Source organism: Humulus lupulus, chromosome 3 (genome assembly GCF_963169125.1).
Source record: "Humulus lupulus chromosome 3, drHumLupu1.1, whole genome shotgun sequence".
Classification (NCBI taxonomy): domain Eukaryota; kingdom Viridiplantae; phylum Streptophyta; class Magnoliopsida; order Rosales; family Cannabaceae; genus Humulus; species Humulus lupulus.
Window position 1 is genome coordinate 78,857,217 of NC_084795.1, and position 72,089 is coordinate 78,929,305.

Here is a 72,089-nt window from a genome sequence, read left to right on the forward strand (position 1 = left end):
TTTTCCCACCAAACTGGTCCCTAAGACCACCATCTGATCATCAATCCATTTTCAGCAAAAGCCACCAGTCCCTACATTATTTAAGAGATAGGTAAAGATAGAAAGACAACTTTGAAGTCAGACACATTCCACAAATTTAACATAAAATGTTTAAAGGAGATTAAAAATATTTCATACACCAGTGGAAATTAGATAATATAGAATGAAAGTTCTGAGCATATACCTACAACAAATAAAATGCAAAATTTAAAATCGAGCAACAATATTAACGAGCAAGACAATAAGCCAAAACTATAGTAGCTAATATAATTCATCCCCCCAACAACGCTATAACTCTTCAAGTACTCAACAATGTATGTGTAAACCTTATCTAGCATAACAATCAAAAGAACCAAAACCCTAAAGTAAACGAAAGTGAAACTGATCCCAAATCACAACAATTGTAACTATGACAATCCAAATCTGAATCCTAAAGATCAACCATGTACAACCTTTTAGCAAGTTATAATGTCTCCCATGTCTTCCTTAAAGGTTTTCCCCACACATCAAAAATGCTATTGTACAAAAACCGAACAAAAATGATAATTCTAAAAAATGCTACCCAAACCCTCATGTCCATAATTCTGTAACAAAATTTCCACACGAGGCAATACTGAAACACCATAAATATATGTATATGTATATTCATATAATACAAAGAACAAAAAAGTTTTCAAAAGCAATACCTTGGCTGAGCCCATGTCACTTCTCTTGCCAGCCTCTTTAATGGCTTTCTCCACACCCTTCTGCTCTCTTTGAACATCTAGAAACAATCAAGCAAACAAACCCATATAAGAAAACAATAACATCAACCACCAAAAAAGAAATTTACCAGAGAAAGAGAGAGAGAGAGAGAGAGAGAGAGCATTGCCTCTAATCTATCGTTCGATGTTGCGGCATTCTTGGTAGAGATGCCTCTGCCAATCTCTCAATTGCTGTTGAGGGTTGGCAAGCCCCATTGCACCACCAACCATGCCACGGACCACCACCACTATGTTGTCGGCGCCGTCGGAAGGAAGAGCACCGTTGTTGAGAGAGAAGAAGGGGAGAGTCGAGTGGATCCGGGGGACGCAGGGCCAAAGACGAGAGAGAAGAAGGGGAGAGTTAAGTGGAGAGGAGGCGTTTGTGGTCGAGGCTTAGAGAAAAGAGAGAGATAGCCGGGCTGAGAGAAGACAGCGATGGAGAGGGTAAGGGAGGGGGAGGGGCGACTGATAGAGCTAATGAGAGAGAGAGAATGATATATTAGGTTAAAGTTTTAGGGCTTTTAATTTTAAAAAAAAAGTTTGAGCTTTTTTTTTTAAAAAAAAAAAACTTAATTGAATAAAAAAAATCACAACTAATAAATTTATATATTAAAATTTTTTATAATATTTTTCCAATTAATAAAACAACTCTTTTTTAACTAATACAAATTTTATAAATGTGTTAAAGAATAATATAGTTAATAATATAGTTAATTTTATAAATATGTTAAAGAATAATAAATTTAAATTTTGATATAAAAAATTATTATAAATACAAAAGTTAATAATATGAAAATTTTAAAAACAAAAGAAATCTAGTTTTAAAAGTTTTTAATAAATACATAATTTTTATAAATATATATTTACATAATTTATTTTATTTTTAAAATTATACTACTAGTTAATTTTTTTACAATATTTTTCCAATTAATAAAACAACTCTCTTTAACTAATAATTTTTTTTTAAATATGTTAAAGAATAATATAGTTAATTTTATGAATATGTTAAAGAATAATAAATTTAAATTTTGATATAAATATTATTATAAATACAAAATTTAATAATATGAAAAATTTACAAAAAAATTTATAGTTTTAAAAGTTTGTTATAAATACATAATTTTTATAAATATATATTTACATAATTTATTTTATTTTTAAAATTATACTACTCGTTAATTTTTTTACAATATTTTTCCAATTAATAAAACAACTCTTTTTTAACTAATACAAATTTTTTAAATATGTTAAAGAATAATATAGTTAATTTTATAAATATGGTAAAGAATAATAAATTTAAATTTTGATATAAAAATTATTATAAATACAAAATTTAATAATATAAAAAATTTAGAAAAAAAAATAGTTTTAAAAGTTTTTAATAAATACATAATTTTTATAAATACATATTTACATAATTTAGCTTATTTTTAAAATTATACTATTCATTTATTATAATATTTTATTTGAATTTTGGCAACATTTTATGATTGTTGGCATTTGACTTTTATTAACTGTCAACGTTTGGGTCAATAGCGACAATACTTAATTGTCGGCATTGGTCTTGAATTAACTGTTGGCGGTGGGGTCAATAGCGACACCTTTTAACTGTCGGCATTGGTCTCGAATTAACTGTCGGCGTTGGGGTCAATAGTGACACATTTTAACTGTCGGCATTGGTCTTGAATTAAATGTCGGTGTTGGGGTCAGTAGCGACACATTTTAACTGTCGGCATTTGTCTCGAATTAACTATCAGCATTGGGGTCAATAACAACAATAAAAAACAACCGTGACAGTTATTAGCTGTCAGCGTTGGTCTCTATGCCTACAGTTTTTAACTGTCGGCGTAGAGTCCTACGAAGCAATTACAACAGTCAACAGAATTGACTATCGTGGTTGGGTGTTGGGAAAGCCCAGTTTTATAGTAATGTAACCAAAACACTTAATCTTAATAGGAGTTTTGAGACGTTACAAAATGCAATAAAAACAACAATGGGGCCTAAACAAGTTAATAGACATTGTTCAAATTCTATATTTCCACCTACTTCAATATTGTTTGAGAGTTCTCAAGAAAGGAAATTAGATTTGGGATTATTCAAGCCTTTTAATCTTTGTAGTAGAAAATTTCTAGAATGGATTCTTGAAAAAATGGTTGGTCTTTCGAGAGCTACAAAGAGTTTTCTAGATAGTTTTTTAGTGTGATCCGTACTTTATGGTTCTAAAAAACATTTTAAATTGTGTTTGGACTGACCTAGGCAAGACTCCACACTTGTTCCAACTCAAAAACTAGTGGAGATTAAAATTTAAGAACTGGTGACATGTCCCCACCTACCAAGGCAATATGTCATCACCAACCAATAACGGTAATAAATGTTTGCTATATCCAATAGCAAGCAACATGTTGCCAATTAGGAGGCGATATGTCAAGACACCTAAAGATAGATGAGATATATCAATTACCCATGACTTGACCGTCAAAAAAATAATGCTTATATCACTCCAAAAATTGCCAAATTACTTATAACATTATTAGATTTGTATAAACACATCGTTGCATTCATCTAAACATATATAATTTGGGCATCGCTTAATTTTAATCACAACATACCATAATTTACACCTATTTGTGTCTTTTTAAACAACAAAAACATTCCCCACTTGTTATGTATTATTCTCAATCTTTTACTCACAAGCAGTGTAAATGCATAAAGTAATGTATATTTTGATTTAATCTCTTATCTTAGTGAAAATAGTACAAAGTTCCATTGAAGTCCTAAGTTGCATAAAACATTGAGCCAATTATTCTTTTTGATGAAACTGGTAAAATCTCACACATCTCCACTAGATCAACAAATATCCTTATTTACTTGATTAGTAGTATTATGATCTTGTGCTCATCCATTTTATGAACTATCTCATGAGAGAACTCCAAAGTCTCATGAAAGTCAGCACCACCTCTAAGTTCACATAAGTGAAGTTCTTCCAGCATCTTTGTTAATTTGTAAATTCATGTCACCCTTGACTGAACTTCATCAAAAACTTTGAAGCATAACTCTCCATCAGGAACAACCAACCATCATAAACGGGACTCGTTTTGAACTAGTGCTACACCTATTAACTTATCAATAATTCTTACCCATTAAACTCTAGACTAATCATTTTCTAATTTTAAGTTGGGCTGCAATCATTACAAAATTTCTTACTCTAGAAGTTTTATCCCATCCTTCTAGATGTAGAATTCCCCAAATTTCGTTGTAAGAGGTTTGGTGAAAGGATTTGCTAAATTTTCACTTAATCTCAAAATGAGATCAAAATGATGTCATATTTAATCAATTGTGTCACATAATCATCTCTTAGACTATATTTTTAAAGTTTCTATTATAAAAGATACTATAAGCTCTACTTTAAGTAGTTTTACTATCACAATGTATCAATATTATAAAAACTTTGTCCATGGAAATATGACTATGCTCTTAGGGTTGTGCCATAAAAGCATGTGAAAAGATATTTTTATTGATTTAAGTAAATATACAATTTTATTATATTTAATTACTGAAATTATTTCTTGAATAGTTGATATAAATATCAGAAAATTTCATATTCACTTATGTGTAATGACCCAACTATTTCTAAGACCTTGGACCATTAAAACTACTAGACATAGCTACTATTATTTTGATACAAACACAAGAAATAACTTAACTTTATTGAATACTAAAAAATATTGTATAAAATACAAAGTAAATAAAATATGATATGGTATGGGATCCCATTGTTTAGAAAACATAAACTTTACTTGTTTAAATACTAAATGCGGAAATACATCAAAACATGATTCAAAAGACTAAAAATAAATAACGTCATCCTCGATCGACACGCAATCCATTCATCATTAACACACAAGCCAAGCTGCCAAGAATCCTTCTGCCTTCCATAAACTATTTTCCTGCATCACACTAGAAATAAAGGAATGAGTCTAATGCCCAGCAAGGAAAATCTACTAAAAACATACATCATAAATCATAAGCATAAGACTATATCATAAACATACACTATAAAACATATGACTATAAAAACATATATATTATATAGGACTACAATATTAATGGCCAATATAAATTATTGGGGCTTGTTAGTTAAACAAGTCATATGCCCACAAATTTGTGGGGCTTGCTAGCTAAACAAGTCATATGTCCAATATAACTTCTTGGGGCTTCCTTATCTAAGCAAGTCATATGCCCAATCATCCATTCTTGGGGCTTGTTATCTTAACAAGTCATATACCCAATCATAAATTCTCGGGGCTTGCTTATCTAAGCAAGTCATGTACCCAAGCGACTGAAGACATATTATTGGGGCTTGTTGTTTAAACAAGTCATATGCCCAAGGACTATAAGACATACTATACATATACATATCATGAACATATAAGCACATAAAATCTATCCTACTTTCCTTACCAAAAGCCGGGATATTTGGGAACAAGAACAGGATTAGAACACTCCTATAAACCACCAGTAGAAAAGGTGAGAATCTCTAAGAATAAAGATGAATATGAAAACTAAACCATCAGGAAGAAACTTACCAAGAAGGACCTTAAGTTTCAAGAACTTAAATACCTAATCAAGAATCATAAACAAGAGTTAGGATCTGAATAAAAGAAACTAAAGAAAACTAAATGATTATAAAGAACTGAACTTAGGAATATGAATACCTTGATTGATCTTATGGATTGATCTAAACCTTAATACCGAAATCACACTATTTCTCACTTCCCAAGTGTTTAGAAAAGCTTATAATGATAAAGCTTTTATCCCAAACCCAAGTGTATCTCTCTCTATAGTAATACTAGCACCTTAGAGGCTCTGGTCGAATGCTTGAAGAATGAAGAAAATGGCTGAGCACTAGGTCCTATTTATAGAGTTTGAGGAGTGAAACTATCCTACTACTACTACTGCTGCTGCTGCTACTGCTACTGCTACTACTACTACTACTGCTGCTGCTACTGCTACTACTGCTACTACTACTACTACTACCACTACTACTACCACTACTACCACTACTACTACCACTACTACAATTCTCCCCTACTAAAAAGAATTTCGTCTTCGAAATTTACTTACCAAATAATTCTGGATACTGTGCTATCATGTCCTCCTCCAACTCCCTCGTTGCTTCCCTTTCAGAACTATTACTCCATAAGACTTTGACTATCGGAATACTCTTAGACCATAATTCCTTCATCCCTCTATCTAGGATGCTAACTGGTCGTTCCTCGTAACTCAAGTCTTTCTGAAGTGATATTGTATCATACCTGAGGACGTAAGATGGGTCTGACACATATCTACGCAGCATCGAGATGTGAAATACATTGTGACTATCTGCTAAAGCTGGCGGTAGGGCTAATCTATATGCAATTGTTCCCACCTTGTCCAATATCTCAAAAGGACTTATAAACCGAGGAATAAGCTTGCCTTTCTTCCCAAACCGCTTCACACCTTTCATAGGAGATATCTTTAAGAAGACTTGATCTCCGCCTTTGAATTCCACTACATGCCGCTTGGCAACCGAATAACTTTTATGTCGGCTTTGAGCAGCGAGCATACGCTTTCTAATCAGCGCTACTGCATCCTGAGCTTCTCTAACAGCTTCGGGTCCAAGAAGTTGCCTTTCTCCTACTTTGTCCCAATGTAACGACAATCGACACCTCCTTCCATAGAGTAACTCATAAGGTGCCATCCCGATCATTGACTGGTAGCTATTGTTGTAGGGGAATTCTATCAGCGGCAAATACTTACTCCATGATCCTCTGAAATCAAGTACACAAGCACACAACATATCTTCTAAAATTTGTATGGTACGCTCGGACTTACCGTCTGTCTGAGGATGGAATGCCGTACTAAGACTTAAACTTGGTACCCATAGCTTGCTGCAAGCTTCCCCAAACTCTCGATGTAAACACCGTTCCTCTATCAGACACTATAGTCTTAGGGATTTCATGCAGTCGTACTATCTCCTGAACATAAATGTCTGTGTATTGGTCTGCTGTGTACGTAGTCTTGACAAGCAGGAAATGAGCTAACTTGGTTAGTGTATCTACTACTACCCAAGATGAGTCGTGCTACTTATTTGTTCATGGTAGTCCTGTCACGAAATCCATGGCTATGTCGTCTCACTTCCATTCTGGAATACTAAGCGGTTGTAATAAGCCTGCAGGCTGCTGATGTTCTGCTTTCACTTGCTAGCATACTAAGCATTTAGACACATACTCCGCTACATCTTTCTTTATTCCTGGCCACCAATACAACGCCTTGAGGTCGTGAGTCATCTTGGTCGACCCTGGGTGAACTGAGTATGGGGTATTGTGCGCTTCTTCTAAAATCTTCATCTTCATTCCTTGATCATTCGGCACGCATACCTGATCCTTATATCTCAAGAACCCCTGTCCTGATATCGAGAAATTTGTGGCCTTGCCTTCTTTAACTGCATCCATATGTGCTACTAATGTGTCATCATGCCCTTGCCCAATCCGTATATCTTCTAACAGACTTGACTGGATGGACAAGTTAGCCAGTTTACCAATGACTACTTCTATTCCAGCATTGATCAAATCCTGTTGTAGCGGCTTTTCTATTCCAGCTAACGTTGCTAGACTTCCATAACTCTTCCTACTTAGCGTATCAGCAACTACATTTGCCTTTCCCGGGTGGTATAGAATTTCGTAGTCATAATCCTTTACTAGTTCTAACCACCTGCACTGCCTCATGATGAGCACCTTTTGCATGAAGAAATACTTTAAGCTTTTGCGGTCCGTATAAATCTCACACCGTTCTCCATAAAGATAATGGCGCCAGATTTTTAATGCAAAGACCACTGCTGCCAACTCCATATCATGCGTTGGATAGTGTTGCTCATATTCCTTCAGCTACCTTGAGGCGTAGGCTATTACCTTGTCATTTTGCATCAGCACACAACCCAAACCTTACTTCGACGCATCACAGTAGACTACAAACTTGTCGTTGGGTGTCGGTACACAGAGTACTGGTGCTGAGCATAGCTTATCCTTAAGCAATTAGAAGCTCTCTTCACACTTATCCATCCAGCTAAACCTCTGCTGTTTCTGGGTCAGGTTGGTGAGTGGAGTGGCTATCTTAGAAAAGCCCTTTACAAACCTCCAGTAATAACCTGCTAGTCCCAGAAAACTTCTTACCTTGGACGGATTCTTAGGTCTTGGGCAATCCTTCACAGCCTCTATCTCAGATGGGTCTACAGCAACTCCGTCCTGGGATACTATATGGCCGAGGAACGCTACTTGCGACAACCAAAATTCGCACATCTTGAACTTGGTGTAAAGCTGATGCTCCTTCAGTCATAACAAGGTCATCCTTAAATGTTCCTCGTGCTCATCTTCGTCCTTTGAATACACCAAGTTATCGTCGATGAATACTACGACGAATTTATCCAAGTAATCCTTAAAGACCCTATTCAGTAAATCCATGAATGCGGCTGGAGCTTTGGTAAGAACAAAAGACATAACTAAAAACTCATAATGTCCATAACGAGTTCTGAAAGTTGTCTTGGGGATATCCTCTTCCCATACCTTGAGCTGGTAATACCCGGACCGTAGATCAATCTTTGAAAACACAATTGCTCCTTGGAGTTGATCAAACAAGTCGTTAATCCGGGGTAGCGGGTACTTATTCTTAATCGTTACCTTATCCAGCTCGCGGTAATCTATACACATCCACATGCTTCTGTCCTTCTTCTTCACAAATAGAACCGGTGCTCCCCATGGCGAATGGCTTGGTCTAATGAAACACAAGTCTAAGAGTTCTTGTAGCTGTGTCTTTAACTCCTTGAGTTTAGTTGGTGCCATCCGATATGGTGCCTTGGAGATAGGCTTGGTGCCCGGTACTAGCTTGATTGTGAAGTCAATTTCCCGAGTCGGTGGCAACCCTGGTAAGTCGTCAGGAAATGCTTATGGGAATTCCTTTATAATGCAGACGTCTCCAACCTTTAATGGTGATTCCATTACCACATCCATGACACTGGCTAAGAATGCATGACATCCTTTTTCTATCATCCTCTGAGCTTTGAGAGATGAAATAAGCGGCGTACGTACTCTTGAGACCTTTCCCATAAAGCATAGTCTCTGACCATTAGGAGTCTCGAACGTCACTTGCTTGCGTTTACAGTCGATGGTTGTGCCATGCCTTGCTAGCCAATCCATGCCCAGTATCACGTCGAAGTCTTTGATCTCTAACTCTATCAGGTCTCCTTTTATTTCTACGTCTTCGATTTTGATCGATACGCCTTGTACTATCCGTGATGATAGAACTACTTCGCCTGAAGGAAATTATGTCACAAACCTAGTTCTACAAGGTTTGTCTAATTTCTCTATCATTCCTAATGAGATATATGTGTATGCTGTTCTCAAATCAAACAATACTAGAACATATACTATCGAGGATAGGAATCTGACCTGTGACTACTTTATTACTAGCAGGGGCTTCTCCCTGGGTCAAGGCAAAGACTCTGGTCTGGAACCATCTTAGTATCCCTTTTTTTTTCTTGCTTAAGTTGTGGACATTCCTTCTTCTGATGACCTTCCTGGCCATAACTGTAACATCCTTGGTGTTTGCACGACATTCCCCAAGATGTTTCTTTTGGCATTTGGAGCACTGCAGGTATTCTACATAACCCGCCATATCACTTGCTCATACTCTTTTGTCACTATTGGCCTTCTTATTATCAGAATGCCTTTTCTTCTGCCTATTATTGTTGCTATGCTGAGGATGTGGTTGCGGCTGAGGCTGTTGTCGTTGTCACTACAATAGCTCTTCCACTTGTTGTCGTAGCTTGGTAATTTTTGCGGTGATGTCAACTGGCGGCAGCGGTGCACTTTGGTTAGCAGCAGCAATGGTTGCGCACGTTTCCCTTCTGCAAACTGTAGGGGCTTCATTAGTCTCAGGAGCGATGCTAGAGACATTGGCGTTCGTGCGTGCAGACCTTCTGAGCGGCATCTTCAACAAAGTTCTAATAGTCGAGAAAATATATTAGAACTTACCCTAATAGGTTCTAAGGCAAAAACTTAATCTAAGCAAACATAACTCAGACCTATTAATTATGACTTCTTATGAAAAAGTTATATAAGCCTTCTTTATAATTAGGGTGTGTTTCTATACTTAGAAAAATAAGCCATCTTTATTATTTTCTAAGTGTGTTTCTAATCAACCTATATGACTTAATTCTTAGGCTTGAAACTCGTCGTTGTTCCAAAGTTAACCATATTGAGGGAGGGTTGGGATCAGTAAAATCACTCCCACTACTATGGCCCCCTAACTCTCAATGTAGAACTCAGTTCATTGATTTGTATCCACCCTCACCGAACTTGGTCATTATTTATTATGATTGAAAAAAATTCAAACTCAAACATGTCATTAAAAAATAACAATGATATTTATTTGAAAAAAAGGATTTTACTAAATACAATCATAAATGCAAATAAATAAACAAATAAACTAACATAACTAGGGTGAATCTAAAAATTGAGATACATAACGGCTAAAACGTTAGCTATAAACATAAGCCTAATAAACATAAACACTTACATTGGCGGTTATATTCGGAGCTTGAGCGTGTGTATCAAGGAGAACTTCATGGATATGAACCGTTGCTCTGATACCAACTGTAATGACCCAACTATTTCTAAGACATTAGACCATTAAAACTACTAGACATAGCTACTATTATTTTGATACAAATATAAGAAATAACTTAACTTTATTGAATACTCAAAAATATTGTATCAAATACAAAGTAAATAAAATATGATATGGTATGGGATCCCATTGTTTAGAAAACATAAAATCAAAACATAAACTTTACTTGTTTAAATACTAAATGCGGAAATACATCAAAACATGATTCAAAAGACTAAAAATAAATAACGTCATCCTCGATCGACACAGAGTCCATTCATCATTAACACACAAGCCAAGCTGCCAAGAATCCTTCTGCCTTTCATAAACTATTTTCCTGCATCACACTAGAAATAAAGGAATGAGCCTAATGCCCAGCAAGGAAAATCTACTAAAAACATACATCATAAATCATAAGCATAAGACTATATCATAAACATACACTATAAAACATATGACTATGAAAACATATATCGTATAAGACTACAATATTAATGGCCAATATAAATTATTGGGGCTTGCTAGCTAAACAAAATTTGTGGGGCTTGCTAGCTAAACAAGTCATATGCCCACAAATTTGTGGGGCTTGTTAGCTAAACAAGTCATATGCCCAATATAACTTCTTGGGGCTTCCTTATCTAAGCAAGTCATATGCTCAATCATCCATTCTTGCGGCTTGTTATCTTAACAAGTCATATACCCAATCATAAATTCTCGGGGCTTGCTTATCTAAGCAAGTTATGTGCCCAAGCGACTGAAAACATATTCTTGGGCCTTGTTGTTTAAACAAGTCATATGCCCAAGGACTATAAGACATACACATATACATAAACATATACATATCATGAACAAATAAGCACATAAAATCTATCCTATTTTCCTTACCAAAAGCCGGGATATTTGGGAACAAGAACGGGATTAGAACACTCCTATAAACCAACAGTAGAAAAGGTGAGAATCTCTAAGAATAAAGATAAAATTGGAAACTAAACCATCAAGAAGAAACTTACCAAGAAGGACCTTAAGTTTCAAGAACTTAAATATCTAATCAAGAATCATAAACAAGAGTTAGGATCTGAATAAAAGAAACTAAAGAAAACTAAAGGATTATAGAGAACTGAACTTAGGAATATGAATACCTTGATTGATCTTATGGATTGATTTAAATCTTAATACCGAAATCACACTATTTCTCATTTCCCAAGTGTTTAGAAAAGCTTAGAATGTTAAAACTTTTATCCCAAACCCAAGTGTATCTCTCTATAATAATACTAGCACCTTAGAGGCTCTGATCTAATGCTTGAAGAATGAAGAAAATGGCTGAGCACTAGGTCCTATTTATAGAGTTTGAGGAGTGAAACTATCCTATTAAAAAAAAACTTAAATCCTTAAATAAACATGATTATGACAAGTGTCATGCTCTTAATGGTTCTGGAAGGTTCTAGAGTTTCTAGATCTTTCTTTTATTTAAAAATACTTAAATCCTTAAATAAACATGATTATGAAAAGTGTCATGCCTTTAATGGTTCTATCTTAACCTTAGGTTATAATAAATATATTTCTAGGAACAACAATATTAATCAAACCTTATGTTATAATTAATATTCTTAAACTATAGGTTAAACTTATAAAATTCATAACTGTTGCTACGAGTTTCTAACTAAGTCCCGACTTGAACCAAAATTCACGAAATCTAACATACTACAAACTAATACTACTTCTATCTATCTAGTTAAGTAAATATTGTGAGACTCTACATTATGAGAATATGATCTTGTATGTGTACGAGAGAATTAAGATCATATATAATGAATAAAATAGTCAACAACATATTAAAGTACAAAATCTTTTATCAATGGTTGCTAATACGGTTTGCTAAGCATATGAGATGCAAATAATTTAGATTCGGATCACTGATGTGGATAGACATCTTGGTAAATGTACTTTATATAATTGTGATTATATATGACAGGACTGACGTGAATTAATTTCTTTATAAACATACTATTTTCCATAAAGATTTAATTTATATCTTAAAAGATGATCATTTGTAGATTAGTCTAAATCCTGAGTTGTCATGAACTCTTGTTCATGTTTGTTGATGCCGTTTTTCATTAACTTAAAATGTAGAGCACATAAACAATAAAGAATTATGGCCAGAAAAGTACAATAAAACAAGGAGGATTTTTTACGTGGTTCGGCAGTTAACTCTGCCTATTCCACGAGTCTTTGTTATTAGAACTTAGGAAATTTCTGGAAATTCTTCTGAGATGAATTCTCCAGAGTTTCTCTCAAGATCACAAAATTTCGGTCCTCTTCAAAGATACATGACTTCTCTATTTATAGAGGAAGTTTCAGGATACTATCCCACACATTCAGGGAAGTTATCCTGTATATTAATAAATTTAATGGCTTTAAAGCCTATAACTCCTATATACAAGGAAACGTCCCCTGAAGACCAGGGGGCATATAACTGACTAATAAATATCCCTTTATTATAGGGAAGTTACAATAATAAATGTAGACCGCGTCTCTTCAAGTGGCTCACTAGGCTGTTTGAAATCAGCAACCAGCACCATCAGCATCACGCCTGTCTAGGTCTCTGAGCAACTTTCGAGTTACATTATTCTCTCCAAGACCACACTGTTTTGAGTTCACACTCATGTCAGGCTTGGAACTCTTGATCTGAGGCCACCTGAGAATGGATGCCTTTCGATGCTTGTCTTTCAAGCTTATAAGGACTTCGAGGTCACCCATCTTCGAGGTTGCCACCAACTATGAAGATTCAGCGCCTAAATTGCGAACACGTAGTCTAGACATTGCGAGCTCACACCTAACGAATCCAGCTTTCGAGATCACAATTCTCAAAGCTCGAAATCTAGGTGTAACATTTTGCCCCCTCAAAAGTATTTGTTCAAATCCTATGAGAAGGAAAATTTTGAACTACTTTCCTCGGGAACTACACCATCACACCTACTCAAGTATGGACACATGTCAGTTAGGTATTGCTCATTCAAGGTACTCGAGTACCTTGGAAATCTGCCCACGATCGTTCACCTGCCACCTTTTCGGTACCATCTTGTCATTTATCCCTGACCGTTGAATTGGATAAGGATCCTGGCCAATGGCTTGGATTAACCCCTTTTTACCACTCCTGATGGTCTATATATAAAGCTCCAGTCATCTTCTTCCTTTTACTTTTACGCTTATCAAAGAAAAAAGAAGAGAGAAAAAACTAGAGGCCATCCCAGAGAGTTTTCGTTTTTGCATGTTTTCCCAGCCAAAGAAGAAAAGGACCACCAGCCTGTTCGAGACCGTGAGATCATACCTGCTTCTTCAGTCATCCTTTTCTCTACAATCACCATTTTCAGTGTGTAAGTATCTGATCTTAACTTGTATGTATATCTTCTTTGTCTTTACACCAGTTTCTGCCTTTATTGCGTTTGCATTTCTGAGAATGTGCTGGTTTATTCTTTACTTTGATGCACTAGGACGCTTCGATCGATAGATATTAGGTTTAGGTTCTCCCATTACTGGTTCTAAATCCAGTTCAACTGTATGAAGACCCAAATATGGTCTTCTTTTCTGGGTTTTCAAATTTTGGAGGACATATCTTGTACACCAAGATATCGGGTACACAATCTTGATTTTAAAGAATGCACGATACTCGAAAATGCCATTTTCAAATAACCGCCACCTTTTTTTCCTGATATTTCGGGATTCTCAAAAATTAGACCCACTTCCCTTCCTCTCTTGTGGAATACACGTCATGACACATAATCGGGTCTCCAGGATCGAGCTCGTCTCGTATCCAAGTATTTTCGAGCGTGACCTACCAAGAGTGTTATTCTTGATTCCTTGCATGCATGACCCTCACCATTTTTTCTTTCTCGCTAGATGTCACAGAATCTGGAAAGACGGTGGGGGTCGTTGCTTTCCATCCTGTATTCGCCAAAAACTCTGAGCTCGGAGTCATTGTTTTCTCGAAACCAGCGCCTGATTCGTGAACACAAGCTAGCTCGTGAACAAGAAGAAACCCGAGCTCATTATCGTCGTCAAATCGTCGAGGTCATAGAGAAGAAGAGAAAAATCCTTCGAGAGGCTCTTTACCCGGAATCTGACTCAGGGCCCAGACCGATCCCCCTTGATCCCAGGCTAAAAGTGACAGTCGCGTATAACTCGGGAGATCTTCGATTCTCACTGATGGGGGAGCCCTCTACCTCGTAGCCGAGGAGGGAATTTTTCGAGGCTGAGCATTATTGGAGCTCGGTTACCTCGCTAGGTCAGATAAATGATATCTTGGCCTTTCATGGTATAAGATTATCAGGCTCGCTAAGGTGTTAAGCCCCTACCTCCAGTGAGCGAAGCTGTCGCGCTCCAGGAGATGGAAATCCTGACAACAAGCTGAGATACGCGGCTTGGAGTCAGGAACACATGAAGGCAGGAGCAATACTGCCTTTGAAGTCTTTTTTCAAGGACTTCACAGACTTTGTTGGGCTGGCTCCATTCCAGCTCAACACTAATTCTTACAGGGTTCTGTCTGCCCTGAGGTCGATATACCACGAGATGAAGTGGGAAGGACCGTCGCCAGAGGAGATCCTGTATCTTTTCTGCTTGAAAAGCAATCCCTCCCGAGCTCGGGGAGGAGACGGCTTCTATTACCTTTCGAGCTATCCCAAGGAGAAAAAGATGTTCGAGGACCTTCCCAACCATCCTCCTGATTTTAAGAAGGCCTTCTTCTGGACGGATGGCCTATCCCCGTCTCGATACTATTCATTCAGACGGATTCGTAAGTATCCCAACCTCCTTTATCTCTGTGCTCGGACTTTTGTCTATAGGCTCGTACTTAGTTGAAATGTATTTTGTTTTCTAGCCAACTATCATCGTCCCACTCTTTCCGACGAGATGAAGGAGCATAGAGAGGCTCTGCTCCAACTCCCTTATGGCAGGAGATCTCTCTCATACCTTTTGCATGAAGATAAGCTCCGAGCCTGCGGGCTCTTGGGAGATGGCCAGTCCATCTCGGACTGGTCTAACAAAAAATATGACCGCTGGGAGCTCGTACCTTTGCCAACAGGCATCCTCCCCCCAAGGAGAGAGGTGAGGCCCCCGCCTCCAGTTCGCCGAAGGAGCCCACAATCAGGGAAGGAGGCTAACGATGAAGCCTCGAGCTCGGGCTCGGATGATCAAGGTACTGTCATCCTAAGCTCAAAAATGTGGTCCCCCACCTTACTAAAACACAAACCTGATAGGTTAGTACTATGCGAGGATGATAGGAACCATTTTTACGTATGGACTTAGGTAGATGAATGGATTCATAGGTTCGATAGCAAGCTCGAGAAATATGACACTATGTATAGTCTGAACGAGGTATGGGACGGAATAACTGTCCAATATGGGACCAACGACTATAGGGACCTTTCGAGGTTGACGTCCACCTATAGGGAAGGTACTCCCCCCGCCTCTTCTGAAGATGGGGGAATTTCATGGTCTCCGAGCCCAAGCTCGGAGGAGAGTTCCAGTTAGGTTTCTCTCCACTCGCTTTTTCATCACTTTGTATATATGTATGATGCTGAGTTACTTTATATATTTCTTCTACCTTAATAACTCATATTGCGGTGTGACTATGTAGGTGAGATGGACTCCGATCTTGACAATATTCTCGAGAGTGGCGGAGCCAAACAGAGCAAGCGCCCCAGGGGGTCGCGAAAGATTGACCGGCCTGCCAAGGTCCCTAAGAGGACCGAAAAGACACCTCCTCCACCAGCTCCGCCTGTCACGAGCTCCACTGTGGTGCCGACTTCACAGGTTGGTGCCTCCACTATGGTCGAGCCTCAACCTCTTGTCCTGGTTCACCTGACGCTCGGTCCACCTCCTAAAAAACCTTCTGCTTCCCTAACCCACAAGTTGTCAGTTTCTACTCACGTTGAGGAGTATGTAATTGACAATGCTGCTGGGTCCCATGGGGCTACGCTGGGCTCGGACGTCTTGTCCCGAGTGGGCCAGAGCTTTAGCAGTTTTGATGCTCCTCAATGGCAATTTTTGAACAACGCCCGAGACTGAAACACACTCTACGAGAAGAGTGTCGAGCTTGCCGCCGCGGTAAGTTTTCTTTTCTCGCCATTAGCTATATTTATAGACAGTCCGTATGCTAATGTTGATTTTTTTTGTATGCTAGACTCTTGCTATTTCTACTCAGCTCAACTATAAGTTGAATAACGAGATCCACTCAAGCAAATCCTATGCTCAGGAGGTGAAGGATCTTCAACTCAAACTGAGTGATGAACTAAGGGCAGCAAAGGCAAAGCTTGAGGCAGGAGCTGAGGAGCTTAAGGCCAAGGCATCCGAGCTTGAGAAGCAGAATGCTAGGCTTGCAGAGCTTGAGAAGGAGAAAGCTAAGCTCGCGGAACTTGAGAAGGAGAACGCTCGACTCAAGGAGGCTAATAAAAAGCTCGAAGAAGACAAGGCCGCCACTTTTGACATAATTGAGGGTGAAAAGGCTCGCCTCCTTGTCGAGTACAAAGAGAAGAAAGACCAGGCGGTTGATCTGGCTATGTACAGAATATGGGCCAACAATGACGACCTCGATACCAGCTTCCTAGGCCCTCTCGAGGAAAAGCTCCTAGATAAGTGGAATGCTCGGCTTGAGGCAGAGGAGGCTGCTCGGGAGGTCGCTCAAGAGGCTGCTCAGAAGGATAGTCATGCTATTCGTCCTGAGGAGTCTAGTGCTGCTGGTGCTGAGAAGGCCAAGGAAACTACTCCTTCTTGAATCTCACCTCGGGGCTGCGTCCCTTTATTTTTTTAATTGCTTTAATTTATGCCCGTAGGGCTGATACAATTTCTTTTTCTTTTCTTTTAATATATATGCTTTACATTTCTTGATTCGAAATATTTTTCACATTTTATATTAAAGAATCACGTATGTTTGTTTATTCGCACAAACATGGTTTGGATTTAGTCTCGAGGTTCAATGCATTCATGCACAGTTTGCTCGAATTATCCGCTTCCGATCTCGTTATTCATCAAGGTCGGATATTACTTTAACCATGAACCCGAAAGTACTTGTATGGTGTGTAATGCAAATGGTTTAGTTATATCTTATTTTTTTAGTTACTTTTTCTCGTCCTCGGTTATTTTTCAGAGGTTATGAGTTCGAAACTATTTGTTTTATAAGAGACTCCAGCCTCGATCTCGACTTAACTCGAAGTGGGTTTATGTTCCAACTTATCGTTGATTAGTTTTAGCTGGTTTGCTCCAAACCTGTTAAGGTCGTGTTTGGTTTGTAATCCACACACTTATCTTTTTAGTCTAGTTCGCATATTTAGTTACATCCAAACATTTTTATCTTTTGATAATTTGGTTACATCCAAACTATCTAAGCTCACACATTTGGTTACATCCAAACACTTGTATGTTTTTGATAATTCGGTTATGTCCAAACTATCTAAGCTCGCGCATTTGGTTACATCCAAACACTTGTATGTATTTCGTATATGTAACTTTATTTTTCAAGCTAGTGGTATTTATATATACCAATGATGCCCCCTTAATATCCTATGAATGTGACCATAGGTTATTAGATTAAGAGAGATTACAAAAATAAACCATATCAGACGAAATAACTCTTTATTTGATAAAATCCAAAAGTAGGCAAAACAGTATAAATAGACAAGCATGGTTATAGGCAACATCCTTCCTACACTATTGATAGTAAGGTCTTAGGTGCTCTCCGTTCCATGCTCGCGGTATTAGGCTCCCATCCAATCTTGCTAGCTTGTAGACACCGGATCAGATGACTGACCCTATCTGGTAGGGTCCTTCCCAATTTGGCCTGAGCACGCCAGCTGCTGGATCTCACGTTGCCAAAAATACACGCCTTAGCACCAAATCTCCCACACCGAATTTTCGATCCCGAACCCTCTTGTTGAAGTACCTGGTAGCTCACTGTTGGTATGCAGCGTTTCTCAGCGGAGCTTCGTTTCTTCTTTCTTCGATCAGGTCTAGGGTTTCTTCGAGCTGGGTGTGGTTCGAGGCTTGATCGTAAGCGTGGGCTCGAATCGTTGGGATTTCGACCTCAACTGGCAACATAGCCTCGCAACCGTACGCCAGAGAGAACGGGATATGTCCTGTCGATGTTCGGGCCGTAGTCCTATATCCCCATAAGACTTGGGGCAATTCTTCGGGCCACCGTCCTTTTGCTTCTTCTAACTTTTTCTTCAGCGAACTCTTGAGAGTTTTGTTTACAACTTCGACTTGGCCATTCTCCTGGGGATGAGCTATTGACGAAAAACTTTTTATTATTCCATTTTTTTCGCAAAAGTTGGTGAACAAATCGCTATCGAACTGGGTTCCGTTGTCGAACACAAGTTTCCTCGACATCCCATATCGGGATACAATGTTCTTCACTACAAAGTCAAGGACTTTTTTGGAAGTTATAGTTGCTAATGGCTCTGCTTCTGTCCACTTTGTGAAGTAGTCTACGGCAACTACAGCATACTTCACTCCGCCCTTGCCAGTTGGAAGAGAGCCTATGAGGTCGATTCCCCATACCGCAAATGGCCATGGGGAAGTCATCATTGTCAGCTCGGATGGTGGAGCTCGATGAATTGTGGCGAATCGCTGGCACTTATCACACTTCTTTACGTATTCGAAAGAATCCGATTTGATGGTAGGCCAGAAATAACCTTGGTGTATGATTTTCTTGGACAGGCTATGCCCCCCAGTATGGTCTCCACAGAACCCTTCGTGAATTTCTTCAATGATCTTCTTGGCCTCGGGTGGAGTCACACACCGAAGTAATGGCATGGAATATCCCCTTCTATACAACTTTCCATCCAAAATGGTGTAACAGGGGATTTGATACATTAACTTTCGAGCCTGGTTCCGATCTTTCGGAAGGACGCCGGCCTCGAGATATTCGACTATCGGGGTCATCCAGGTAGGTTCGGAATCAATCATACATACGTCTTCTTGCTCTGGCTCGTTAATACTAGGTGTCGAGAGATGTTCAATTGGCACAACATTTAGCTCATCATTTTCGATGGAAGTAGCGAGCTGAGCTAAGGCATCTGCATTCGAGTTCTGCTCTCAGGGAACCTGTTCGGTCGCATAAAACTTGAAATGTTCCAATGCTAACTTTGCCTTTTCTAAGTAAGCTGCCATTTTCGTGCCACGAGCCTGGTATTCTCCCAAAATTTGGTTAACCACCAGCTGAGAGTCGCTGTAGCAATGTATTGCTTTAGCTTTGAGCTCCTTGGCTATACGTAGTCCCGCCAGTAAGGCCTCATATTTGGCCTCGTTATTCGATGCGTTGAAGTCGAATCTTAAGGCAGAATGAAATCTACTTCCTGTGGGAGTGATCAAAATGACCCCTGCCCCCGATCCATTTTCATTAGATGACCCGTCGACGTAAAGTTTCCACAGCTCGTGGGCCGGGGTTATAACTTCGTCGTTGGTCATGCCAGTACATTCCACTATAAAGTCTGCCAGGGCCTATGCCCTAATGGTCGTCCTTGGGTGGTAGGTGATCTCGAATTGCCTGAGTTCAACCGCCCATTTAAGAAGTCGTCCTGAAGCTTCTGGCTTAGACAAGACTCGTCTTAGTGGTTGATCAGTTAATACATGGATGGGGTGTGCCTGAAAGTAGGGTCGAATTTTTTGAGATGGATGGATTAAGCTGAGAGCTAGCTTTTCCATCAAGGGGTATCTCGACTCTGCCCCCAGTAATCTTTTACTGATGTAATATACAGACCTCTGCACCTTCTCTTCCTCTCGCACGAGCACTGCACTTATTGCGTGCTCGGTAGTGGCAAGATATAAGTATAGCACTTCTCCCATAATAGGTTTTGATAAGATGAGGGGTTCTGCGAGGTGCTTTTTAAGCTCCTGGAAGGCCAGCTCGCACTCTTCCGTCCATTCAAATTTTTTGCCTCCCCTCAATAGGTTGAAAAACGGAAGACAACGGTCTATAGATTTCGAGATAACCCTACTTAGTGCCGCCATCCTGCCGGTCAAACTTTGGACATATTTGTGTCTTCAAGGTGAGGGCATGTCGATCAGGGCTTGGATCTTGTCTGGGTTAGCTTCTATTCCATGAGCGTTTACAATGAAACCCAGGAATTTTCCTGATGATACCCCAAAAGAGCATTTCTGAGGGTTAAGCTTCATGTTATACTTCCGGAGCACTGCAAAGCATTCTTCGAGATTGTCAACATGGTTATGGTTAAGTTGGGACTTGACTAACATGTCGTCAACATAAACCTCCATATTGTTTCCTATTTTCTCCGAAAACATCATGTTCACGAGTTGCTGGTATTTGGCCCCAGCGTTTTTTAGCCCGAATGGCATGACATTATAACAATATAGCCCTTTGTCCTTTATGAAGCTCGTATGTTCCTGGTTAGGGGCATGCATGGCAATCTGGTTATATCCAGAATAGGCATCCATGAATGACATCAATCCATGCCCTGCCGTGGCATCCACGAGCTGGTCAATCCGTGGTAAGGGAAAACAGTCTTTCGGACAGGCCTTATTGAGATCCGAATAGTCGATGCAAGTTCGCCATGTCCCATTGGGCTTCGGAACCAGTACCAGATTAGCCACCCAATCGGGGTAAAAAGCATCCCTAATCAGATTAACCTGTCGACCTCCTCTTTCAGTGCCTTTTTCCTATCGTTGTCCAGTTGTCTTCGCTTTTGTTGCTTCGGTGGGAAGCTTTTATCGATATTTAGCACGTGGCTCACTATGTTCGGACTTATTCCTACCATGTCCGAATGTGACCACGCGAAGACATCCTGGTTTTTCTTCAAGAAGCAAATTAATTGCTATTTAGTTTCCTCCTAGAGCTGTTTCCCGACCTTTATCGTTTTGGAAGGATCTGACTCTTCGAGCTTGACTTCTTCGAGCTCTTCTAATGGTTGGAGGTCAGCTTTCTCCTCCACCCCTGGGTCGATTTCTTCATCTATCTCCAAGATCGTCCCATCTTTATTTTGAATAATGACGAGTGCCTGTGCGCTCGTCTGTTTCTTTCCCCTTAAGGAAATGTTATAGCATTCCCTTCCAGCCAACTGGTCTCCCTTCAGCGTCCTGATGCCACTAGGAGTTGGGAACTTAATGGCCAGATGCCTCACAGACGAGACTGCCCCCAGCCCTACTAGGGCGGGTCTTCCAAGCAGCACGTTGTAGGCCGAAGGTAGGTCTACTACTACGAACTCCATCATCTTGGTTGTTGAGACTGGGTAGTCTCCCAAGGTTATGGGGAGTTCGATGGACCCCATGCAAGCTGTTCCTTCTCCTGAAAAACCATACAGTGTTGTCGCACATGCTTTCAGGTCGCGAAGAGTGAGTCCCATTTTCTCTAAGGTGGCCTTATAAAGAATGTTCACTGAGCTCCCATTGTCTATGAGAACTCGGTGAACTCTCTTATTCGCCAGCTGGAGAGTGATGACCAGTGGGTCATGGTGAGGAAACTGAACATGGGACGCGTCATCCTTAGTAAAGGTTATTGGTTGAGACTCAATCTTTTGGCTTTTTGGAGCTCTAGGTTCGGGTTCATAAGGAGACCCGTCCCCAGTCTTTAGCTCGTTTACATATCTTTTTTGGGCATTCCTGCCCATACCTGCGAGATGAGGCCCTCCTGAGATGGCTATCACGTTTTCTCCATCAATTGGAGGGGGCCTATCTTCTTCCCTTGCTCGGAAATGGTTGTTTTGTGTAGGTTGTGGCGCAGCTGGCCTCTGGCTTGTAGACGCCTGATTAATATTATGGTTTTTGACATATTGTCTGAAATAGCCTCTCGAGATCAATCCTTCGATCTCGTCTTTCAACTGTCGGCACTCATCAGTAGTGTGCCCGGTATCTCAGTGAAATCGACAATATTTGCTGGAGTCCCTCTTGGACTTTTGATTTCTCATGGGGTCTGGATGCCTGAAGGGGACCTGGTTTTCATTGGCCAGGTATATGTTCTCCCAAAACTCGTTGAGCTCGTTGTACACTTTGTATACAGAGAAATATCTCTCCCCCTTCTTCTTCTTTCCCCCTTCGGCCTCGGGGTTACTCCCTTCGTTCTTCTTTCTCTTGGAAGGGTTTTCCGCAGTAGGCTTTGAGGCTGGTGGGTCCGCCGAGGTCGAGGTAGAGTTTACGTTTATCGTTGTAGCTACGGGCTGGGAGGTCACATTCAGTGTCGACCTCGCTTCCTCTACATTGACAAACCTCTGAGCTCGTTTATTAAATCAGTTAGGGACTTCACCGGTTTTCTTTGCATATCGTCCTAGAGAGCACTTCCTGGCATTACTCCAGCCTGGACAACCATTAGATGACTACTGTCGTCCACATTTCGAGCACGGGCAACTTCCAAGTTAAACCTCGTAAGGTAACTTTTTAATGTCTCGCCTGGCTGCTGCCGAACGTTAGTCAGAGTTTATGCTTTAGGTCTAACCCCCATCATGGCTCTGAACTGCTTCTTGAAGTCCTTTGATAGCTGATCCCAAGAAGTGATTGAATGTCTTTTATGTTTCTCGAACCAGCTCTTGGCTGGTCCCATTAGTGATGCTGGAAATAACATGCATCTGAGCTCGTATCCCACGTTACTTGCTCTCATTATGGTGTTGAATGTACTCAGATGGCTGTATGGGTCGGGCTTTCCCTCAAAATTTAGGACATGAGGGATCTGAAATCCTTGAGGAAACAGAGTATTGGAAATATGGGGAGCGAACAGTTCGAGCTCCTCGTCAGATTCCTCATGCCGCCCCCGATCTTGCTCATTTTGCAAAAGTCTGAAGGCTTTTTCCAACTGACCAATTCTTTCCTGGACCGGGTCCGCGAGGGGTCTTGCCTGAAATTGGTTGTCGCTGATCAAAATTCCAGGCTCGCGCCTCCGCAAGGGATCTTTTCACCCATTTAGGCGATCCCTCAGGTCCTGGTTCGACGGGTTAACATTACCCCGATTCTGATTCAAGTGTTCCCGCAGGTCGGATCGATTCTTGTGGTTCCCAGTGTTCTTTAGACCTCGATCATACATACTGACTGATCTAGTATCTCCTGAGTCATCACTGGTAAGACTCGTCGCATGATTATTTCGAGAAGGGTCTCTTTCATGCTGCCTCGTCTCTGCAGTGCGAGACCAAGACATCTGACTTCTCGTAGATTGAGTGCCTCTTCGCTCCCTGAAGGCTTCTCTATTCCCTTGCCTCCTTCCCGCACATCTCTCCTCATCATCACGAGCTGGTTGAGCATTCTTGCGAGGCAGTGAAGGGTATCTCATAGGTGATGGCGGGAAGCGTATGGGTGAAGGTGGCTGCCACCCATTTCGAGGCCTAAATGGCCCGGAGTTTTCCCGAGACGGGTCGGTTGCATTCTGCGTGTTACCAGGGATTTGAGTCCGAGCCTCTGTAGGGGCTCGGTCATTCCCAGTTCCCTCCGGTACCTCCGCAGTTGAATTAACCGGGGCCCTAGCTCGGGTACTTCTCTAGGGTCTCGAGGGAGCGGATGGCTCTGCTGGTGCCGGAGGTTGCTTTGGCCTCCTTGTGGCAGCATTTTTTCGTGGACGTCCACGAGGCCTGAGAGGAGGAACATGCACATCCCTCGGAGGAAGGGCTTGGTTTTCGCGCGGAGGTGGGGGCTGAGCCGCCTGAGCCTCTACGGCTAACCTAGCCAACTCCTCATTCCACTTATTAGCTTCAACCAATTGTTTTTTCAGCTGTCGGTTTTCAAGTTCCACAATGGGAACGTCCGTTCAGGATTGTAGTACATATCCTTATCCCTTGGAGGTGTTGGAGGTCCCCGAGAATCGGAGGACTCGCTTCTCTCTTCAGTATCTGGGTTTACCATTGGCTGCTTCCCAGGGCGTCTTGGATAGTTTTCCTCAGGTATGTTTTGATCATTTGCAGCCATAATTGTTCAGGGATCACACTGCTTAAGGCTCTCAATGAAAGCACCAAACTGTTGACGCCGTTTTTCGTCAACTTAAAATGTAGAGCACGTAAACAGTAAAGAATTATGGCCAGAAAAGTACAATAAAACAAGGAGGATTTTTTACGTGGTTCGGCAGTTAACTTTGCCTAGTCCACGAGTCCTTGTTATTAGAACTTAGGAAATTTCTGGAAATTCTTCAGAGATGAATTCTCCAGAGTTTCTCTCAAGATCACAAAATTTTGGTCCTCTTCAAAGATACATGACTTCTCTATTTATAGAGGAAGTTTCAGGATACTATCCCACACATTCAGGGAAGTTATCCCGTATATTAATAAATTTAATGGCTTTAAAGCCTGTAACTCCTATATACAAGGAAACGTCACCTAAATACTAGGGGCGTACAAGTGACTAATAAATATCCCTTTATTATAGGGAAGTTACAATAATAAATGTAGACCACGTCTCTTCAAGTGGCTCACTAGGCTGTTCAAAATCAGCAACCAGCACCATCAGCATCATGCCTATCTAGGTCTCTGAGCAACTTTCGAGTTACATTATTCTCTCCAAGACCACATTGTTTTGAGCTCACACTCATGTCAGGCTCAGAACTCTTGATTCGAGGCCACCCGAGAATGGACGCCTTCCGATGCCTGTCTTTCGAGCTTATAAGGACTTCGAGGTCACCCATCTTCGAGGTTGCCACCAACTATGAAGATTCAGCACCTAAATTGCGAACACGTATTCTAGACATTGCGAGCTCACACCTGACGAATCCAGCTTTCGAGATCACAATTCTCAAAGCTCGAAATCTGGGTGTAACAATGTTTATTGGATCTTTTGATTCATTCGTTATTAAGGTCTAAATTAATGAGGCTAGTGAATTTTGTTTTGGAGATTAAATATCTTGAATGGCTGGGAACATGATTTTATAATAATGGAATTCATGCTTTCCTAACGGATCTTATATTAGTTCAATTAAGGGTTAATTCTGGGATAGAATAGTTATTGAACTCAAATCTATAATTTGATTATAGATTAATTATTCACGGGTGAATTAATGGTACTTGAGGAACAATAGGTTTAGAAGAGTAAAATGGTAATTCTTGACTCGTTCTTATTAACGAAACAATAAATGGAGACACAACTACATATATTGATTATATTAGTGGACTACAAGAGAATACTTTGTAATATAATTTTATAATTACTAAGAGTGCAATTCCATATTTATAGTGGAGTACTAATGGAATTAATAAATAATATTATTTAATTAAAGAGTTTAATTAGTAGTATAGTTTATTGGATCTTAGTATTATAGGTGCATGGTCCTCGAGTCGCCTCTGTCCTACACTGTCAAGGGTAAAGATGTCACAGGCAATATTAATTGAGAAAATGACTAAATTGCAAATGAATTAATTTTTCCGGGCTAAGTGATAATTATGTGAAATTAATTAATTATTAGACTAATTAGTTTTATTTGAAAACTTTATATTAGTAATTGAAATTAATATTATCTTAGTATAATATAATTATTTAAACTAATAAATTAAGATAAGGTTAATTTTAAATTTAGCAATTATTTATTTTTGAAATAATATTTATATTATATTTAAGAATAAATATATTATCTTAATGAACAAACAAATAAGAAAAATTAGAGACACAGCTAAGTGGCGCCACTTATAGTGCCATGTATCCCTCAAATTTGAATTTTGAGTTTCAAATATTATTTGTTTATTTAATTATTATTTTAATTTGATTAAAATAAAGACATGAGAGATCAATTAAAATTAACAAAATTAAAAGAAAATAAAATTGTTTTATTATCTTTATAAGTCTATAAAGATGCAATTCTTTTTAAATTTAGTTGATTCAGACTTATCAAAAGTATCGATAGAAATTTTTCTAAACCTGATAAATTCAAGAACTCTTTATAGCCTTCTCTCTTCTCCAATATCTCTAGATATCATGTATTGAGAACATCTAGAGAGCCTAAATAATCAAACCAGTGAATCTTACATGCCCACATACTTCCTTGTGTATTTGAGGAACGACTGAGAAGGCTAAGTTGTGAGTCTTCACTCGATAGGAAGATCGTTAATTATATAAGAAGAATCTATGACTCTTGATAGGCTGCAAGAGGTAATCTTAAAATAATTTATTATTTATTTAATTAATCATTATTAATTTTTAACACTTTTATTAAATTAAATTAAATTATATAATTAGATAATGTTATTTAATAAAAAATCAAATTACATTATTTAATTAAATAATGTTGAATCAAACTTTTATTATTTAATTAATTAAAAAATTAAAAAATAAATTATTACAAAATATGTAGTAATTTTTAATTAATCATTATTAATTGTAAATTTTTTTATTAAATAAACTTTTCAATTTCTATATTCAAATTTTAATAATAGTTAATATTAGATAATAATATTTAATAAACAAATTAAAATAATTTCTTTAAATAATTTATTATTTATTTAATTAATCATTATTAATTTTTAATACTTTTAATAAATTAAATTAAATTATTCAATTAGATAATGTTATTTAATAAAAAATTAAATTAAATTATTTAATTAAATAATGTTGAATCAAACTTTTATTATTTAATTAATTAAAAATTAAAAAATAAATTATTACAAAATATGTAGTAATTTTTAATTAATTATTATTAATTGTAAAAAAATTTATTAAATAAACTTTTCAATTTCTATATTCAAATCTTGAATTCTGTACGGTATCTAACAATGTACATATCACATATTTTATTTAAAAATAACACTCAATTATACTCCTGTTATATTATCAGTTTAGAATACACAATAGGCTCAAACAAGAAGAAAAAAAATGTAAATTATACATTTTTTCAAAAACTTGAAAAAATATATGAAAGATTAAAAAAAAAACAAATTCATAGATTAGGATCATTCAAATTCAACAATTTTAATCACTTATTCCGTACCTTTGCCGGAAGCTCAAATGAACGCCGCTGCAAGCTCAGATGAAGGCTGGAGAAACCCCAATCTGAAAGAGATGAAGAAACAAAACTAATAACAAATTCACAATACTAGGGCTCGAAGTAAGAGAGAGAGAGACAAACATGAGAAACGCAAGGGAGAGGAGAGTGGTGACTAAACGGCAGGGCTCGGACGGAGGGGCGGATGGTGGTGGTGCTCGGACTGATAGGAAAAAAAAATTTAGAGAGAAAAGGAGAAATGGGAGGGATGACCAACTGAATCCCATATATAGCATTATTACCGGCAGGGCTCCGCCTCTATTAAAAAGCTCCGTTGGTAATACATTATTAGCAGCGGATAGTTCGCCGGTAATAACCCGCCGCTTGAAATTTTGAAACGCCTTCTTCTTCGTTTCCCGGGCATTGAATTAACGGCGGACTACCCTGTCGCTAATAATGGGTCAGTCTGCCGCTAATAAAAAAATTAATTTTTTAATTTAATTTTCACATTATTAGCGGTGGACCCAGTACTCCGCCGCTAATAACCTGTACATTATCAGCGGACAAAGTCCGCCGGTAATATTTCTGCCTCTAAAAATGATTTTTCTTGTAGTGAATGTGTATGTATATATTGATCCTAGCTCGATATTATTAATTTTTAAAACCACCACCTCTTTCCGCTGTATAGATATATATATATGTATATTATTAATTTATTCAAATTAATACCAACATATGTAACATGAGATTCTTACGTTTCCTTATAGTCGCTAGAGCTATAAACTCAACTTTCACAGTTGAGTATGATATATATATTTTGTATTTTAGAATCCCAAGAAATAACTCTGTCATCGAGTGTAAACACCTAATATATGGTAGTTAAATTATCTCCACTCTTGATGTACAATGTGCATCTGAATATACTAATATTTATAGGTTTTATTTATTTATATTTTGAAAAATAGTCCTTATTATATCCAATTGATTTACTAATAATAAAATTTATTGGTAACTTTGACAATTTAGGAAAACTCAATTAAAAGAGCAAAAAAGATTGCATTAAAGCTACGGTTTCTTCCCTAACTTTTAAGTCCTTGACCTTCCTCTATGGTAGCTGGCTTTTCTCTACTGGCCTTACCTTGCGCATGGGTGCTTTGGTCGAGAAACCCTTGGCTTCACAATGGTCTGGGCTAGGGGGGGAGGTTGACCCCAACTCTTGTATCCCCTTTGGTCTGTTGGCTCTGTCTCTTTTCTTCCTTTTGCTTCGATGGTTCTCGACATCTATCCTACAAGTGCTAGGTTGCTGACTCTCGTGAAGTGGGTGGTGGTATGCATCATCTGTTGCGCCATTTTTTCAGCCACCTTTTTGGTTGCCGTAGATTGGGGTGGTGTGATGGTGGTGAAGGCATCTCAAGGCTGTGGGTATGGATTTTCAGAGGTGGTGCGATGGATGGGGAGCTGGTGCTTGCGACAATGCAACCTCGGGGATGAGCGACATAGGGTCTGCAACGTTGTTCTTGCAATTAAGGGTGTTAATTCTGTAGGATAGTAGGGCAAAAGAATCATATAATATTAGTGTGATTTGGCTAACTAAATTGTGTGTCATCATGCATCCTGTTCGTGTTCATGTTATGGTGGATTGGCGTATCTAATTAGTCAACCCTAAGTCGACCCGTTTACATTTCATGTCCAGAAATCTCAACCCTAACTCGACTCATCTTGCTCACGTGTCGACTAGACTTATCCAACATTACCTATTGATCGATATATGATTAGTATCACATATTTAATTTACTTAATATTTTTTTATTGTATCAATCCATTTGACTTATTTAAATAATATAATATATAAAAAGCCACAAACAAACAAAACTAATGAATTTAATAATTTATCACAAAATATCAATACAATAAACAAAATATTTATTATCAATTAATTATCAAGTGTTTATAAGTTGTGCTACATTCTTTTAAGAAGTTTTCTTTCTACTTGAGATTTTTTTTTTATGGAAAATAAATAATATTTTAACTATAAACTAATAATTTTATTGATATACTGAATATAAACGGGTCAATTTCGCATCACACAGGTTGACCCTAACCCAATCCAAAAAATTGTTGTGTCATTTGGGTTCGACTCAATTTTGATCCATACCTATTTTTCATGACTCTAACCCATAATAATTCGTGTAGATTTCGTGTTGTGACCGAAATTTCCACCCCTATTTATAGTGCCATTGGGGGGGGGGGGGGGTGTTGGAGTCGGTTGCGTGGGTGATGTAGCTGATGGTCCAAGTGGGGTCATGCGGTGTTGTTCTTCTTTGCTGTGTTCCAGGGGTAGCGCTGTTTTTTTTCCTTCTTTTCTTAGTATGTTCATTCTTGCTTGTTTCTGTTTTTTGTTTTGTTTTGTGTTATGTAATTATGGTGGTCATCACTCGGCTTGTCCGTGGGACCTTGGCTTGTGTCAGTTTTGTTGGATTTGTTCGTTCGCTTAGTTTGCACACATAGGTAGTGTTGCCGATTCATTTTGGAACACCGTCACTTGATTGTATAATCTTTAAAAGGAAATATGATTTTCTACGTGTCTCTCAGTGGGTGTCATGATCAATTTTCCCATATTTGTTGTTTTGTCCGTGTCTATCTTTGGGAGTTTGTTTCTTGGGTTCAAGTTCCATTATTGTAATCAGTGTCGTTTGTCAATGTTTAAGTCATTTCTTTTGTGAGATAAATAATCAAATTTATTGAACATGTCTTCTTTTCTCTTTGATCTTCACTCACTAACTAATATTAAATTGGCAGAATATATTTAATTCTTTGTTTTTATTTTTTAAAGTGGAGTGGTCACTGGTCAGTACGCACACCTTTGTATACCATGCATTAATTAATTAAATTTATCGTGCATGACATCTCTGTCTTTTGCTTCACTCATTAGCTATAGCACTTGTAATATTTCAACATTAAATTTACAGTGTATATAGTTCTCTCTCTTCTTTTTTTTTTTAATTATTTTTTAATTTTTAAAATAGTAAAGTGATCCCCATATATAATATGATTGGATAAGCACTTTTGTATTACCATACATTAATAAAATTTATAGTAACATGTCCTCTCCCCTATGTTTTCCATTGAAGCGTCATTTCAGACTTTGGATATTATTAACTATTATGCTGTAAAGGAGTCTGTACAAATTAAAATGGACCTCTCAAACATATCACCTAACTAGAAGCTGATGTGGTCCAACCAAGTTGGTGTTGTTATCAATGATCGCCATCGTCAATATTATACAGTTTTACCTAGACTTACATAAATATTGTTGAAAAATGCAGGTAGTATAGTGATACGTTTGTATCACAATTCACTAAGATTGTTGCGTACATAAATTAACTAAAAAAAAAAATTACAATCTAAGAAGTCTAGGAAATCTACCAAGCTATAGCTAGGTCTTCGACTTCGATCTGTTTAAAACGTCGTCACAACGTGATAATTGATTACAAAAATATGTATAACAATATGTTGAAGCACAATATAAAATTGCAACGAAATCACCAAATGAAGTCAGTGGATTGAGTGGCGGACTAAGTCATGTATTCCGCAGCACTGCCTAAGTTGTGCAAAACAGCCCATAATATCACCACCGGCTTGGACCTCTCCAGATGGACTATTACAACTCCTACATATTGCTAGGAGATATTTGGCATAAATATCCCATGTTTTACTTTTGTTACAGTTAAATACTTAATATTTTATTTTTACGACAAAAATACTCAATGTTTAATATATATTAAAGATAAATACTAAATTATTTTTCTTTGCAGTAAAAATACCTAAATTTTTTAAAACATTACTTTTTTAATACCTCTTCTATTAGGGTTATTGTAGTGTTGGGAATATGTCCTGTACTGGAAGTTGATATATTAATTGCAGGTATTGTTTCAATTTAGTGGTGCAGAGAAAACATCTTCAGCTAGAAATGACTTTGATGGAGAGAGCTAGCATTTTGGACTATGCAGATTGTAAAATAAATTTAAGAGATTAGAAGACTTCTTTGAAGAAATTGGAAAAGAAAGAAAACTGTATACTATGCTTATTCTTATGTATTTTGTTTTAGTTAATTTTTGTAAATATAATAACATGCATTATTTTGTAGCTATTTATTGGGATGTTTTGTATACATAAATTTTATTGAAATAATAAGTTTTTAAATTATTGAAAATATTTGTAAGATTTATTTTATGCGTACAAATATACATTAAAAACAAATAATATATATACATTTAGTTAAATATCAAACTAGTAACATTTTTCTAAAATGTCACTAAAATTATTTTTTTCTATAAAAAATAAATTATAATATATTATTAAAAATAATTTAGTGATAAATAAAAAAAATTATTTAATTATTTTTAGTGACATTTTCAAATGCCACTCTACTTTTACTCACACTGGCATATCTTATATTTGGTCCAAATGTCACTAAAATTATAAATGTTACTAAAACTAAGAAACAATGACATTTTCAAATGTAACTAAATCTATATTTTGGTGTAGTAAGTGTTGACTTACCAGATATGTATCACTTTGTAATTTAGGTATTTTTGTTACCAAAATATGTATTATTTAAATTTGTATTATTTTAAAATGTCTTTCCAATTCATTTTTCTAATTTAAAATATTTTTTAAAAAAAATATGAAATTGACCAATTATAGAGTGACAAATGTCTCCTTAGTCAATATGCTTAACAGTTTCAACATAGAAGGTACTGAAAAAATTAATGTTTTAACAACTTTAGGTATTTATCTTTCACATATATTGAACATTGAGTATTTTTACTGTAAAAATAAAAAATTAAGTATTTAACTGTAATAAATGTAAAACATTGAGTATTTATAGCACAAATACCCTATTGCTTGAAAAGACTCGTACGATTAAAACTGTATCCTTTTATTTTCTGAAAAAATGTTATTCTCTCTTTCATTATGTCTCTCATCATATTAATTAATACAACTTAAAAAATAAAATAAGAGAAGAAATGATGCTTAATAATTTAATAAAAATATATATTTTATTATATAATTTTTATAAAAAAAATAAAATAAATAACACATGCCATTCCAACCAGCAGCTCGAACGGCGACAAAGCAAGCATGTCCAAATGACCTTTGCTCAATCTCCCCACAAAAGTAGGGCACCCTTTGAGGTACAGCCGAACCTCCATATATTGTATACACTCCTATTCCCAAGGAAGGGGTTAAAAAATAATGCATGTGAGAGACTCCTACGATTAAAGGAGACTCAAGACATACCTTTCATTTTTAATAATTTATTTTATTACAAAAGTTCCAACGTATATAAAAATGCTGATCAATTTCGAGCCAGAGCTATACATATGAACTACGTACGGCTGATCATTAAAAAAAATTAATCTTTTGTATTAATTTATATTTATTATTTTTTTGTGTTACTGTTTTGGGGTTAATTACTGGTGTCATCCTCTTGGTACCATTTTATATAAATAAGGTCCCTCAGCATAACATCAAAAACAACAAAGTCATATATAGATATTATATTTATATACTCTTCTCTGGAATACTGCAAGATCTCTCTCTTCTTATCATGTCTACCATGTCGAAAGAAGAGAATCATCAACTATCCGATCTGCCCGAATTCCTCCAAGATAACGACATCGTTCAAGAATTCAAAGACTTGGTTCTTTCTCTACCAAGAGAAAAGGGTTGGCTTGCTTCTTATCTCCATCAATACCAAGGGTTTTGGCACACAACCAGGCAGATTCAAGGTGTTCTTTCGTGCCAAAAATATTTCAAATCGCTCGACAACGATGTTATCCTTGTGAGCACACCCAAATCGGGCACAACATGGCTCAAGGCCATCATTTTCTCCCTGGTCAACCGCTCAACTTTCCCGGACACCAAACACAACCACCCTTTAATCACCACAAACCCACACGTTCTTGTGCCCTTTTTAGAACTTAATCTCTACCTCACAAGTAAGAGTAAGCTCGTAATCCCTGATCTTTCTTCTATTCGCAAGGCCACTTTGGATAGTGCTAGTCTGTTTTCTACCCACCTCCCATATGTTTCTCTCCCTGACTCGGTCAAGACCTCGCCTTGCAAACTCGTTTACCTCTGTAGAAATCCCAAGGACGTTTTTGTCTCTCTCTGGCATTTCACCAACCGGTTAAAGCCAGAGAGTTGGGCCAAAAACACAATGGAAGAATCGTTTGAGAAGTTCTGTAATGGAGTTAGCTTGTCCGGACCGTTTTGGGACCACTCTTTGGGTTACTGGAAAGTAAGCTTAGCGAGTCCCGAAAAGGTACTTTTTCTGAACTATGATGAGATGAAAAAAGAGCCATTTTTCCATGTGAAAAAGTTGGCTGAATTCCTAGGGTTTCCTTTCTCTCTCCAAGAAGAGGCCAACGGTGATGTGTCACGCATCTTGGAGCTTTGTAGTTTTGATAATTTGAGTAATCTTTTGGTTAATAAGAATGGAAAACAGCCGTCCGGCGAGGAAAATAAGACGTTTTTCCGACGAGGTGAGGTTGGTGATTGGATGAATTATTTGACACCAGAGATGGCCAAAAAATTAGACTCGCTAGTTGAGCAGAAGTTGCATGGTTCTGGATTGAAATTCTAGAAATAATTTATTATGCTTGTAATAATAAAGCTCTTAGGTTTTAATTACTCAGCTACTTTTTATCTTTTTAGTACTTCTTGTTGTAGATTGATTAAAATTAATGTATGATTGATAGAGGGATGGTTTTCTCATAGAAAATCACCACTTTTTTGTTTCGTCTTTAAAATAAAAAAATAAATGTATTTGGATTTGTGTTTGTGTTTGTTTTTTATTTCAAAAGTCATGATTTGCGGCAGCAAAAGTCAGATCGGCTTTGGCTAAGTGTTTTTGCGTTGGGAAAATGTGACGGCTTAAGTCCATCGCTAATTTGCGCTGATAAAAATATGAATGCTTTGATGGAAAAAACACTTTTGGCAGCGCCAAATTACGCGGGTAAAAATGTACCTCTTTGCGTGCCCTAAATTACGCCAAAAAAAATTAGGTTTATTAGTGGCGTAAAATTATGACCGTAAAAGCCAGATTTCTAGTGGCGTGAAATTGCGTCGGCAAAAGACAATTTAATTTTGGCAACAATGATTTTTGCCGACGCAATTTTGTGTCGGTATTTTTAAAAAAAATTATATTTTAATTTTAATTTATTTAGTAATTTTATTTAATTTAATTAGATATAAAATAAAAATTAAATTAGAACTATTAATGTTAATTGTCTTTACTAAACATGAAAATTTAAAAGTAATTTAGTAAATTATTAACGTACTATCCTCATCATTCCCGCCTCCATCAGCATCCCCACCCCCGTCATTTGCACCATCGTCCTCGTCATCAGCATCTTCACGATCCTCTTCCTCGCAAGTCCACATTAACTTGTTCATTGTCTATAATAATATAAACTTGAAATAAAAAAAGTACTCTACACATATTGACTAGTGTCCTCATCCTCGCCCCCGTCAGCTCCACTATTGTCATCGTCATCGTCCTCTTCTGATTCCAAGTGCACAGTAAAATCAGGAACCATAGCTTCACTGATTCCTCTTAAGAGTCTGATTTTCACTACGAATAGTAAATTATTTAAAAATTTTGTTACTTATTAATTTGTCCAATCAAAGATGTGTAGAATTCAAATACAATATTAATCATTTTATTATTTATAACCCTGTCTAGTAATATCACTTACCAAAATTCAAAATTTTTTATTATTAATTTATATTTCACTTATAGTAAGTTATGACTTAATTTTATTTAATTGTAAAATTCTTCCCAATTTTAAACATTAAATAGTAACAAAAACAATTATCTACCTTACAATTTAACTCTTAATTTATTTACTAATAATTAAATTAATAATTTTTCTATATTAAGTGATAATATTATTATTATCTTAAATTTTAATTTCTTACTAATCAAAATTTAAAATATTTAATTAATTAATTAATTATTACTTACCCTAGACTATACTACTTAGTTTATTGATACATGATTAAAATTAATCCCATCACAATTATCCAATATTGCATAAAAAATATAAAACATTTTATTATCACCATCAAATACACATCACATTAACAAACTTATCAAAAGTAAAATACATATACATATTACCAATTTTAATAAATTAAAAATAACTATCCCTATTTTATTAAAAATAAACTAATAAACCCTAAATGCAAATTTAACATAATCTAATCAAAATATATAATAATAAATACATACATTTTCACAAATTGAAAATTTTTGAGTTTTCCAAATCTCAAACAAACCTTTAAAATCATAATAAAATAATAAATTTTCGGCAGCATAACGACTTAAATTTGTTATATCCCAAAAATTAAAACACATGCACACAAAAACTCAGAACACCCAAATTTACAACATAAACACAAAATAAAAATTAAAAGACAACCATTTATTTTTTTCTTAATAATTCAATTAATTTATTTATTCTCTTATTAATTTCATAATTCATTTTAAAATTTGCTAAGAAAACTTTTATATTAAGTTCACTAACAAAATATCATATAAGTTTCTAATAATAAACACAAATGAATAGATTAAGAACACAATAATCATACTTACATTTTCATCACTAATCTGATTTTGTAACAAAAAAATTATAAAACCTTAAATTTTCACATATTAATATTGAAAATAAACAAAAACCCATTGTCACATTTAAAATAAACACATTTCAGATTTAAATTGAATAAATAAAAACATAAACTATCATATTATCATCACATTTCAATTTACAAAACAGAAAAAAATACATACATACATACATACATACAAGAAATTTCACTACAAGAAACATGATCTTTAGTGGCGACATTTTTATAGCGGCAACAAAGTGTGGTCGTCGCTGATATTAGACCGGGTTAATTTTTTTATTAAAAATATTATTAGCAGCGACTTTCTAATATTAGCGGCGACTAATAAATTAAAAAATAAACTACAAAAATATGGGAAATTTCCCACAAACATGAATATATAAGTCTATTAGCGGCGACACGTGTTGCCGCTAATAGTCGCCACGTCAATAAAAACATAAAACGACAGCTATTAGCGACGACATGTGTCACCGCTAATAGTGACCCTGATATCATCTTCCTCGACTTCTCCTTCCTCATTCCCAATTTTCTCAAAACAAAACCCCCTCATCAGCCACCCCCTCCGACTCTCCCCGAGCCACCACCTCTGCCCACGACCCTCTCTCTCTCTCGTCAGCACTCCAACCCTCCCAAGAGTCGTGCCCTTCCGCCCTCCCAGGAGTTGCGCCCCTTCACCTGGTCCCTTTCTCTCTCTCTCGTCGGGTCCCTTCGCTCCTCCACAACACCAGCGCCACCACCACCATTATTTATATATAAATATATATGTTATTTTTTTTTATGTTTTTGTTTTTTCAGTTTATATTATTTTGTTTTATTTATTTTATGTTTCTATTTTAATTTTTTTTTTATATATATGTGTCTCTGTGTATATATATATATATGTATATGTGTGTATGTATATATATGTGTACGTGTGTAGCTATATATATATGTATATGTGTATATATATGTATGTGTGCATATATAAGTACATAGATATACATGTGTGTGGGTGTGTGTGGTGTTTATGTATCTGTATGTGAGGTGTATATATATATGTGTGTTTTATGTATATATTTTATATGTGTTATAATTTGTTTTTGTTTTACTAACTTTGTTTTCTAGTTAGGAGAAAATAGATTGATATAATTTTTGAAACCTTTTCTTTTGGAGTATTATATTAATTGGTATGTGTCTCTTATTTCTTGTTTTATTATTATTATTATTTACTATTGTTAGATGAGTATGAATATTCTAAATATTCATCCATAGTGAAGTAGGTACTAAGAAACACATTGTGTGTTGTGGTGATAAGGGAGGTTATGAACTTGCATGTATTAGTGAAGTAAGTTCTATGAAATTTTTGTGTGTTGTGGAGATAAGGAAGAAACTTATAGTTTGTTGTTTGAATTATTTTTTTTAACTTTTATAAATGGCTAGGTCATTAGTATAGGGGAGATGTAGTCCAATTTTTTTTTGTAGATTTATAGGGTCAGCATAGCGTCGAGGGTCAGGAAAGAGTCTTTATAGGGTCGGGATAGGGTCCTTATAGGGTTGGGATAGGGTCTTTATAGGGTCGAGGGTCAGGATATGGTCTTAATAGGGCCGGGATAGAGTTCATAGGGTCGGGGGTCGGGATAGGGTCCTTATAGGGTCAGGGGTCGGGATATGATCTTAATAGGGCTGAGATAGGGTTCATACGGTTGGGGTCCAGGATAGGGTCGAGGGTCCTTATAGGGTTGAGGGTTGGGATATGGTCTTAATAGGGTCGGGATAGGGTCCTTATAGGGTTGAGGGTTGGGATATGGTCTTAATAGGGTCGGGATAGGGTCCTTATATGGTCGGGGGTTGCGATATGGTCTTAATAGGGTCGGGATAAGGTTTATAGGGTCGGGGGTCGGGATAGGGTTCATAGGGTTGGGGGTCACGATAGGGTCTTTATAGGTTTGGGGGTAGGGATAGGTTCCTTACAGGGTCGAGATAGGGTTCAGAGGCTCGAGAGTCGGGATATGGTCTTAATAGGGTCATGATAGGGTTCATAGGGTCAGGGGTCGGGATAGGGTCTTTATAATAGTTTCGGGGGTTGGGATAGAGTTCATAGGCTCGGGGTTCGGGATATGGTCTTAATAGGGTCAGGATAGGGTTCATAGGGTCGGGGCTTGGGATAGGGTCTTTATAGGTTCGGGGGTCAAGAGAGGGTCCTTGTAGGGTCGGGATAGGGTTCATAGGTTTGGGGGTCGAGATAGGGTCTTTATAAGGTTGGGATAGGGTTCATAAGGCTAGGATAGGGTCGCGGGTTAGGATAGGGTCCTTATAGGGTCGGGGGTCAGGATATGGTCTTAATAAGATCGGGATAGGGTTCATAGGGTCGCGGGATAGGATAGGGTCTTTATAGGTTCGGGGGTCGGGATAGCGTCCTTATAGGGTTGTGATAGGGTCGGGATATGGTTCATAAGGTCGAGATAGGGCCAGGGGTTGGGAAAGGGTCCTTATAGGGTTGGGGGTTGGGATATGGTCTTAATAGGGTCAGGATAGAATTCATAGGGTCGGGGGTCGGGATAGGGTCTTTATAGAGTCGGAATAAGGTTTAAGTTAGTGTATGCTTATGGAAAAAAACCTTTTAAGTGCCAACATGATCATAATGATGTATATGTTATTTCATTTTAACTTTTTTTATAAAAGAAAATAAAATTGGTAAACATGCTCACTGAGCAAGTCAACCAATTGACATAATTAATATTTTAAAATTGTATGTTCTTATATTTACAATAGATGGCGATTGACAAAAGTTGGACAAAATTGAGAAATCGTGCCAGTGATTGAAATCGTCTCCAAAATTTCATGAATATGGCGTCACAACACAAGGATTGTGACGGGAGAATAAGATGCCCATGCGTCAGATGCATGAATATGAGACTACCAACTTTAGATGTCGTTTAGGCACATATATTTGATCGGGGTTTCCAACAGTGTTATGAACAGTGGATTTACCATGGGGAAGTCGAGGAAGATGTTTCTGATGAAGAGGTGGATGAGAATGAGCCCTTTGATGAGATGTGAGACATCGTTGATGAATTCCTTTTACCGAACAATGCCCAAGTAGCTAACAGTGGAATGGGTCAGTACTATGACAAGTTATTCAACGAGATTGAAGCTCAGTTGTATCCGGGTTGTGATTGGATATCATCGCTTAACTTTTTAGCTAAGTTGATGCACTTGAAAGTGAGGGGGAAAATACCGAACAACACATTTGATGAATTGCTGAAGTTATTAAAGTTTGCATTTTTGAAGGAAAACAAATTCCAGCATCCCACTACGAGGTTCAAAAAACTGAGTAAATGAGGGTTGGGATACCAATCAGTACATGTGTGTAGATATGATTGCTGCTTATTTTATAATGAGCATGTATCTAAAGATTCATGTCCGGTGTGTGGGAGTAGCAGGTGGATAAATGAGAAGAATAAAGGGAAAAATGTTCTACATAAAGTGATGTGTTATTTTCCGTTGATTCCTCGATTAAAAAGATTATACAGTTCAAGGCATATAGTGGAAGAGATGCCATGGCATCATACTGGGAGATCGAAAGAAGAGGGATGATGCGTCATCCGGTTGATGGGTTAGCATGGAAGGATTTTAACACCAGACATCCTTATTTTGCAAGAGATCCTAGAAATGTTCATCTGGGCTTGGCTGCCGATGGGTTTAATCCATTTGGAACACATGAGTTTATTGTACAACATGTGGCCTGTTGTGTTAATGAACTATAATCTACCACCCTGGCTTTGTATGAAGGACCATTATTTCATGCTGACTCTTCTTATTCTTGAGCCAAAATCACCAGGTAAGGACATAGATGTATTTTTGAGGCCATTGGTGGATGAGTTGAAAGAGTTGTGGATTAACGGGGTGGAAACTAGGGATGGTAGAAACAAGAACATGTTCAAGATGCGTGCGACCCTTTTGTGGACGGTGAATGATTTTTCTACTCGAAGTAGTTTGTCAGGATGGAGTAGTCAGGGTTACAAGGCTTGTCCTACATGCAATGAAGATACATCATTTATCCGAGTGATTGCTAAGACATCTTATGTTGGCCATGGACGATTCTTGGCCAGTAATCATCAGTGGAGAAAGGATACTCAATTCAACAGAAAAGTTGAGAGAAGACGTCCTCCAAGAAAGTTTACTTGTCGGGATATCTTAGATCAAGTTAATTCCCTACCACCTCAAGTCCCAGGGAAACATGAGAGGTTTGGAGGTTTGAAACGAAAAAGAGGTGCGGAGGATAGTAACTGGAGGAAAAAAACATCTTTTATGAACTTGATTACTAGAGTACGAATGAGTTAAAACACAACATAGATGTTATGTATGTTGAGAAGAATGTATGTGACAGTGTCCTTGGTACTATCTTTGATAACGATAAGTCCAAAGACACTACTAATGCAAGACATGATCTGAAGAATATGGGAGTTAGGGACGCATTGTGGATACATGAAGATCAGAATAAAAAGTTAATGAAACCACATGCTCCTTACGTGTTGAATCCTGAAGATAGGCGAGAATTTCTTCAATTTCTAAAAGGTGTTAAACTGGTAGATGGTTTTTGTTTGAACTTGAAGAAGAAAGTGACTGATAATGACTCAAATATCATTGGGTTGAAATCACACGACTGCATGTGTTAATGCAACGACTACTTCCAGTGGGTATCTGCAAGTTTCTACCAGAATCTATATCAGGCACCATAATGGAACTATGTAATTTCTTAAGACAATTATGTTCGCGGACCTTGAATGTAAATGATATGGAGAAAGCTCAAAGGGAGGTCATTCACAACTTATGCAAAATGGAGTTGATTTTTCCCCCTAACTTTTTTTGACATAATGATACATTTGGTCTTGCATTTTCCAGAAGAGGCTTTATTGGGTGACCCAATATTTATGAGATGTATGTATCCGTTTGAAAGATACATGAAAAAATTAAAAAACTACGTTAGGAATAAAGCTCGTCTTGAAGGGTCCATAGCTGAAGGATATGTTGCAGATGAGGCTTTAAATTTTTTTTCCTTGTATTTTAAAGGCATGGAACCCAAATTTAATCGCCTGGATCAAAATGTGGATACCGTTTATGTTCCTCGCCACCTTTCAGTGTTTCAATCTCAATGTCGTCCATTGAGTAAGGGATTTTAAGTGCTTCTCGACGAAAAGACTCAGAATATAGCGGAGTGCTTCATATTGAAGAATTCTTCTGAAATTGAAGTCTATATGGAGTAGGTTAATTTAACTATCTTTAATTTCAATGTTGCTTTTAATGTAACATATTTCAACTCTAATGGAAACACTATGTTAATAAACAGCGAACACCTTTGTGAGATCAAATAGAGGGATCCATTGGGTGATTGTAACCTTTTGCACAAAAAAGAGTTTCATTCTTGGTTTCTCAAGAAGGTAATCTATACCTTGGACATTCTTTATTGTTATATTGAAATATAAGTTTCTTATTATAATGGGGATGAGTTGCTAGCTTTAGCATCTAGGTCTGACCTTTTGGCATACTCCTATCAAGCATGTATAGTGAATGGGGTTCGATATGTTACACACAATCGAGATCAAAATCGTATTACACAAAATAGTGGAGTGTGTGTTGCTGGGACATAAGGTTTTAACTATTATGGACAACTTGAAGAGATATTGGAGGTATCTTATACTGGTGTATATTCAGTGGTATTGTTTCGATGTAAATGGTTCAACACGGAATAAAAAAGAAAAAAGAAAATAATTACTGAAAATAATGTCACCAGTATAAATGTGAGTGGTGAATGGTATAAAGATGAACCGTACATACTTTCTAGCCAAGCTAAACAGGTTTTATATCTCGATGATCTACTTGGAGGTCGAGTCGAGCTTGGAAAGTTGTTGAAGAAGTGAATCATAGGCAAGTTTGGGATATTCTGAACAGTTCTGATCAGATTGTTGATATTGATGTTGTATATGACACAAACTCATCCAATTTTTTATTGACTGTTGAGCTCAGGGAGTTGGTTGTTCAACAATCTAATCAACCATCAACATTCATAGGCACCGTCCCTCGACCTCATTCAACTGCTCAAGATACTGATGATTTTATTAATGATTATGAAGAAGAAGTTGAAGACATAGAAGAAGTAGATGACGAGGATGATTTAATTGTTGACCTTAGTGATGATGATAACACCAATCATGTATCACCAATAAATGTTAATTGATAAGTGATGATAGTGACTATTGTAATTAGTTCTTGTATCTGTGTAAGAAAAACTTTATATTTAAAAAATTATATATCAGAAATGTTGAACGATTTATGGATTTGTTATGTTGTGGATGTTTTGAAATTTTATGTGGTCATTTCAACTATATATTCATAGATAATATAAATATGATATTCACATTAACAAAAAAATTTGGTCATATTTAATTTAGAGATGTCAGCAGATGTAGCTTCATACCATGGCAGAGATGGTGGTGATCAAGATCCACCGGATCTTACTACGATCCCATCCAGTTGCGAGTCAGGTATTTGAAAATTTATTCTTTTATTAATTTCTAATTAGACCTTATTATACAACATACTAAATTAGATGAACTTATTTAAAAAATTATATAGTAGCTCCTCCAAAGAGAAAAGGTCATGAGCCTACCGCTGGGAAAAATTTAGACGACAGAAGGCGAGAAGTTGGACATCCACTCCCCATAGTGGTTGACTCTATCACGTACAAGGTGGTGGGAGCGGAACATGATGCTTTTGTTTGCTTTTTGGGCACCTAAGTCACATCAGCAGTTCCGGGATATTACAAGGATTGGACAAGTGTCCCAAAATGGTATGAGGACAATGTCATTAGAAAAGTGAAGGTAAAATTTTCAGAATTTACTTTAATAATAATTGCATTATAATTCTAGTACGATTAACATGTTTTTTCTTGGTTGTAGCAAATCTATCAAATAGATGGGTAGCCAGATTATACCACCCTCATTAATAGTATCAATGTTGAGATGGCTGAGATATACCGAGATAGGAAAACTAAGTAGCACGCCCAAATAAAAAAGTTCTAAAAAGGACCAGATGATTGGGACGAGGTCCTAAAGAATCAACCCAAAGATGTCAACTTCGATGAGTGGAAACAAATTTGTGATTTTTTTAGGAGTCCAGAGTTTATTGCGCACTCCATGAAGAACAAAATAAACCGAGACCAAATGAAGTACTCTAAAACACAAGGCACGAAATCATTAGGGGCAACTCGTCATGGAAAAGTAACTTAAAATATTAACTTAATTAAGTTGTATGAATTTATAAGTTCTCTAACATTCTCATTTTCTTTATTAGTTGATCCCGAACCGCATTAAGGAATGGAAGGAGTATCATTGGACAAAAAAGAACAAGAATTTTGTCAACAAGGATGTTGAATGAGATTATGTAACTTTAATTTTATTATGAATTCAAATAATTATATTTTTCTTTTGTATTATAATATATTTTAAAAACAGGTTAAGTTGAAGTTAACTCTTGAAGATGAGATTCAACAGATAGTTGAATCTAGTACCGATGATTCTTCCTCGGTCGATCAAATGAAGATACTGAGTTAGGTTCTTGGTGAAAGACGGGGCCACCAGCAAGGATTTGGTCGCAAATTAAAGGGAAAGCATTAATCCGTCCCTCTCAAAATACTCAGTCTCAGGCACCACCTCAACAGTTGACTGAGGAAATATGTGAATTGGCTGATATTGTGAAGGTCATGAATGAGCAGCTTCAGTACGTGTATCAGCAACTTCCACTTGAAAAACGGCCAACAACAAACGTGGAGATGCAGAATACATATCAGCAGCTTTTCGAGAAGTATGTAGGCTCGTGTTCTAAAACTCAAACATTTCACACATCCCAAGCATCAGCTTCTCAGCCTTCACCCAGCCATCCCAACACACCTGCACCAACTTTTCCATCTCAACCTTTGACCCATCCATATATGTATCAATGGACGATGCCTCCGTACCCTCAGGCTTACTATCCTCATATAAGTGGACCTTCGTCCCAACCCCCGCCTCCTCATATGAGTGGATCATTGTCTCAACCTCCGCCCTATCCTTATCCATGCATGTATGGACCAGGAGGATCATCGTTACCTCCACAATATCCATGGGTGATGCCTCCACACACACCACATGCACCGCATTCACCATAAGCACTAAAAGAAGGGGAAAATACGGAGGACGTCGAGGGTTAAGATGTTTTATATACAATGAAAAAAAGCATACCTTTGGTGGTTGGAGTGCTCGGAGGTACGGCGACGCCAAGGTCGAACTGCTCGGAGCAAGCAAAGCTCGGAGATGCGACAATGCCGGGGTCGGAGTGCTTGGACCACGGTGGTTCACAGAGAGAGAGAGAGAGAGAAAGAAAGAGAGAGGGAGAGAGAGAGAGAAATGAAAATGAAAAAATAAGGAAGAAATGGGTTGTGTGGTTGACTTATTATTGCATGACTTTTCTCGGTGCATTTCAAAGTGCCGGTAAAAGTCATCCAAAAAACACTAGTTCAAAACGACATCGTTTCATTTAATGATACTTTTGCCGCCACGTTTTAGACTTTTACCGGAGTAGTCAAACACGCTGGTAAAAGTAATACTATCGATCAATAAAGTTGAGGCAGAAATTTTCCCGCTCAGAATTTACAAATTTTCTAGGCATTGCATTTCGTGAAATGAGTCGCTAAAAGTGTTTTCCCCGACGCATTTCACGAAATGCGCCACTAAAAGTCACTTTTGCCGGCGCTTTTTGTGAAATGCACTGCTAAAAGTCTATTAAAGTAACTTGTTTGATTAGTGTAATTGTTAATCTTAAGTCACATTGACCATAATCAAACCATTAATTAGGTCTGAAATACTCCATAATTATCCAAGGTTGCATGAAACTACTACCCTAGGGTGAGATCGACTATAATTCACACCGATAGTAGAACTTTGACCACAAACAGTAAAAAAAAAACAATCTTGGTTAGTGAAATTGTTAATCATGGAACATCCCACGGGCAATCAGGTTATTGATTAGGTCTCAAATACCCTATAATTAGCCAAGGTTGCAAGAAATTACTGCATCGGGGTGAGATCGACTATGATTCACACCGATAGCAGAACTTTGACCACTAACATTCTACAAGAACAGTCTTGGTTAGTGAAAATGTTTATCTAGGAATATCCCGCATGCAACTAGACTATTGATTATAATTGAAATACCCATAATTTGTGCTTTGGTTTCAAGAAACTAATGCCCAGGGGTGAGATTGACTACGATTCACATCTATAGCAGAACTTTGACCATCAACAGCCAACTTAAACGATCTTTATTAGTAAAATTGTGTGCCTTGGAACATCCCGGTCGTAATCAAACCGTTGATTAGGTCTGAAATATCCTATAATTATCTAAGGTTTTTGTAACATCCCAAATTTTCTAACAAGACTTAGTGCCTTGATTAGCGTGCCCCGGGATGGCAATAACTGATTTAATTATGTTAATATGTGGATTAAATGATTATGTGATTAGAAATGCATGTTTAGGTGAATTAAATATGCTTGTGAGCCCATTTCGATTAATAGGGGCATAATTGTAATTTTAGCTTGTGTAGGGCATACATGGAAATTATATGTATGTTATGCTTGATACCACAAGATTGTGGTGATGTATTTGTGATGTGCGATCCGAGACAGTCCTAGGCAGCATAATAACGAAATAGTCACAACGGGTCGAATACACGGCTCGGGGTGAGCCTAGGGGTATTATGGGTACATAGTATGTGTTCGGGATTACCAGATAATGGGTAGTGATCTAGCAATTATTTGGTGTATGTTGGGATTAATTGGGGAATTATAGGAACATTCGAGGAATCAGCAGGATGTGGCAAATGATGAGATTGCCCTTGGTAGCATTAAAGGATTCAGGATGGACTTAGGGGCATTTTTGGGACTTAGGCAGCTGAGGATAGACTCAAACCAAAATACAATTTTGGAACTAAGGAGAAACCAAGGAAAAATAGAACCTCTCAGCCAATCTCTCTTTCTCTGTCTTGGCTCTCTCTCTTGGTGACTTAGAGAATTTTGGGAAAAATTAAAGGGAAAACTCAGAATTTGAGGCTGGAAGTTGAGGATTTGCAGCTAGAGGTGTTGGAGATCTAGCTTAAGGTCAGAATCATCCCTGAGGTAAGATTTAGAATAAGTTTTCTTACTAAATTTTCTAGTTTACTTAAGTATTTTGAGGTTTTGAACTCAAGCATTCAAGCTTAAGTTGTAGTGAGATTTTAGTTAAGCTTTTGGGGTGCTTGTATCAGTTATGTTGCTTTGATATAAATTTTAGATTGAATTATAGGTTTAAGGTTTGGAATTGGTTTTGAAATTGAAATGTTTCAAGTGGTTTCGAAATTGAAAAGGTTGAAACAGGTGTTATTGGGCATTAACAGAGAAGGATTTTCTGATATACAACAGGCAGAATTTCAGGCAAAAATTTTGCTGATGGAGACTCAGGAAAAACTGCATAAAGATCCGCTTAATGACTTCATTATCAAGCAAGAACAAGTGGATAGAGATAATTTCCTCCATCTCCATAAATCTTACATTATGTTTTTGGCTCAAAAAGCTAAAGCAGCTTGGATTGATAATGGAGATGAGAATACTCATATTTTCCATGCATCTCTGAAAGCTAGAAGGATACGAAACATGATTCTTTCTATCAAAAATGAGGATGGAATTTGGGTTGATACACCAGCTAGAATCAAAGATGCATTTTTAGGTTATTATCAACGATTGTTGGGGACAGCTATGTCACAAAGGAGGGAAGTTTCTCAGTCAATAGTGAATTTAGGTCAAGTTATTTCTGAGGCTCATATTCGGATTCTTACAGCAGACTTCTCACTTCAGGAGGTTAAAGATGCTATGTTTTCAATTTCAGGGATGAAAGCTCCTGGCTCAGACGGAAATTGTAGTTACTTCTATCAAGATAACTGGAATTTGGTGGGTTTGGAGGTTAGTGCAGCTGTCTTATCCTTCCTCAAATTGGGTAAGCTGCTTAAAGAGATTAATGCCACGACTATTACTCTCATTCCTAAAACAATCTGCCCAGATAATGTTTGTGATTTTAGGCCTATTGCATGTTGTAATATCATTTATAAAATCGCGTCTAAGATGATTTGTTCAAGACTTCGCCAAATTCTTCCTGACTTAATAGCAGAAAACTAGGGGGGATTTATTCATGGAAGATACATAGCATACAACATCATGATATGTCAAGATTTAGTTTGACATTATGGAAGGAAAAGTTGCAAACCAAGTTGTATGATCATGTTGGATCTGAGGAAAGCTTATGACACAATTGAGTGGGATTTTATTGAAGAGATGCTCACTGCCTTTAATTTTCCTCCGAAATTTATCCAGCTCATTATGATTTGTGTTCGAAAACCGCAGTATTCATTGATGATCAATGGCTCAATGCACAGTTTCTTTGCATCTAAGAGAGGATTGCGACAAGGGGATCCAATGTCTCCATTGCTTTTTGTACTGGGTATGGAATACTTGTCCAGAATTATGCTTAAAGTTGGCTCATCCTCGGGTTATAAATTTCATGACAGATGTTCTGTCTTAAAGCTGAATCACTTATGCTTTGCAGATGACCTATTATTATTCTATCATGGAGATTTCATTTCTATCATTTGGATGCTTAGGGGGCTCAAATTGTTTTCGAGGACTTCTGGAATTTTTCCAAATGAGTCTAAATCTGCAATATATTGTAGTGGCATGTCTGAGATTGAGGTTGATAGGGTGCTGGCTGTTTCGGCCTTTACTCGTAGTACTCTTCCATTTTGGTACCTTGGTATCCCAATATGTTCAAAGCGTATCTCTTCTGTTGAATGTGGGGTTATTCTCGAGAAAATGATCTTCAAGATCAAACAGTGGAGCTCTAGGAAAATATCATACATGGGCAGAGTCACATTGATTAATTCTATGCTGTTATCAATACATTCTTATTGGGCTCAAATAATGATATTTCCAAAGAAGTTATTGAGGGATATAAAGGCCATTTGTAGAGCCTTTCTTTGGAAAGGAATGGCAGATTCTCAAGGTCCAGGTTTAGTTTCTTGGAACAATATATGCCTTCCAAAAAGCAGCTGGAGGTTTGGGCTTTAAAAAGATTTCAAAATGGAACATTGCCTCACTGGGTAAATATGTATGGGCCATAGCTTCCAAAAAGGATAACATGTGGGTTAAATGGATCCATAGTATTTACTTGAAAAAGGAGGACTGGTGGGAGTATAAAGTGCAACAGGACTGCAGCTGGTATTGGAAGAAATTTGTTGCTATTAAAGATCTCTTTAAAGTCAAATTGGATAAGTCATCTTTTATAGCAATGAAATATAGTATTCAATCAGGTCATGATATACTTTGTGATCACCCTTTTAATATAGTGGAGGAATTTTGTTTGGGAGAGACTAAGTATTTCGAAACATAGATTCATTTTATGGTTAGTAATGTTGCAGAAGTTGAGTACCAGAACATATATAAGCAGATATATACCAGGTTTGGACTCAGTGTGTCTACTGTGTGGCGACCACAATGAAGACCTTCCTCACTTGTTTTTTCAGTGTGCTTATAGCAAGGCCTGTCTATTGATGGTGAAGAAATGGCTAGGTTGGCGAGCCCAAACAGAACACTACCAGCGGTTACTACAGTGGATAATTAAGCGAAGCATCTGAGTAAAGTCAGAAAGAGTATTTTTATAGCTTCTGTTGCCTCATTGGTGTATCATATATGGAGAGCGCATAATGATGTTTTGTGGTCACATAAGCTTTGGCATGTAAACCATATTGTAGAGGTTATTCAAAGAGAACTCAAACTGAGATTGGCTATGACAATGCAAAGTAAAACAAGAAGTGTTGATAGATAGTGGTTTCTAAAATTGTAAAGATAGATACATGGATGTATAAAGTCATGATAGGGGATTTTAGAAGATTTAGAGACAAATCTTGTAAATTGTACATGATATGGTTTTTGAGCAATACAATGATTCTTATTCACCAAAAAAAAAAAAAGGTTTGGAATTGGTGGATTTCAGGAAGTTTAGCTCTTAAAATGCATGGGGATTTATGGGGTTTGGAGCTCGCGTTGTGGCCCTGTTCTTTAGGCGCCGCGACCCGCATGAACTTAGAGGCTTGGGGAGCCTCGAATTTGCCCAGGCCTCACGGCGCAGGGTGAGGCGCGCCGTGGCCCAGGTCCCTTTATTGAGAGCCCAAGGCTTTCTGACTTTTGGTGTTTAATGTATGTGTGAATACTTGTAAATGCTATGTTATGTTGTGCATGGTTACGAATGAACGACGAGGACCGAGAACGACAAAGGCCGATAATGGAAAAATCATGTTGAATGCACACTACTAGGGAAAGACCCTCTAAAGGTATTGTATCCACCCGCTCGGTGAAGACCGTGAACCCAGTGCCAGGTAAAGCACCTGGGTCGACATTGGCCGCTATATGTTTAATCTATTGTTTGTGTTAAGTTGTGTATTGTTAGATTAAATTGCGATATGTTATGCATTGAGTTTTCTTGCTGGGCCTCAGCTCACAGGTGCTCTATGGTGCAGCTAAGGACAAGAGAAATGTCAACCAACCATGAGTTGGAGAGTGTAACGTCCTACTACCCAAGGACTGTTACGTTGTGCATTTTAAACAGTGCTAAACTCGCTAATTGAGTCATTTGGCCATAATCGTGTAACTAAGTATGATTAACAGTTTAGGGTTAAAACAAAATTTTGGTTAAAGATACAACATTTCACTAAAACGTTTACTGTATACATTGGGTTCCCAAAAATATATTTTAAAGGTTAATTACAATAAAATATTTACAACCAACCGACCTAAGCGGCAAAATAAAGTTTAACCCTAGTTCCTCTTTAAACCCTCGGCTGTGGTGTTCGAGAAGCCACATATGTACACATCCTCATCTAAGCTCTCCAATTCAAAGATGGTCCAGCTTTCTTTTTCCTTTACTTGCACCACATAGCACCCGTAATCCAAAGCTCAGCAAGACAACTCAATATGCTCATGAACAGGTAATAACATGTCAGTGAATTATAATAGGCATGCCTAGCAATAATAGCCCTATTCATGCATGCAAGTAAGTCCAAATAAATGATTATGGGCCCTGCCCTCCAGTATGGATGGCTATCAAGTCAATCCTAAGTGAATATCAATAATGATTCTGGTAATCATGCTGGGGATTGCAGCCCAATCAGATAAGTAACTAATAAGTCACAAACTTGAACCAGATAAGTGAATAATAAGTCATGAACTTGAACCAGATAAGTGAATAATAAGTCACGAACTTGAACCAGATAAGTGAATAATAAGTCACGAACTTGAACCAGATAAGTGAATAATAAGTCACGAACTTGAACAAGATAAGTGACTAATAAGTCACGAACTTGAACTAGATAAGTAACTAATAAGTCACGAACTTGAACCAGATAAGTAACTAATAAGTCACGAGTTTGAACCAGATAAGTAACTAATAAGTCACGAACTTGAACCAGATAAGTGACTAATAAGTCACGAACGTGGGCTCCGCACCCTAAGCCATGTGACATTACGGTCACCTGAGCCTTTTGGCTCTGGCTCTAAGTAACTACCCTTTAGACTAGACAAGCACTTTTGCTTTCATCGAACTTAAGGTCGGTCAAGCATTTCATACCTATGTTGATAATGCTTATGTCGATTAGATCTAAACTTTTTGGCTTGCGTTAAACACGCTAATACCATTCTTGACTCATAGGTCAATTCCATACGACCAGTGCTCAATATTACTGCTGAACTTGACTAATAAGTCACAGCTTCACAGTCAATACTAGCACCATTGCCGATTATGACTAATAAGTCAGTACCACTCACAAGTAAGCAAGACTGCTAAGCATTTAGTATGCAATCAATGTCCACATATTGAGCACTCAACATGCCTAATATAAAACCACATATTGGTCCAAGCACAGGTTACTAATAAATGAGCCACAAGCACGATCCTATTTCCAAGCCCTAGTGACAACCTAGTCACAACCATAATATAAAACCTCATGAAAAATGAGTAAATAAATACCTCTAGACCTAAACCTAGCCTCCGCGACATCTAATCCTACTCAACTGGGTAGTAGGATCGATCCCACGCCCTTAGAGTTAAGTTCCCACGATTAAAAACCAAATCTAGGCAAAAATGCCCAAGCTATTCGCGACTTCACCCCACTTGGGTTGCGACGTGCCCCCCAGGCTTCCTCCTCCTGGATTTTGGCTTCATCCAAGTTGCGACTTGCTAGAACAAGGTCGCGACTTGACCACAGAACCAGTCATATCCTTCGACTTTTCCCACTTAAAATCTTCCGAAAACCTACCCAAACATATCCAAATCCCAAAATTAAAATTCTCAAACATCCTAATTATCCAACACCATAAAACCCAAGCTTCATATCATCCAAAAACTCATCAAACACATAAAATCTAATCAAAGCTTAAAAACTTTAAAAACTTAAAACATAAAACTCAGATTACCTCGGATTGAGTTATTTCCGAACTAAATCCTCCGGCTAATAAGCTTCTAATCTTCCCTAGAATCGCTATGCCTCGATGCGTGCTTAAATCCAAGTCCTAAAACTCAAGTTTCCTTCGAAAATGTGATCGGATGCCGAAAAGGGAACGAGAGAGAGAGAGAGAGAGAGAGAGAGAGAGAGAGAGAGAGAGAGAGAGAGAGAGAGAGAGAGAGATAGAGAGAGAGAGAGAATGTTCTTAACGTTCTTTTATTATTCTAACAGGTTACTTCAAGATTAAGTAGCCTCAAGCAGATCCTAATGCTCGGGGTCCCGAAAATGCCTCGGCGGTAAAATAGTCAAAATTCCCAAAATTTCCCTTGATCTCACTAACTCCCAATTTATCATCAAATATTTATTCCCATTACCCAATATTCCGGCAACGTGCTAAATACCCCTTGACTCACTCCGAGTCAAGTATGGATCCTGTTGTGACTTTCCCACTGGCTTGCCTCCTAGGATCATCTCGTGCTGAGTAACCTTAGCATAACCAAATAATAATGAAACACCACACACATACCACATATATGCCAAATATACCCATAACGGGCGAAATTATGAAAATTACCGAATTAAATAGAAATGGGTCCACATGCATATTTAATACACCTAAACATGCATATTAAGTCATATTATAATGTTATTCACATAATCACATAATGATACACATAAATATCACATAATCATATAATTCCAAAATTTTCCATCCTAGCCCCCTAATCAAGGCCCTAAGCCTTATTAGGACGTTTGGGTCGTTACAAAGAGTGTGGAGTGTGGAGTGTGGAGCTGCTACGACCGAGGTTTTTTGAGGAATTTACTATAGATGGTTGATTTTTTCGCTTAGGTCGACTATATTCACATTTTTGAGTTGTAATAAATTTTCAAAAAGTATTTTGGGATCCCAAATGTATAACTTTTATGAATTTAAATGAAGGTCCAAACCCTTATAATTAATGTTTGTCAAATGAGTTTTATTTTTATTTTTATTTAATCACACTTTTCAACCCAAAACCTTAATTAGAGAGCTAATGACACATTTATAAAACACATGGTAACGGCTCTAAGGTAGTAGGGCATTACAATTTTCAGAAACTACTACCTCGAGATAAGATCGACAATGATTGACTTCAAGTTTATAAAAATTTCAGGCACTTTTCCTGGTACATTTTTCGCGAAATGCACCCCTAAAAGTCACTTTTGCCAGCACTTTTCGCGAAATGCGCCGCTAACAGTCTATTATTGTAATTTGTTTGATTAGTGCAATCGTTAATCTTAAGTCACATTGGCCATAACCAAACCATTAATTAGGTCTAAAATACTCCATAATTATCCAATGTTGCAAGAAACTACTACCCCGGGGTGAGATCGACTATAATTCACACCGATAGCAGAACTTTGACCAATAACAATCAACAAGAACAGTCTTGGTTAGTGAAATTGTTAATCTTGGAACATCCTCGTAGGCAATCAGTTTATTGATTAGGTCTGAAATACCCCATAATTAGCAAAGGTTGCAAAAAACTACTACCCCGAGGTGAGATCGACTATGATTCACACCGATAGCAGAACTTTGACCACTAACATTCAACAAGAACAGTCTTGGTTAGTGACAATGTTTATCTAGGAACATCCCATGGGGAACTAGACCGTTCTTAGGTTTGAAATACCGAATAATTTGTGATTTGGTTTCAAGAAACTAATGCTCGGGGGTGAGATCGACTATGATTCACATCAATAACAGAACATTGACCATCAACAACCAACTTCAACAATCTTTATTAGTAAAATTGTGTGTCTTGGAACATCCCCGTCATAATCAAACTGTTGATTAGATTTGAAATATTTCATAATTAGCCAAAGTTTTTTGAAACTAGGACTTCGGGATAAGATTGGTGATGATTGACTTCGAGTTTATAAATTTTTCAGGCACTTTTGCTTGCGCATTTTCAGGACTTCGCGAAATGCAAAATGCACCCCTAAAAGTCATTTTTGTCGGCACTTTTTGTGAAATGTGCCACTAAAAGTCTATTAATGTAATTGGTTTGATTAGTGTAATTGTTAATCTTAAGTCACATCGGCCATAATCAAACCATTAATTAGTTCTGAAATACTCCATAATTATCCAAGGTTGCAAGAAACTACTACCTCAGGGTGAGAGCGACTATAATTTACACCGATAGTATAACTTTGACCACTAACAATCAACAAGAATAGTCTTGGTTAGTAAAATTAGTAATCTTGGAACATCTCGCGGGCAATCAGATTATTGATTAGTTTTGAAATACCCCATAATTAGCCAAGGTTGCAAAAATCTAGTACCCCAGGGTGAGATCGACTATGACTCACACCGATAACAGAACTTTGACCACAAATAGTCAACAAAAACATTCTTGGTTAGTGAAATTGTTAATCATGGAACATCCCCCGAGTAATCAGGTTGTTGATTAGGTCTAAAATACCCTATAATTAGCCAAGGTTGCAAGAAACTACTACCTCGGGGTGAGATCGACTATGATTCACACCGATAGTAGAACTTTGACCACTAACATTCAACAAGAACAGTCTTGGTTGGTGAAAATGTTTATCTAGGAACATCCCACAGGCAACTAGATCATTGATTAGGTTCCAAATACCCTATAATTTGTGCTTTGGTTTCAAGAAAATAATTCCTAGGGGTGAGATTGACTATGATTCACATCGATAGCAGAACTTTGACCATCAACAGTCAACTTCAACAGTCTTTATTAGTAAAATTGTGTATCTTGGAATATCCCGGACGTAATCAAATTGTTTATTACATCTGAAATATCCCATAATTAGCCAAGGTCTTCAGAAACTACTACCTCGGGATAAGATTGGCGATGATTGACTTCAAGTTTATAAATTTTTCAAGCACTTTTGCTTGCGCATTTCGTGAAATGTGCCCCTAAAATTCATTTATACCGGCGCTTTTCGCGAAATGTGTCGCTAAAAGTCTATTAATGTAATTTTTTTGATTAGTGTAATTATTAAACTTAAGTCACGTCGGCCATAATCAAACCATTACTTAGGTCTGAAATACTCCATACTTATCCAAGGTTTCAAGAAACTACTAGCCCCAGGTGAGATCGACTATAACTTGCACCGATAGCAGAAGTTTGACCACTAATAGTCAACAAGAATAGTCTTGGTTAGTGAAATTGTTAATCTTGGAACATCTCGCGGGCAATAAGAGTGTTGATTAGGTATAAAATACCCCATAATTAGCCAAGGTTGCAAAATACCCTGGGGTGAGATCGACTATGATTCACACCGATATCAGAACTTTGGCTACTAACATTCAACAAGAATAGTCTTGGTTAGTGAAAATGTTTATCTAGGAACATCCCATGGGCAACTAGACGGCTCATTAGGTTTGAAATACCCCATAATATGTGTTTTGGTTTCAAGAAACTAATGCCCAGAGGTGAGATCGACTATGATTCACATCGATAGAAGAACTTTGACCATCAATAACCAAATTGAACGATCTTTATTAGTAAAATTCTGTATCTTGGAACATCCCGGGCATAATCAAAGCATTGATTAGATCTGAAATATCCCATAATTAACCAAGGATTTCAGAAACTACTACCTTGGGATAAGATCGGTGATGATTAACATCGAGTTTATAAATTTTTCATGCACTTTTGCCCGCGCATTTCGCGGAATGCGTCACTAAAGGTGTTTTCCCCAGCATTTTGCGAAAAGCACCAGCAAAAGTGAATTTTCTCAGTGTTATTCATGAAGCGCGCCGACAAAAGTCTAAATAATTGTCAGCGTTGTTTTATGCTGGAAAAAATGAGTTTTTGTTGGCGATTTTAGGTAACTCACTGGTAAAACTCACTTTTGCCGGTGCTTTTCGCGAAATGTGCTGCTAAAAGTCTAAAACATGTCTGGTCGCCAAAAGGTGAGATCTTTTGCCGACGCATTACGGAAAAGTGCATGCAAAAGTGAGTTTTACTGGCGAGTTACCCAAAATTGCCATCAAAAGTTGATTTTTGTTGGTGTAAAACAACGTCGACAATTATTCAAACTTTTGCTGGCGCACTTCATTTTTCGAAACGTACTGGTAAAAGTCATATTTCTTGTATGTTACTCGAAAAAATAATAATTCGAAAAGATAATACTCACTTGCATAAATGTCTCACATCTTAAAAAAAAAAGTTGACACAAAAAAATATCTCTCAATCTAGCCAGATTTAGGATGAAATATACATAATCATATTACATGACATAACAAGGATAGTTTGAAAAATAAAATAAAATAAAGAAAAAAAAACACTCTAAATAAAGCTACATAAAAAAGAGAAGGAAACAATCAGAACGTGGTATACGTAAACTTAGTACTTATGACGGTGTTTGGCTCCTTAGCTAAGAAATTGTTTTTTGTTTTTAAAAGCTAAAAGTTGTTTTTTAAAAACAAGTTGGGATGTTTGTCATTGTTTTCAGAAAATAATTTTTAAAAACAAAGTTACAAAAAATAGAAAATTTTGAAAACAATTAAAAGTTGTTTTTTGTTGTTCTAAAAAATTTTTTTCTATATTTTTTTTTCTCACATAACTTTTTAATTATTATTATCTAACATCATTTATTATTACATCATTTTCTCTTTTATTAGTTTCTCTCTCTTCACTTTCTCTCACATCACTTTCTCTCACATTACTTTCTCTCTTGCTATTTTTTCTCTTTTCACTTTTTATCTTTTCATTTTCTCTTTCATCATTTTCTATCTCCTTATTTTCTCTTGCATCACTTACTATGTCATCATTTTCTCTTTCATCACTTACTATACCCTCACTTTCTCTCTCATTACTTTTTCTTTACTCACTTCTCTTTCTTCACATTCTTTCTCATTTTTTTTTGATCAATTTCTCCCTTCTCAATTTCTATTTCTTCAAATTTTCTCTCATTACTTTCTCACTCCTTATTTTTCATCATTTTTTATTTCAAATTATTTTATCTCATTATTTATTACAAACTTTTAAAAGATTTTTCTCTTTGTAAATATATATGTTAATTTTTTAGTTAAGATTTTAAAAAATAAAACTAAAATATTGATTTTAAAAAATATTAACCAAACACCTCTTATTTTTTGAAAACTATAAAAATAGTAATAGTTTTCTGTTCTCATTTCTGAGAACACAACTTTGAAAACAAAAACTGAAAACAATGCCAAGACCCTATGCTTTCCTTGTGAGTTTACTATACATATAGTATTTAATTTTCCATTTTCCATTTTCTATTTTATATTATATATTGTTATTAGTTGATCTCTCATCAATTTTTTCGTTTCCTAAAGATTTTGCAACTGTTTGTAAAATATTTATCATAAACTTCACGAGATCAAATTATCATCACCTATTAGTTGTCGAATGATGACCATACAAAAGACGTTGCAACTGTGATATGCATATAAAGAAGGATCATCCATGCATGACAACTAAGGAATGTCATAATTAAGAAAAGGTGTCTAGCTAACACATAGATTTGATATTAGTAATAAAAAGGTGACTGAGTTGGCCATGCACGCATAATATTTTCGAGTACGCGACTGTATATCTTATATACTAGAAATAGGATATATAAATAATATACACACAATACAAAGTACTTATTTCAACCACGAATACAATTTCTTATTGCTACCGACATTATTATTTTGTCTCCTAAAATACATTTTGTCGTTTGTGATTAAGATAATATATTCTGTATATCTCAGTAATTGGCGTCGATCATTTTCGGTAATTATTATGTTATATTTTGTGCTCATTTTCTCACTACGTGCATGAATTAGCAGTACTTGACAATTATTACATTATAAAAACCTACAATTTTTTAATCGCTTGCCTGATATAGTTTATTCATACATGATATATATACATATTCGGAAATTTTATCGTGGCACAGTACGAGAGTTTTTTTTTTTTTTGCCATGTGAGAAATCATAATTATTTTTTTTTTATATATAAATGAGTATTGTAGTTATAGCAAATAAATCACTAGTTTTTTTTAGGAAATTTCGAATAATTTACAGTGTCGAAAATATAATTCAAGCATTCAGTTGCACTCATGCATTTTTCTTATTATACTCATGCAACTGACAATTTTTAACTTTGTTTTCGATACCATAAATTATTTAGATTTTTGTGAAAACTAGTAGGATGTCAACTATAAATGCAATGTACATCATCATATATATATATATAAAAAAATTAGGTTATATAATTTCTTCACTTGCCGAAAACGTAGACGCCTCTACGGGTAGGGGAAAAATTCACTACAGGGAATGAGGTTTCTACCCACGAAAATTTGTGGTCAGTGAAGGGTTGTCGGTAAACCTTCGTTGGTAGAAGTACAATAATTTTGTTGTCGATGTATACCATCACACTACAAGAAAAAGTCTTTCAGTGCCGACTTTATCAGCGCCAACTTTATCAGCGCCGACGTAAGGTCGCCGCTAATAATAGGGTTATTAGTGGCGCCAAAACTTTGTCGCTGCTGATAACTGTCGCTAATGTTGTACGGATTTTTGTGGGAAAAACAATTATCTTCATATTAAAATTTTTAAAATAACGGTGTCGTTTTTTAATTTGCAATGACTTTTAGCGGCGACAGTTGACTCAATAAATAAGTTCAGCCTTTGTCTCCTTCATCTTCTTTATGTGTGGAGAACCAGTTGCGAACCCAGCCGCCCCAAACCCAAAATCTAGACGTCGACCCCGTACCCCAGCCCTCGCCCCACCATACACCACCCCGTCCACCACCCTACCCCAGCTGTCGACCCTGTCCCCCACCTCTACCCAAAATTCCCAAAAAATTCCCACTACCACCAGTTCTCCATTTTCCCTCTCCATTTCGCCTCTCTATTTCCCCTATATCTTTCCCCTCTCTATTTCCCCAATCCCGAAATGCCCTAAATCCCAAAACCAAAAAAATATATTCAAGAACAACCACCTCTACCATGGTACCACCTCCACTACCTCCAGGTTTGTTTTTTTGTTTGTTTTAATGTTTGTTTTCCATTTTTTTATTTCAGATTTATATGTGTGTGTAAATATGTGTATATATGTGTAAATATGTGTATGTATGTGTATGTGTGTATAAATTTCAGATTTAGTTTTGATTTACTAACTTTGTGTTTTGTTTTTGATTTTGAATGTGAAAGGAAAAAATTAGCTCTCTATTGGGGTTTTGATGTTCATCATAGTCATCAAGAAATTAGCTCTCATATATACCAATGTTTGTTTTTATGTCAAATTTCTATCTTTGTTGTGCATTTTAATATGATATATATATATGTTTGTGTTTTTGTGTGTATATGTATTAGTTTTTATTAGATTTTTTTTATGTATGTATTAATTTGGGTGTATGTATTTGTATTTAATATTAAGGAATTTAAAAATATTACTTGTATGTAGATTTAATATGTAAACTTGAAATACAAGTGTTTTAATTTGGTTGGTAATATGTGTTTGAATTTGGTTAATAGTATGTGAACATGAAATATTAGTCTTTAATTTGGTAAATGATATGTGTTTATGGTGTATGGTGAAAAGTTTAGTGTTATTAATATGCATACTGTGAAATGTTCTGAGATTTTTTTAGGGTTAGTTGCAGAGTTTAACATTTTGGGATAGGTTAAAATATAGTCATTATGCTGCCCAAATTTCGGTAGAGTTAGGAGAAACAATTATAAAACTAATTGATAAAATTTTTTTTTAAAAAATGATACCAAAACATTGAGGCATCGTGGTTTGTGGGTTGGGGGATTGGGGTCGGGTGTTGGGGTTAGGATTGAGGGTTGGGGTCGGGGTCTTGGGTTTGGGATCGGGGGCCAAGGTCGAGGGTTTAGGGTCGAGGGTTTGGGGTCAGGTATTGGGGGTCAGGGTCTAGGTCGAGGGTTGGGGTTGGGTTTCGGGGTTGGGGGTTGGGAGTTCAAAATAATTAATATAATAGTTAATAAAATAATTAATTAATAATATTTTTAATTTAATTATTAAATAATGAAATATTAATTTAATAAATAATAAGATAATTAAATAATAAAATATTAATTTAATAATTAATCAAATAAGTAAATAATAAAATTTTAATTTCTTGATTAATAAGATAATTAAACAATAAAGTATAAATTTAATAATTAATAAGATAGGTAAATAATAAAATTATTAATTTAATAATTAAATAATTTCAAGATAATTAAATAATAATAATTTCAATATGAATTGAATAAAACTAAACTCCACTAAGTTGTACTTCATAAATAAATAGGTAATTATATATTAACATTTAATATTAAACTTTTTACAATAATTTTAAAATGTGTGACATCATAATTTGAGCTAATCATAAGACATCATAAAATGTGTTGACAATTTTTTTTTTAATTTTCTATTTGGTCATAAAATTTTATTACCAAAGATGGGATAGAAGGGTTATAAATTATCACCTAGTGATAATATTCTCTTTATTATTTTCAATAACGAAAAGCCTTAGACCCAGTCGGAGAAGCCTTAAAGACGCTTCTCCAAATTATCCAAGACGGTATGTGTCCGCATGGATATTTTGTTGTCTACCTATAATTTGATCTATTACTCATTTTATTGTTTCGTTAGTAGAGATTTTGGTATGTGTCTCCTTATTTGTTCTCGTAAGTGGGCATACTTAATATTATGCTGCCCACTTATGAGAACCATAAGGAGGTGCTGCCGAATTTTACAAACAAAACAATGAAAAGAGTGTAGATTAAATTATATGTAAGCAACAAACTAGAATGGGATAAGTTCTTTACCTTTTTAGAAATGGAGTGGAAAGATGGATTAGGACACTTACACATACATAGTGAGTTCTACTTAATGATATTCTATTTTTGTACCATAGATGGCTGTGAAGATTGTGACTTCTTTCCTCAACCAATCAAAATATTAGTAAAATGACAGCTCACAGTAATCTGCTGTTTTCAGTTGCATCTACATTTTCTCTAGTTGCATCTGCGTGGACACCAGTAAGTTGTAACAGACTAACTAATTGTTGTTAGTTACAGTTAGTTTTGGTTTGTCTCTTTAGTTCTTGTATCTCGACCTTATATATAGTTTTAGGCCTGATCAACCTAAGTGTATTCAATTTCTGAGAGTTTTGGCTGAGAGCAAGAACTGTGTTGTAATACTCTAGTGAGAGAGTGTTTCAAGAGAATTTGGATGAGTGTTGTTGTAATCTTGAGAGCTTGGAGGGTGTAATCTAGTTTCAGATATAATGGATTTGACTTAGGCATTGCTGCCTAGCCTTGGATGTAGGATCAACCAAACTGGTTGTATCTGAACCAAGTATTCTTGGTGTTCTTTCTTTTGTGCTTTACTTTTGATTACTTTTGGGTTTGTTTAATTGTCTATTACTTGTTCTTCTTTGTTGCTATTCTTTGTGCACTGTATTGGCTGTGTTGTGCAGGTCCTAATCCCCCCCCCCCCCCCCCCAACAACATGGCGATTGATAAGAGTTGGACGACAATGAGAAATCGAAACGACGTTGCTTATTGGAACGGTCTCCAAGCCTTCTTGAGAATGGTGAAAGAACACGTAGACTGCGATGGGAGGATCCCATGTGTGTGTGTTAGATGTTTTAATGCTAGACTACAAACTGTGGATACGATAGATGCTCATATCTTTGATTGGTGTTTTCAAGAAAATTATCAACAGTGGGTTTACCATGGGGAAGCAGAAGTAGGTGTTCTCGATGAGGTAGTCGAGGAGAATGAAGATATAGATGAGATAAGAGACGTCATTGACGATTTTGTATTGCCGATAAATGCAGATGAAGCAGATGGTGTGGAAGGCAGCTGGGTGGGTCAATATTACAACAAGTTGTTCGATGAGATTGAAGATGAGTTGTATCCAAGGTGAGATTGGACATCATCTCTAAATATTTTAGCGAAGCTGATGCACATGAAAGTGAGGGGGAAGTGGCCTAACAACTCATTTGACAAATTGTTAAAGTTACTGAAGTTTGCATTTCCGAAAGATAATAAAATTCCCGCAACACACTATGAGGCTAAAAAGAAACTAAGCAAGTTAGGGTTGGGATACCAGTCGATCCATGTGTGTAAATATGACTGTTGTTTATTTCACAATGAAAATGCAAGTAAAGAGTCACGTCCGGTGTGTGAGAGTAGTAGATAGATCAATGAAAAGACGAGGGATAAAAGGGTTCCGCATAAGGTCATGCATTATTTTCTACTGACTCCCAGATTAAAATGAATGTATAGTTCAAGGCATACATCGAATGCCATATTATAGCATCACATAGGGAGATCAAAAAAAGATGGGGTAATGTGTCATCCGATTGATGGGTCTGTGTGGAAGGATTTCGACACTAGACATCCTGAGTTTGCAATAGATCCCAGAAATGTCCGTCTTGGCTTGGTTGTCGATAGGTTTAATCCATTCAGAAACATGAGTTTACCGTGCAGTATGTGTGTAACGCCCTAATTTCTCATAGATTACCGAGAACACAATGTTGGGTCAAATCATAAATTTTGCTCTTTTATTGAATAAAAACTTGAAAATAATGACATGGGTCCATGGTTTGTACAAAAATAAAACAATTGTCTTTAACATAAAAGTGAGCAACATTTAAATAAAACTTTAAAATAAACATTCTTTAATAAAAATAGGCCCGCTTGATCTTCCTCGACTATATGGTCCCCACGAATACATCACGAAGCTCTTAGGTCCCACTCGCCACCGACCTTTCTATCATTAATTTCCTGAAATAACAACATCATAAGGAGTGAGCTTCTAAGCCCAGTAAGGGAAATATAAACAAGGGTTAGTCATATAATCAAACATAACATAAATTCACAAGAGTCATACAAACAAAAACCTCTAGGTCATATCATAGCTTAAGCCATAACTCTAAATCATAATCTATGTCATAAATCTTAAATCATACGTAGGTCATAAGTCATAATCATAGGTAGGTCATAAGTCATAATCATAAATATAGGTCATATATCATAATCATAACTTTAATAACAAATCAGATATAATAAAAAGATAAGTGTTTATACAAGGGTGACAATTAAGCCCCGGAAAAAAGTCCATCATACACCGGACATAGTCCGTAATACATCATTGGACACCTTAGGTCCAGACACACTTACCCCTTTATTGTACCTAAAATGTTAGGTCATACAAACATAAACTATATCATAAACTACATAAACTAAGTCATAATACTAAACTATCTAATTTTCCTTACCAAAAATCAGACTATTGGAGACAAGAGATGGATTGAAACTCCTAAAACTAAACATAAAGAAACCATAAGTTTCTAAAGAAATGAAGTTGAAGAGAAAATATAAACCATTGATATAAGAACTTATCGAAAACTTTATGTTTTAAAGGAATTGAACACCTAACCAAAAGTCACTATCACAAGTTAGGATTTGAAGAAAAATGAAAGAATAATAGAAATTATAGTGAACTAAACCTGAAGACAATGAATACCTTGGATAGCTTAGAACCTCGAACTATACCTCGACCACTGAAAATCACAAAAAAACATACTTCCCAAGTGTTTACAAAAGCTTTAGATTTGAAAGCTTTAACCTCAAAACCCTAGTGTTTCTCTCTAGAATGAACTTAGCAGCTTAGAGGCTCTGAACTGTGCTTGAATGATGAATAGAATGGTTGAGTGAAGGGTCCTATTTATAGAGTTCAAGGAGTGAAACTAACTCCCATTTCAATGAATAAATAAATGATTAAAAATGAGTAAATTTGAATTATCTGTTCAACAGATGCCCAGAACTCGGTCAAAAACATTCAGGAATGAGTCAAGGTTGTTGAGGATGGTTTTTAGTTCAGAATTCTACGAAATTCAAAAATTGGCCACTGGAGCCGATATATCACCTAGAGTAGGCGATATATTGCCCTTACCATGATTCCGAGGGTCCGTGGTTTCATTTGTGCGAAGTCAACGTGTTTTCCGTATCAATTATAGGCGATATATCGACCCCTATAGCTGCGATATATCGGCATACGCTGATATTTCAAACACGTTTTTTCACATTTTATGATAATTAGAAATTGATTAAAACTGACTTTGACTGAGTAAAGCGTGATCCTAACAAATAAATGAAGGTTCTATAGCTTCTAGATCTTTCTTTTAATAAAACTATTCATTAAAAATACTTAAATCCTTAATAAACAGACATTTGACAATTGATTAAAACTTACTTTGACTGAGTAAAACGTGATCCTAACAGATAAATGAAGATTCTAGAGCTTCTAGATCTTTCTTTTAATAAAACTATTCATCAAAAATATTTAAATCCTTAATAAACATACATTTGACAATTGATTAAAACTTACTTTGACTGAGTAAAACGTGATCCAAACAGATAAATGAAAGTTCTAGAGCTTCTAGATCTTTCTTTTAATAAAACTATTCATAAAAAATACTTCAATCCTCAATAAACATGCATTTGACAAGTGTCACACTCTTAATTATTCTATCTAAAACTTAGGTTAAAATAAATAATATTCTTAGGACTATATTCATAAATCAAACCTTATGATAAAATTAATATTTCTAAACCATAGGTTAAACTTATAAAATCCATAACTATTTCTACGAGTTTCTTACAATATCCCGGCTTAAACCAATATCCATGAAAACTAAAATTCTACATCCACGACTAAAATTCATAACTACTTCTACGAGTTTCTTACTATAACCTGACTTGAACCAATATCCATGAAAACTAAAATTCTACATCCACTACTACTACTACTACTGCTACTGCTACTGCTACTGCTACTGCTACTGCTACTACTATACTACTGCTGCTCCTACTGCTGCTGCTGCTGCTACTCACTACAAGAAAAAATGTTTTTAATGACACCGAAAATGTGTTATCAAAACATACGATAACACTTTCTGATGTGTTAAGACCGACTATGTTATCGTAGGTCAGGGTACTTTACATAACACTTTATCAGTGTTATACAGATGTGTTATGGTACTGTCAACGATAACACAATTTCTGTGTTATTTTAATATATAGATAAGTGTTTAATTATGTTATTTATAGTCGATTATATAACACTTTTTTTGTGTTATACTACACTTTAGTATAACACATGTGTTATATTAGCTTAGAGAAACATAATCTTTTTTTACTTACACAAAACTAGGAAAACAAATATGAAAGTTGAAGCCAAATAAGGTAACATAAATAGATTTTTATTAATTACTCAAGTGTAATTACAATATTTAGTCTACTAGTCTAGGCTTAAGAAATCATATTACAACATAATTTATGCCAAATTCAGATTCCTTTATCACTAAATACAAAACAAGAAATGTATACAAAAATTAGTGAAATACATTCTTCCATTCTAAAGGCCTCAACTACAAATGTTGTCAAGAATTGCTCCAAAGAAATCATCTCAATATACTTGCACATTGTAAAAAAAAAAGTCCTTTTATTATTAAGAACATAAAACTTAAGCTAGTTTCCACCTGTAAGCATATAAAGTTTAAATTAAATTTGTAATAACTCCAAAACTTGACGAAACAGCAGGGTATAGCAAGATGTACTACCATGCAAAACAACGACTGAAGCAACAAAACATGCAACTTAAAACAAGGCTTGTGAAATGTATCAAGATAACAAACATATCATTCTCAATGATCAAAAAGTATGTGAGGAAGAATTGATTCCAGAACTCTAAATTCTGTCAATATATCCCCAAAAAAATTAAAGAATAAAAACAGAATCACACTTTGACTTCTTATACAACAAAATCATAAAGAAAAACAATAAAATAAAAAATCAAACATGACAAGAATCGATGTTTTGAGGAGACAGTTTCTTGTATATCTTAAATTTATGTTTCCTGTTTGTGTTCTAAACTCTTGGCTTTAGTGTCAAGTTTATGATTTTTGAAGAAAAGGTCTATATATGATATAGAAGAACTCAATCATACTTTATGCTTAATCATTCAACTTTAGTTGCAAGCCAGAAGCAAAAGAAAATCTATTTCATTTTCTGCCATCTGTTTCTTGTATGCATAACGTTATGTGCTTGGTACTCCAATAGTAGAGAGCCCCAGAAGTAGAAGCAGAATAGAAGCTAGATACTAAAAATCAAACACAAAATTTTGAGTTTACCAAATATTGTTTATAATTAGTCATCCAACATAAAAGTTGAAAATTGCAGCAGTGAAAGAAGCTATAAAAACAGAGGAAACCATGACCTGTAATAAAAAAAAAGTAAAAATAGTTTCTATTAGTATATAAAACTGCAATGCCAACAATGGCCTTGACTTTGACTTCTCTATAATAGAATTTTCAGGTTACCAACGATCAGATGTTGCATCAAGGAAGAGATTAAATGAAATTTTATTAATTATCTTTTGCAAGTCAAATAGCTAAATATTATGAAACTAGGCCTGGGTCTCTATCATCGACTCCATATTATTGGTTGTAACCTCAAAATTTGAAGCATATATGAAATGGAGTACCGAAGCCATTCTCCATAGTAGGATGGATCGCCTCTGAGAAGACTATCTGGGGTTTCCAATTTTCATGCAAATATAAGACCAAAATTTCCTGATATGTAAGCTATAAGCTATCCTGTTTTCATCTACCTTTGAAACCCCAGATGCTACTCATAGACGGGCCATCCTATTGTTAAAATTACTTTAAGTCCAAAAGATGGTCAAGAAAAACTTACAAACAAAGTTATCCAATAAGATGGTTGTCTACACAAGCGAAACATAATTGTATACATCCTGATGATGGGATGGCGCTGAAGATCCAGTTGATGATATAAAAGCCAATCAAATTTCCCCATATAGCAAGATGTTGTAGTATTGTAAAAGAGCTGCGAGGATCAAAGGAAAACTTAGGCAATCAGGATAAATAAAATAACACCAAATTATACAAATTTTCCTCTGTAGTTCTAAGCAGCTTTCAAGTCAAGGCATTCTAAAAAGAATATTTGAATGTTGTAAGAATACCATTTCAGTGTTTGTTAGATTAAGCAGCAAGAAGGCTTTACGAAGAGTCAAATTTGAACCAACAAAGCATGCTTAATAGAAAGAAGCTTACTTTGTTTCTAATATCATAACAAAAGCCTGCAACAAAATACATCCAGAGAGAGCAACCAATGAGATCTCCTCCATTTCACTTTTTTCATAAGCATAGACATGTATGCTGATTACAAATACAACAATTGCCTGGACATCAATCAAGCCAGGAATCAGTATCAGTGGATCAAAAGCAACAACTATCTCTATATTTTGAGCAACCAAAGTTTTGGTCAATGTAATGGTTCTCTAAGTAACATCTAAATTTAAGTTCAAGTTTTGTCGAAGTGCTTAAAACTAAATAATTCAGCAGGCCTGAATATAAAAGAACAAAAGAAGCAAAAATAGTTGTTTAGGAGTTCGACTATTTTAAAAAACACAACTCACATGGAAAAGAGATCTTCCAAACCATCCAACGTAAGTGCTAGGATTCAGAAGTCTGTTCCCAAGAATAAAAAAAACAAAGTGAAAATTAGCATTTTAGGTTAGATAGTAAATTCCCATTGGCAATTCTGATGGGAAAAATATCTCAAATAAACATTAAAAATCAAATATGAGGTGAATTATCCTATAAAGAACCTTCTCGCTTGACAATAAAACAAAATTTGTGGATGCTGCATCATTGTTTCTTTACTAAGATCTTTGTCCAGGACACTGACTAGAACAGGAACACTAGTGTAGAAAACATTATAAGCCATCAAGCTAACATAATTAAAAAGACTAGTCCCTGAGACACCTGAAACAAAAGAGAAGCTGAAAACATGCCAAAGTTAGTACACCAGACATTTAAAAAAGAATAATATACAAGATCAAAAGGAATAATGTTTACATGTCAATTATAAAAGATATAAAAGTTGAAAATAAATGGCATTGTCCAGGAAAACTCACAAGATCTGGATGAAACAAACCACTAGAGACTTGTAAAATGAATACTGGGATAGAAATGCTGTACGATTGTATGAGTAACGTCCATGGACAAGTATTAATCTTTTCAGAAACCTAAACTCTGCAAAACAATACTATAATACCAAAACAAATCACTCTACCCTGTTCGTTCTGTCAAGTTTCCAAAAAGTGAGAGGAGGGGTTTAGGTATCAAAAACTTACTCCCAATACTATAATCAACTGCTCTTGCTACATGCAAAAGCATTAGAGGTGAAACATATAACACAAACAACAGCTAAACCCGCAACCTGCAAACCCAAAGTTACATTCATTCAGCACAACTTAACAACTTTCATGAAAAAAAAACATGGAAAGTGCTCATAAATAGGTTTTCAATTTATATGCCAAAAAACAAACCTTTTGAGCAATCTTATATCTAGATAAAGTTGAAAAGTAAAGCATGTTTAGCATCAGAGATGGCAAAACTCAAAGCAGCTAAGAAAGAAGGTAATATCATATTAAGAATGAATTGGAAAAAAGTACCTTCCAAAGCTCTGAAGAAGCTCTTTCAGTTCTGACTTTGCTCATTTTCAGGCATAGTAATATTCCTTGAAAAAAAGAAAGACAAAAATAAAATTATAAAATATTGGAAAACTCTAGTTAATACAAAGAAATCTCCGTAGAGACCATAAAACAGGTTCTACTTCAAAGAAATATATAAAATATGACATAATGGAAAATCATAGGGTGTTGAAAGAGGTTGGATTTGGGCACCTTGGCTTAGATAATATTGTAGCAGTGACTAATTTAAAGAGACTGAGAATTGGACTATCTCCACCATCTTGAGAATGTAATACTTGCCCATCAGCACTGGGAAGTAAACCCAGCCAAGGGGCTGTTTACATGAAGTGTCAGGTATCTACTTCTCTCTGTTCAGCATCTGAGATAGCAACAATAAGATTCAAGTGGCCAGAAACACTTATTTCAACTTTAACTAACCAATTAGATGATATACATCATGATTCAGGCATCTCCAGTTCATTTTGAAGACTTCATTAAAATTATAGCAAAAGCAAGGACACCGGCAACCTTAATTTTATAAACAAACTCTAAAGAAAATTCTACAAAGTTTGTAATAAAGATCAGATCAGGCTACAAAAACAGTGCCATTCCTTGAGGTTTTGCTAGGAGTAGAGTCCTTATTGGTCTATGATTAATAAAGGGATTTGCTACTCATTTTTCAGCTATTTTGTTTTGCTTCATCAAACTCAATTTGATCTTGTTTTTCTTTCTTTTTTTTTTCTTTTTGCTTGAGCAAAACATGCATGAGAGTTAATAACCATATATATATATTACCTTTATTAGTTATATTCAAAGGTATCATGTAGAGTTATTAATGACCGAATATTACTTCTGTATTCCACAAATACTCTACATGGCTATCTATCTAAATGGAATTTTAACAAATTTGACCATATATTATAAACAAGGTAGCAGACAAAAGTGAAAGAAAAAAAAAGAATAAACTTAAACAGTACACAAATAGCAAACATTCAAACTCAGATTTAGAGCATTGATCTCTTTCATATTTATAGAATACCAATAAAGCAACAACAAATGACATGATAACACCAGTTATATACACATATCAAGAAAAATGCTCTGTATGTGCATGTTAAAAAATTCCCATCCAATTCACACAAACCATGTCTTATGGTCGATTCTAAAATATATTCACAAGAACAATGCATCTGTTCTGTTCAAAATTTCCAGGTATGCTTAAAAATATCTATATTGTACGTGTCTTCAAAATCAGTATTTTCTTTAAGTTCTATTTGGTTTCAAATGAATTTTAATGTTATGCCATGAATGTTGGCTAACCCTCAATGGCAATTGTTACTTTGTTAGAATAAAAACTTGTCAATTTCTTTATTGACCATATACTTCTTGGATTTGTAAGGTCAAAATATTTTTTTTTGATCAAGAAGAATGAGAACTTCATTAATCAACTGAACAGATACACCCTCCAACTCACCAAAAGCTCCTAAAAAGGGAGCTCCACCAAACAGTACAAACTAATTACATAAGTAATCTCATCAAGTAATTTCTCTCAAGCCTATTCAAGTTTCTATTTTTTACAAAAAGTAATCTGTACTTCACTATATTTTTAACATCATTCACAATATGAGATACCGAATTGGAATAGCCTTCAACTATACACCTATTCCTATTACTCTAGAGACAATAGATGATTGCTGCAAGAATAGCAACATTGATATAATGCACCAGTCCAGCCACTTTCAGATTCAGCCAACTAGTCCAACTATTGTAATCCTTAGGCCAAGCATTCAAGCCTAACCAATTAAAGATCTGATCAACTACTCTACAGGACAAACTACATTTGAAGAACAGATGCTCATGAGATTCGTGACTGTCACCACACACAGGGCAGTCTACAGAGTCCAAGTCTAGATGAAATTTGACCAAGTTATCTCTGGTAAGGAGCTGGGTATTCACCACTTGCCACAACATAAACCGGTGCTTAGGTAAATTCAAATAGTTCCAGACAGCTTTATAGTTATAGCAGATTTGAGTTTGAGTTAACGAACTGTTATAAAGGGCTGAAGACTTGAACTTACCCGAACAACCAGCAGTTGCAATCTCAGAACTTGTAAATCGCTGTCTCAAATGACAGAGCTTACGCCAGTACCAGCTCGTGTCTGGTTTAAGCTCATAAGACCAGAAAGGGGCACCTTTAAGATAAATGGAATTGATCCATTTAACCTAAAGCAGGTCACTCTTTCCTGTGATGGCCCAGACAAATTTAGCTAGGATAGCATGGTTCCATTTAATCCCATTCTTGAACCCAAGACCTCCATAAGACTTCGGGAGACACACCTTGTCCCAAGAGGCAACATGAATTTTACTCCTGTTACCATTAACACCCCATAAAAAGCCTCTACAAATTTTCTAAACCTCCTTAGTCACATTGTGAGGCAGCACAAAGATGCTTATCTAGTAGTTGCGAAGGCCAAATAACACTGAGTGAATCAACTGGATTCTTCCAGCAAATGATAAATGCCTACTAGCCCAAGTATGCAGCCTCTGATTTATTTTCTTGATGATAATGCCGCAGTCTTCAGCTTTCCATTTGGTAGGCCTCAGCGGCACCCCCAAATACTTGAAGGGGAACACTCCTTCTGTGAGATGAAGATTATTGAGGATAGCACTCTTCTCATTAGACTTGACACCACCAAAAAAGACCTGCGATTTGTCCTCACTGATATGTAATCATGTCATTTTACTGAACTCAGTCAGAACCTCTTTAATTACTAACACTGACTGCCTTGAACCTTTGCTGAACATGATTAAATCATCTGCAAAGCAGAGGTTAATGAGATTTAAACCCTTACACAAAGGATGATACTTGAATAAGGAGTGGGAAGCAGCTAGCTGAAGCCTTCTAGTTAGATATTCCATGATTAGGACAAAGAGTAAAGGGTAGAGACTCTTACCATAAAATGCTCTCCACTTGCAAATGTAAAAGCCAATTAAAATCATCCCACAAGTTAATCCAATCAGAATAGCTATAATTATCACTGCTCTCTTCACCTTAAGATCAGCTATTTCTTTTCCTAAATAATTTTTTGGAGCAAGAAAAGAAAATATTAATGAATTAAAATAGAAGGAAAGGAATTTGAACTTGATAAGGAACTAAAATTTTCAACCTGTAATCTGTACCAGTTGTTTTTCAAGAATGACCTCTCTCTCTTGTGTCCAACACTACAGTCAGTAAAGAAAGTAACACCACCACCAGGGAATCCCCCTGCTGCATCAGGGGGTGGCACTTGTCCTTTGAGACCTTCTTCAGCTTATTGATCGTATATGGCTCTCTTTTAAGGATCACTTAAAACCTACAACAAAAACCATAGAAAGAATCATATCAACAAAACCAGAAAACTCATAACAGAGCATAAGATACTGAGACAAACATATACCAAGTGTTAGCAACTGTTCTTGAACATAGCTTTTTAACATATGGATACTTATTCAAACCCTCATTTACTTCTGGCCTAATGATTGAGATCACATCTATACAAAATAAAAAATACTAACTATATGCTCAAACCAAGAAACAAGTAAAATAGAAATTATCCAACTGTTAATTCTTAATATTCAAAAATCATATTCTAATTTCAAGAAGATTCATACTAACCAAGACATATTGGAAGCACTGCAATTGACATTCCAACAAATGCCAAGGCAACAGTCCGCCCAGTCAGCCCTTCAAGACCATCTGTTAAATTAACTCTATTTCCCATAGAAATAAGACAAAATGAGGTCAACCAGCACCCATTTTATTCAGGGAACAAAACAAGCTATCAAAGGAGACAGAGATGAAAATTGTGATACTTCTCCTACCATAATTC

The 72,089-nt window shown here is 36.3% G+C and overlaps 3 protein-coding genes across 5 annotated transcripts in view; 2 read left to right on the forward strand and 1 right to left on the reverse strand.

The window, feature by feature from the left end:
• Positions 1 to 1,265, reverse strand: part of LOC133822871 (uncharacterized) — a 3,957-nt gene extending 2,692 nt beyond the window's left edge. Inside the window, exons 1-2 of one of the 3 annotated variants that reach the window (XR_009888055.1) lie at positions 726 to 1,264; positions 1 to 71 (exon numbers count right to left, since the gene is read on the reverse strand). The exon at positions 1 to 71 is cut by the window's left edge and continues 125 nt beyond it. The gene's annotated coding sequence lies outside the window, so the exon portion shown is untranslated. Of the gene's footprint in view, positions 72 to 725 lie in introns of all 3 variants that reach the window. The other 2 variants (XR_009888054.1, XM_062255332.1) reach the window with 2 other exon arrangements.
• Positions 1,266 to 32,793: 31,528 nt separating this feature from the next.
• Positions 32,794 to 34,220, forward strand: LOC133822872 (cytosolic sulfotransferase 12-like). The gene has a single exon (XM_062255333.1). The coding sequence runs from the start codon at positions 32,981 to 32,983 to the stop codon at positions 34,016 to 34,018; it is 1,038 nt and encodes a 345-aa protein (XP_062111317.1). The 5' UTR covers positions 32,794 to 32,980; the 3' UTR covers positions 34,019 to 34,220.
• Positions 34,221 to 46,451: 12,231 nt separating this feature from the next.
• LOC133824459 (uncharacterized) lies at positions 46,452 to 47,285 on the forward strand. Its single transcript, XM_062257347.1, has one exon. It carries the CDS (start codon positions 46,452 to 46,454, stop codon positions 47,283 to 47,285), a length of 834 nt encoding a protein of 277 aa, XP_062113331.1.
• Positions 47,286 to 72,089: the final 24,804 nt, after the last annotated feature.

What these genes read in the sequence shown, in the direction of transcription:
- LOC133824459 (XM_062257347.1), top strand. Translation starts at nt 46,452, where the DNA reads ATGTTTCAAGTGGTTTCGAAATTGAAAAGGTTGAAACAGGTGTTATTG.
- LOC133822872 (XM_062255333.1), top strand. Translation starts at nt 32,981, where the DNA reads ATGTCTACCATGTCGAAAGAAGAGAATCATCAACTATCCGATCTGCCC.